Source organism: Carya illinoinensis, chromosome 9, assembly GCF_018687715.1.
Source record: "Carya illinoinensis cultivar Pawnee chromosome 9, C.illinoinensisPawnee_v1, whole genome shotgun sequence".
In the NCBI taxonomy this organism is placed as follows: Eukaryota; Viridiplantae; Streptophyta; class Magnoliopsida; order Fagales; family Juglandaceae; genus Carya; species Carya illinoinensis.
Window position 1 is genome coordinate 12,737,142 of NC_056760.1, and position 61,432 is coordinate 12,798,573.

Genomic DNA, 61,432 nt, shown 5'->3' on the forward strand with positions numbered 1-61,432 from the left:
TTTTTTATTTTTTGAGATTTAAAAAATATATGGATTCCACGATTTTGAATAGTATCCAAATTTATCAAAAAATAAATAAAAGAATAGTATCCAAATCTTTGAGATTTTATACTGTTTATATATTGTTTATATATTGTTTAGGTCAATTTTATCTTATATATTTATTGTGTTATACTGTTTATACACTGTTTATATCAGTTTTGTTTGTTCCTTTAATGTTTTAAATTGCTCACTATGAGCTTTATACTATTTATTTAAAGAGATGTTTTTGAAATTTTAGAGATAAAATGTAATATTTGAATATGTAAAACTCTTTAACCGTACAGTCCATATAAGATATAGATGAAATACTTTAGGAATCCAAACCGTCCTCTTAGTCCCATAAATTATCAGCCTCTCGGGGTTATAAAATTTTATTTTACTTTTTAAAAATAAAAAACTAATTGGTTCACTCTAGTCTCTAAAGTAGTACCATATATAGGATCATTTAATAGTGTCGACCCGAAAAAATTGTTTTAATATTAACACCCTCATCATCTGGAGATTAATTAATTGACGAGGTTATATATGTATATCCTAGCATCAAAAATTTTGTCAAAATTAACTAATTTATTGAATCCATGCATTGAGATACTTAATTAATTAATTAATTTAAGAGTTATAATATATACAGTCACTTTTATATAATTTTTATACATTTTACTAATGTGATAGGTCAAAATAGTTATTTCATATTAAAAAAAGTAATACAACTAATCACATTAATAGAATACACAAAGAGTACTCAAAAGTGACTGCACATAAAATTTTTATAATTAGAACTGTTTTTATATTTATGAATGATATGTATTTTGTGTTGGCCTTGTTATTAGGTGATAATATTGAGTAATGATCAAACAATGTTATTTATAATCTTATCTTTTAATTATTTTGTCACTAGTCCTTAATGCATCATCAAATAAGTCATAAATAAATAAATAAATAATATTTGAATTTTGTTACGTACAAGCAAATTTGTGTACTAATATACGTACTAATAATAATTCTTTTATAATTAAAATTTAAATTAATACTATTTTCGATAAAATTTATTTTTTGACTAATTACTTTATATTGATATATATATTAATGCATAATTATATTTACAATTAGATTTTTTCATAATACTTTCAATTGTATGATATCACGCATTAGCAGATGATAAAAAGACGACATATAATAATACCCTCTCTTTTAGTAATGTGTGGATTCAATCAACAATAACTTTTTCATGAGACCTTCGACAAAAGATTGAAAGCCACCCAACAAAGATATGCCGACCGCCAAGTGATCAGACATATTTAGGCCCCGTTTAAGATGGTCTCGTCTCTTCTCGTGTCATCTTTTTGTATATCATGTCATCTCAACATCATAAGTTTAAATATTTTTTAATTTAAATTTTTAATTTTTTTTATCAAATTATTATAAGTACTTTCTCAAACTTTTAAACATAACATAAAAAATAATTTAATTTTTTCAAATCTTAAAATAGAAATTATGTTATAATAATATTTTGATTTTATAATATTTTTATTCAGTTTTTTTCTCTCATTTCTCAAAACCACATAAAAAATAAGAAATAATAGTTGCAGTCATGAGTGTGCAAGCGACGTACAATCACCTTGAAAGAAGTGAATAAATACAGGATCCACATAAAAAGAAATTTATTTTTTAGTAGTAGATCTTACTTTTTTTTCAAAACGGTTGCACGACATTTGCGCACTTCACGATTATATGTAGAATTACTCAATAAAATATATGTCAAGTCATTTCATTATTATTTCCAAATCATTTTACTATTATTCATAAATTTCTTATCTCATCTTAATATATAAACGAGGCCTAAATTATCTATTTATTCTTATCACAAATTATCTTATTACGATTCAATATTATTTTTGATCACTTGTACGGACGAATTAGAGAAAAAAAGACATTATCTATTTATTTTTTGGTGCCCAAAATTTAAGTATGCATCCTTCTTTCTTAGACCTATGTGGTTATAGATTATCTATATTTGATCAAGTCTAATCCTATATAGTTGGAAGTATGATTTAGGTATGGAAGTCTTTTCATAAGGTTTAGTAAGATGAGAATTTGGAGTTGAGATGAAAATTTAAAATATTATTTTTGAGTATTATTATTGTTTTGGTATTTGAAAAAGTTAAATTGTTTATTATATTTTATGTAAAAATTTGAAAAAATTGTAATGATGAGATGATAATTTTGAGTTGAGATGTATCATCTAAATCTGCCCTCATCTCATCTTATTATTAAAAAAGTTTTAAATTTTCACATAAAATATAATAAAAAAATTTAACTTTTTCAAATCCTAATTCAATTTTTTCAAATCTTAAAACAATAATAATATTAAAAAATAATATTTTATTTAACTTTTAACTTTTATCTCAAATTTAAAATTCTCGTATTAACATCCAAACCTAAATGTTGAAAGTTTCCATCTTATGATGTTACTGGGCACTCAACCACGAGGCCATGGACTCTCCACCCTAGATCCACTCAAGCCCGCGTGAGTCCACCGAAAAAGCCCAACTTGTGTGGCCCACACGCCCATAAATCACCAACATTAATGACTTTCTAACGACGACATTGATACTTTACCCCATCAACCCCACCAATTTTTACCTTTTTTTCTTCAATGCAATAACGACCTTCTTTCAAGAAAAAGGATTGGAGTTTGGACTCTTGATGGAAGATTTCCACGCATGCCTATTATTAAACAAGCCATGATCATGGCGGAGGGAATAGATACTTTCTGCATCTAAACGAAGTCTATTTTATTATTATTTGCAGATCCTCTGATATGCTTTCTATCTGAATTTGAGAGTCAAATGAGAGGGAAATACATACATGAAGTGAGCTCTATATTATTTAATAACTAATGCCCAAAAAATCTATAAGGACAACAATAAATCTTGTGTAATTCACCTCATCTATCTATCTCTACTGCATGAACTCTCATATTCAGATAAGAATTTCGGCTGCTGAAAGCCGGAAAGAGGATGGGCGATCATGGTAAAGGATGACTAATTGAGCAATTTAACAATGTCAACACGATCTGTGGCATGAATTTTGGCAATACTGCGCCCACGCCCACCATTTGACACAGATTTCAGGATGAGCAGCTGATAACACGCTTCAAATTCTTCTTCGTTGAATTGAAAAACATGGCAGAATTCATTCTTGCAGATATCAAAATCCTCACCGCCAAAACCCATTTGTTTCATCACACGCAGCGTTACGGCAACAGCAACTACGGATGCCCCATGATGCACAAATCTAAAATCATGGAGCACATGAGAAAGGATAAAATGCTCAAACATTGCAGAGAACTGCTCCACATGCTTGTGATCTGCCAAAGGAACCATTTCGATTATGTAGCTCAGGAAAGAAAGTGGGATGACGGGATTCATCTTCCAATCTAGCAGAGACAGAACCAAAAGCTCCATTCTTTGGATTGATTTTGGCGTAAATGCATACTTTGATTTGTCAACCTGTAGTCACCATATAATGGTTAATTTCTTCCAATTACCCTTTCCATGGAGTTGCAAAATCATCATGCAAAAGAAGCGAGCAGTACTAAAAGGAAGAACAGAAAAATGGAGATGAAGTTAAGAGACTTGTAAACATACTTGGAGATCAAGGAGAGGAGGAACGTGGGTCTCCTCCACTTTGGCTGCTAAAGTAAGACAAGTTGTAGCAACCAACTGCACCATCCATGGCTTCATGGGCAATTCCCTGCAGAGGTTCTGAGTGAGTAGAAAACGATCCAGATAGTTAACAGCTAAAACCACCGTGAAGGCAGAGAAAGAATGGTAAGAATTAGCATCCAAAATCCAGTGTACAGCCTCTTGACGATCATGAGAGGCGATTAGAGACAGACGATCATCCACTTGCAAGCCATAGCAGCAGCCAAAAACCTTCGTATGCTCTTCGTGTTCCTTAGATAACAGGATACGGAGCCAACATTCCTTTTCAAGCTCTTCCAGTTCCACCCGGTGTTGTGGCAAAGGACTAGGAACTGAAGCAGCTACTACTACGGATGCAGTACCCTTATTATTCTGCGTTCTTATTAGGGGCTGCTTAACAGCACTCCAGTAATCTTCGTCGCAGGAAAGGTCGTTGTCGTGAGCATGATCATCAGGGTTTTGTCCTTCTTCCGCCATAGCTTAAATTTTCTCTACATTCCAAAGAAAAGAAGCCTGTAAATCCGTATTTGACGGTCTTCTCTCCCTGCCTCCGATCCACTACAGTCTTTTATACTATCTATCTGCAAAATGTCTCCACTTCCACTAAGTTTTGATATTATTAATTAATCCGGAAGGATCTTATGAACACTAAAGCTAGCTCTATATATATTTTATTAAATCACTGCAAATACTAGAGATCGGTGGATCGATCTGTAGTACTACTTCTGCCTAGCTAGATCTTCGATCTCTCTGGTTAAACTTTTTAAATTTTTTCAGAGTACTGTCTGAGAGTCCCAATAACCTCTAAAAATCTTTCTTAAATCTCACCTACCATATTTAAATCACAGGGAGACCATAGCTAGCTGTATGTTGACTTGGGCAGATCTTAGAAACTAGCTAGGCAAGACAAGTCAACATGCATGGAATTTGCCCCGCGTGGTGCCCTTATTTATTAAGTGGGATCCCTTTAAAACTAAGATGATGGACGAGATCAGACATGAGTACAGAGGCTGCATTAGTTGAGCACGTTTTCGTTGTAAAAATAAGAGCATATTTGCAGAGAGGTCGTTCTGCTTCTACCGGCAGGCGTGCATGCAGGCCATATTATAACATGTGGGTATAAAATGGCGGTGAAAAAACTATTGAAAATAAGGGGAAAACTACTCACGTACATATATAATTACGATGACAGAAATTACTTCATTTTCTAGGGAACAGATCGCATTAATTACGTCGTGCCATGATTATGTCATCTGCATGACGAAATATTAACAGTCCAATCTATATAGTACAGTACGACAGCGCATACATTTATGACCTACGCATGGTTTTTTATCTACTGCGTACATTTCAAGGGAATCTTTTATTTATAATTTTCGCAACATATTAAATAAAGTATGATATAATTTAATTTAAAATATTTTATAAATTAAATATTATAACTCTGAAATCTACAATATTATTTATGTGTTCGATTTAAAAATAAAATAACTCTTTAAATTATAAAATCTACAATAAAAAATTACCGAGAAGCCCCCTTCATGATAGGCCTCTGCCTATCTTTTGCAGAGAGCGGGAGACAAGTCCCATCCTAATTCTCAAACGCTTTTGGATTTTTTTTATATAAAAAAGATAATGGAAAACAGAAAAACATTATATTTTGATTTTTCAAAGTGCTAGTAGAAAAACTAGCAAAAATAATTTTCATTCCATGTTTTCTTTTTCCATGTACGACTGAATGAGAGATGAAGTACTTACCTATTAAGGGGAGAATTCAACGCGTGCTCGTAGGCCAGTTTGCCGGTTTGGATATAAAAAATATTTTATTTTATCTTATTTTATTATTATAATTTTTTTAAATTTTTATACAAAATATAATAAATAATTTATCTTTATCAAATTTTAAAATAATAATAAAATTAAAAAAATAATATTTTAATAATATTTTATACTTTTAATTTTTATCTCAACTTACTAACCAAACCACACCTTAAGATCTTAATTCTTTAAAAACAGTCTTAGATTGAGATAGTTAATGGCTCTAGAATGTCATGACAAGGAAGACAAAATAATTAAGAATAAAAGAACTAATAGAATTTTTTAATTGGGATTATATCAAAATATATCAAATATAATTTTCATAAGAGTCCTTCTCTTCTCGACTAAGAGAGTGAGGTGGTTGCTCCTTGTTTTTTGAAACAAGACATTTGGTCTCAACTTGGTTTGAGTTTGGTGCATGGCAATAGAGGAGGATGATCTTTCATAACGATGGAAGGGTTTCCATCTCACTGAAGTTGAAAATGATGTGATCCAGATTACAGATGATACAATTAAAGTTTCAAACGTGAGAGGAGAACACTACTTGATGGTTTTATTTGTATCAAATAAAGGTTTTAATAGAGAAGCCTTTAAGGCTACTATGTCCAAAGTTTGGAGATTGGAGGGATGGGTTGTGTTCAAATAAGTTGGTGATAATCATTTCATCATGGATTTTCAAGAGCAATTTGATAGGGACAAATTCTTGCATGGCAGGCCTTGGTTCTTTGATTGTGCACTTATAGTGCTCTAGGCTTTTGATGGTGGTATGACTATTAAGGACATTCCATTTTCTCACGAGCCATTTTGGGTGTAAGTTCACAATTTGCCTTTGGCAGCAATATCTCAAGAAATTGGGATGCAAATTGGCATGAGAATAACGGTAGTGCATAAAGTGGACGTAGATAAGGAAGGGTTGGGATGGGGGAAGTGTCTTCGTATTTGTGTGGAGGTGGAACTATCAAAGCTATTGTTGCGAGGCACAATGTTTGGTATAGGTGGGAAAAAAATCTGGTTGCCTTTCAAATATGAAAGACTACAAAATTTCTACTTTAGGTGTGGAGTGGTGAAACACAAGGGTAGGGAATCTTCTTTTGTTAAAAATGATCCAAAAGAGATGGATGTATCATTGTAGCAATATGGTCCTTAACTGCAAGCACAATCTATGAATTTATCTTTATTTGGCGTAATGAAGTACGGGGGAGCAAGAGTTTCAGATCAGCGACAGTCGTCAGTTTCTAATAGTGAAGGTAGTGGTGATACTAAGGAAGGGGAAGGTAATCAAGATGCGGCTTTTGTAGTGCAGAATTAGGAGTTTTCTTAAGATAATTCTAGTAATTCAAACTATAGCTTTTCTCAAATCTTCTTGGAAAAGGAGAGCTAGGGAATTAAGGATTCCCTATACTTGAAAAATGAGAGCTAGGGAAGTAGCTGGTTCTGATACTGCAAACATGCATGCCTGTAAGGAGGGTAGAAATAGAGGTGTTGGACAGTTGAATTCTAATGTTACATGTCCAATGGTTAAAAAAACTAAATTAGATCGCAATCCTAAAATGTGCTTTAATCAAGAAAAGTTGGTGGAAGCTACCGAGCAGCTCCACTAATAACAATGAATTGTCTAAGTTGGAACTGTTGAGAGTTTAGGGACCCTTGGACAGTTCAAGAACTTTACCTTTGGGTGAAAATTAAGTGCCCAGATTTTGTTTCTGTGATGGAAACAAAATGTGTAAGAGATAAGGTGGAGTTAGTAAGGAACAAGTTGAGTTTTGATTGCAGTTTTATAGTAGACAACAAGGGACTTAGTAGAGGATTAGCTTTTTTCTGGTACAGTTCTAGTAATGTGAGTTTGAACTCTTATTCTAGGCACCATATTTCTTTGATTCTGAACTGTGACTAAGATGATAGGTAGATTCTGATAATAGGCTTTTATGGGATTCCTTATACTGGCCAAAGAGAGGTTAGTTGGAGATTACTAAATGAGCTAAAACTAGTAGATGACAAGGCTTGGCTTTGTCTTGTTGACTTTAATGAAATCCTTCACCAAAATGAAAAAGAGGAGATTGTAGTTAGATCATACCAACAAATGGAGAGACTTAGAGATGAAGTTGAGGAATGTGGGCTAAGTGACCTTGGTTTTCAAGGTAACGAATATACATAAAGTAATAATCGTGAGGATAGTTTATTCATTGAGGAAATATTGGATAGAGTTTTTGCCAATCTATAATTGTCTTTAATGTTTGAGTTTTCTTGTGTCATTAATTGCCTGCACAACCTTCAAACTATTCTCCCATTTTGGTTGAAGTGAACCAGTATCAGAACTGTAATGTTCAAGGTAGCAAACTATTTAGATATGAGGCATGTTGGGACAAGAGGGAAGACTAAGGCAAAGTTGTTGAAGATGGTTGGAAAAGAAAAGGGCAGTACTGTAATAGTTTGTTGTCTATCTCTAATGGGCTGTAGATGTGTAAGAATTCTCTCATACAGTAGAATAAGAAGTCTGTTAGTAAGAGCAGGGGTTTAGTGCTAGACAAACTCAAGGAAATCTCAAGATTGCAAGAGATTAACAAAGGTGGGTATGTAGCTGCCATTAAAAAGACACAAAAGGAAGTTGACTATTTATTAGGGGAAGAGAATATGCGATGGAAGCAATGAGCCAAGTAGAGATGGTTGCAAGAAGGAGATATAAATACTAAATATTTCTACATGTGTGCTAACCATGGAAGGAAGACCAATAAAATTAGTAAGATTGAAAGGGAAGATGGTTCTTTGGTCACTTCTATTGCAGAAATCTCAATGTTGTTTCAACACTTCTATCAAGATCTATTTTCTTCTTCAAATTCTACAGGAATCTCTGAATGTCTCAATTCATTGATGCCCAAAGTTACAGAAGGAATGAATATAAGGTTAACCAAAGTTTTTGTTGCATAAGAGGTTAAAGATGATGTCTTTCAAATGAATCCTATGAGCTCCTCAGGGCCAGATGGTTTCAATGCTAGTTTTTATTAGGCTCATTGGTATATTGTTGGTCAAGATGTTTGTAGAGCTGTTGTGACGCCCCCAAATTCCGTTTGGGATCGAACGGACATTTGAAGTGTCGAGACATGCAACACAAGGTTACCTCCTATAACAGCCCGCTAGAAATTCAATTGTGAAATTTCTATTAACTTTAGGAACCTCGTGAAAACCCCATAAGTTTTCACGAATCCATTAATCGTATAGGTTTTTGTTTAACTACATAGTTAGTGTTATTATTTACTATGGTGTCAGAAGTGTGTTTTTGATTATTTGAGATAGTTAGAAGTGTCAAAATGTATTATGGTTTGTGCCATTAGACTCGGGGGGTTATTTAAATTTTTATAGCGCAATAACATTTTTTTATATTTTTGGACAAAACGTCTGTTCAAAACTGTAGATATTATTGGATAAAAAGAAATATCTTGAGGTAATTTTCATGAATATTATTGGGTAAAAATATTTTGAGTTGATTTTTATAGATATTATTAGATAAAAATATCTTAAGTTGATTTTTTGTAGATACTATTGGATAGAATATTAGGAGATAATCTTTTATAAATATTTTGGGTAGGAGAAAACTACACTCAACTCTCAACTCCAGCCTCATCTCTTCCACATCTCATCCATAAGTATCTCCAGCCACCTCTCCCCACGAAATTATCTTCATTTACACTTTCCATTGAAAGAATATCAAACACTCTCTCTCGGACAGCTTTTAGGAGGTCTTTTGCACACCCATTTCGAAGCTTTTGTAAGTATTTTCACACGATAACTCCTTCATAAAAGTTGTTCCTCTTTGAGTCTAGTTTCCGTAGATGTATTTTTCGTATCATTCCATGGTCATTTGGTCAGTCAAAAGTATTTTTAACCATAGAAAGGTAATTCTGGGCGTGAATTTAGAGAGTATGTTATGTTTTAGAGTTTTTGACCAATCTAATGGACATATCTTGGTCCGAAAATTTTATGGAGTGTTCTTAGCATGTGTTTAAGAGTTTTCATTGAGGTTTTGTTACATGACTAAAGCTTTTGATGATATATTTTCTTAGATCTAGAAACTTAAAAACTGGAAGTGGCAAAACAGTTTTTATTTGGAGAAAGTTTGAATATTTCGAGGTTTGATCTTACTCTAAAGGCTTTGATATTTTTATATGATGATTCTAAGTCTCTTATTTTCATGTTAGAATGTTATTTTGGAGATATTTAGTATTAATTTCAAATATATGATTTTTCTATGTAAGAAAATTTCGGTTAGGTCTAAGATTTGATGTTTTTGGATTAGATCCATGTTTATTTTTTTTTCTAGCTATGTGATTTTAAGTTTGATGGTTGGATCCTATTTAAGACACATCATTAAACCATGTGATGCTTTATTTCGAAGATCTCACCTTCTTAAGCCATTGATCAAGAGATTTATCAAAACTAGTTGAGGAAAACGTTTCTGTTTTTAGACTAAGTGTAAAACCAAAAACTTCAAATGTTATTTTGTGATTTTGGTTACTTTAGTTTGATGATTTAAAGCATAGTTGATATTAGGATGATATTGTGAATATGTTAGAAGTAAGATTTGATTTTTGAAATTCTTGGAGATGTTTTGATTTAAGGTCAAAACTTGTGATTCAAGTGCTTGGATTTTTTTACAAAAAAAAAACGTTTGGTGTTGATTATTAGCTTTTTCTAAATGGATGTTTTAAGTATGGTTTTGAACTTAGGATTGGAAGATGTTTGTTGCAAAACTTTGGTTTAAGCATGAGTTTTGAAATTGGAAGGAATTGCAACAAAAATCAAGAGAAATGGCCTATGGATGTTTCGGCCATAGTGTGTTCTTCATAGTTGTGTTTTGTTTTAAATTTTTTTGAATTGATATTTAAGTTTAGGACAAAATTTACATGAGAAATGTAAATTTTAGAAACTTTTGGAATTAGTATGCAAAATCCTTAAGTTATGGGTAAAACGGTCATTTTCCCACATGTAGAGAGGAAAATGAAAATTTTACTCTTTAAGTTAGTATTTTTCAGAGTAAAATGAAAATTTTACTCTTTAAGTTAGTATTTTTCATATTTCAAATATTTAGTGATTTAGTTCTAACTTTTAGAATCACTAATTACAGTTCCTCGTGGTCGCACTTGAAGTTTTATAAGAAACGCGGAGATCGAGGTAAGTTAGTTTTTAACTTACTAGCAGTCTACTGTGTATGTGTGCTAAGTAAAGGAATTACAGTGCATGTATGTGTGTTATCATATATGTCATGCCATGCCAAGTTATCACGTAATTGTCTATTATACAGAATTTATTCTGTCGTCAATTTTTATCTGTTACATAATATATTCTATCATGTATTACTGTACCTTACAAGTACGTCATGCTAAGTATGCCATCTATTACATGTATGTCAAGTCATGTAATATTCACTGTTGCAAGTATGTCATGTTAAACATGTTGTCTATTATATGTTATGCAATGTTACGAAATATTTCTATCTCAAGTTGGTTATGTATTTCAAGTTATATTCAAGTCACGTTATGTTACGTCAGGGCTTCAGTCATTTCGTATTCCAGTCACGTTTCATCTTGATTACTTATGTATGGGGTCACAGCAATTGTGACGCATACACTACGTGAGACATAGCAATTGTGACAAGTAGAATACATGGGGCCACAACAACTGTGGAGTATGTATTTAAGCAGTTAAAGAATAAGTTTCCGTAGAATACATGGGGCCACAACAACTGTGGAGTATGTATTTACACGTAGAATACATGAGGCCACAACAACTGTGGAGTATGTATTTTTCATGTTAAGTCAAGTTTGTGTAGAATACATGGGGCCACAACAACTGTGGAGTATGTTTTTACACGTAGAATACATGGAGCCACAATAACTGTGGAGTATGTATTTTTCATGTTAAGTCAAGTTTCAGATCAAGTTTATGTCAAGTCAAGTTCAGTTCATGTTTCAATTTAAGTTATGTCAATTATACAATGTTGTACTCCAAGTTATGCTTTAATTACTTATGAATTTGATTATGCATTTATGCTTTTACTGTCATGCATGCATCATTAGCTTGTGTGGAAGTTTTTTATTAACTTACTGAGATTTGTAATCAAATCTCACTTTGGTAGTCCCAACTACCATTCCCCCCGAATGGTAGATCTTGTTACAGGACCTGAAAGAGAATCAGGAGCTGATTAACTAGACACAGTTGACTAAGCGACGGTGCGACGTCAATGTTAATATAGTAGTTAACGTAAATTACTACTTATACAATGGAGTTGCATCTTTAGTATTTTTTGGATCATAACAATTTTGGACTAGTGTTGTGATCTACTCAATGGGTCTTTATGTATGAAGTATGTTTTAAGCATTTGAGATATTTTCAATTTGGTGCATAGTATTGCTAAAGAAAAAAATTATCCGCTGCGAATATTGCATAATGATAGATGCATGTTAGGAATATTGCATCTTATATGTCATGAACGGGGGCAGGTAACCTTGTGTTGCATGTCTCAACACTTCAAATGTCCGTCCGATCCCAAACGGAATTTGGGGGCGTCACACCTGCCCCCGTTCATGACATATAAGATGCAATATTCCTGACATGCATCTAATATTATGCAATATTCGCAGCGGATAATTTTTTTTTTTAACAATACTATGCACTAAACTGAAAATATCCCAAATACTTAAAACATACTTCATATATAAAGATCCATTGAATAACTAAGATCACAGCACTAGTTCAAAATAGTTATGATCCAAAAGTACTAGAGATGCAACTCCATCGTACAAGTAGTAATTTAACTACTATATTAACATTAACGACACACCGTCGTTCAATCGACTGTGTCTAATTGGTCAACTCCTAATCCTCTTTCAGGTCCTATAATAAGATCTACCATTCGGGGGGAATGGTAGTTGGGACCACCACAGTGAGATTTGATTACAAATCTCAGTAAGTTAACAAAAAAACTTTCACACAGGCTAATGATGCATGGATGACAGTAAAAGCATAAATGCATAATCAAATTCATAAGTAATTAAAGCATAACTTAGCGTACAACATAGCATAATTGACATAACTTAAATTGAAACATGAACTGAACTTGACTTGACATGAACTTGATCTGAAACTTGACTTAGCATGAACTTGCTTTGAAACTTGAATTAACATGAAAAATACATACTCCACAGTTGTTGTGGCCCCATGTATTCTACGTGTAAATACATACTCCACAGTTGTTGTGGCCCTATGTATTCTACGCAAACTTGACTTAACATGAAAAATACATACTCCACAGTTATTGTGGCCCCATGTATTATACGTGTAAATACATACTCTACAGTTGTTGTGACCCCATGTATTCTGCACATCACAATGCAGTTAAATACATACTCCACAGTTGTTGTGGCCCCATGTATTCTACACAAACTGAATGTACTCAAGATAAAACGTGATTGGAATACGAAAGGACTGGAGCCCTGACGTAACATAACGTGATTTGAACATAATTTGAAATACATGACCAACTTGAGATAGAAACATTTCGTAACATGGCATAACATATAATAGACAACATATTTAACATGACATACTTGTAATGTACAGTAATACATGACAGAATATATTATGTAACAGATAAACATTGATGACATAATAAATTCTGTATAATAGACAATTACGTGATAACTTGGCATGACATGACATATATGATAACATACATATATACACTGTAATTCCTTTACTTAGCACACATACACAGTAGACTGCTAGTAAGTTAAAAGCTAACTTACCTCGATCTCCGCGTTTCTTATAAAACTTCAAGTGCGATTACGAGGAACTGTAATTAGTGATTCTAAAAGTTAGAACTAAATCACTAATAATTTAAAATATGGAAAATACTAACTTAAAGAGTAAAATTTTCATTTTACTCTCTACATGTGGGAAAATGACCGTTTTACCCATAACTTAAGGATTTTGCATACTAATTCCAAAAGTTTCTAAAATTTACATTTCTCATGTAAATTTTGTCCTAAACTTAAATATAAATTCAGAAAAATTTAAAACAAAACACAACTATGAAGAATACACTATGTCCGAAACATTCATAGGCCATTTCTCTTGATTTTTGTTGCAATTCCTTCCAATTTCAAAACTCATGCTTAAACCAAAGTTTTGCAACAAACATCTTCCAATCCTAAGTTCAAAACCATACTTAAAACATCCATTTAGAAAAAGCTAATAATCAACACCAAACTTTTTTGTAAAAAGATCCAAGCACTTGAATCACAAGTTTTGACCTTAAATCAAAACATCTCCAAGAATTTCAAAAATCAAATCTTACTTCTAACATATTCATAATATCATCCTAACATCAACCATGCTTTAAATCATCAAACTAAAGTCACCAAAATCACAAAATAACATTTGGAGTTTTTGGTTTTACACTTAATCCAAAAACATAAACTTTTTCCTCAACTAGTTTTGATAAATCTCTTGATCTATGACTTATAAATATATGATCTTCAAACCAAACCATCACATGGTTTAAAAAGATGTCCTAAAACATATGTAAGCTTCTAATTCAAGATCACATGGTTAGAAATTAACCAAAACATAAATTTAGCTAAGAATATCCACACTTTGGCTTATCTAAATATCTCTTTGCATAAAATTTCATATTTTTGAAACTAACATCAAATATTTTCAAAATAATAATATAACATGTATATAAGATGCTTAGGATCCTCCAATAAAATTATTAAAGTCATTAGAATAGGTTTAGACCACCAAAGAGTTAAACTTTCTCAAAACAGAAACTGTTTTTCTTCTTCCAGTTTCTAAGTTTCTAAATCAAAGAAAATCTTTTATCAAAACCTTTAATCATGCAAAAATCCTCAACCAATAGTCACATATACATGTTAACAATACTCTATAAAACTTTCGGACCAATATCTATCCATTAGCTTGGTCAAAAACTCCAAACTATAACATATTCTCCAGTTTATCTCCCAGAATGACCTTTCTATAGTTTATATAATATTTGACTGACCAAATAATCTTCAAATGGGGCCAATAAGATATCCATGTAAACTAGACTAAAAAAGGAACAACTTATATGAAGGAGACTTTATGATAAAACACTTACAAAAGTTTCGAAATGGGCGTGCAAAAGAACTCCTAAAAGCTGTCTGATAGAAAGTATTTGATATTCTTTTAAAGGAACGTGTAAATGAAGATAAGTTTGTAGGTGATGGCTGGAGCTACTTATGGATGAGAGAAGGAAGATGATAAGGCTGGAGTTGAGAGTTGAGTGTAGTTTTCTCCTACCCAAAATATCTATAAAAGATTATCTCATAATAACACAGAAAGTCTCAATCTCAACAAAGAGAAAGCAATAGAGGAAGTTCAACATGGAGCCATCAGGAAAGATCATCAAAATTTAATACAAGATGCAACCAAACAGTGGAAATTTGTGAAAGATCATCCAGTGGAACAAATTTTGGGAGAACCTTCACAAGGTGTAAGTACTCGATCATCTCTTAGAAATATTTGTAATCATACTGTTTTTCTATCTCAAATTGAACCCAAAAATATTGATGACGCACTTCTTGATGAATCTTGGATTCTAGCTATGCAAGAAGAGTTGAATCAATTTGAAAGAAATGATGTTTGGACACTTGTTCCTAGACCCAAAAATTATACTATTATTGGAACAAAATGGGTTTTTAGAAACAAGAAAGATGAGTCTGGAGTCATTACTAGAAATAAGGCTCGACTTGTAGCCCAAGGTTTTAATCAAGAAGAAGGAATCGATTATGATGAGACATATGCACCTGTCGCAAGATTAGAAGCTATTCGAATGCTACTTGCATATGCTTGTTATAAAGATTTCAAACTTTTTCAAATGGATGTTAAAAGTGCTTTCTTAAATGGTTTTATAAATGAAGAGGTATATGTTGAGCAACCTCCAGGTTTTGAAAATCATATTTCCCCAAATCATGTTTTCAAACTCACAAAAGCACTATATGGACTTAAACAAGCTCCTAGAGCTTGGTACGAGAGACTCAGTGGTTTCTTGATTGAAAAAGGTTTTTCAAGAGGAAAAATCGACACAACTCTTTTCATTAAATATGAAAATGATGATATTCTTTTGATTCAGATTTATGTTGATGATATAATATTCGGTGCTACTAATGAAAATATGTGTCAAGTTTTTGCTAAGACTATGCAGGAAGAATTTGAGATGAGCATGATGGGTGAACTTACATTCTTTCTCGGATTGCAAATTAAGCAAGCAAAAAGTGGGACATTCATCAATCAATCAAAATATATTAAGGAATTACTGAAGAAGTTTGGGATGGAAAATGCTAAGGAAATTGGAACACCAATGAGCCCATCAACTAAACTTGATAAAGATGAATCCGGTAAGCCAGTTGACTCGAAGATATATCGAGGTATGATTGGTAGCTTATTATATTTAACAGCCAGTAGACCAGATATTATGTTTAGTGTGTGCTTATGTGCACGTTTTCAATCATCTCCAAAAGAATCACATTTAATTGCAGTTAAGCATATTCTTAGATATCTTAGTGGTACAATTAACCTAGGGTTATGGTACCCTAAGCACACATCTTTCGATCTAATCAGCTACACAGATGCAGATTATGCTGGCTGTAAAATAGATCGAAAAAGCACTAGTGGAGCATGCCATTTCTTAGGTCATGCATTAGTTTCCTGGTTTAGTAAAAAACAAAATTCTGTTGCACTATCTACTGCTGAGGCAGAATATGTTGCTGCGGGTAGTTGTTGTGCTCAAGTTCTCTACATGAAACAACAACTTGAAGATTTTAAACTCATGTATAATCACATTCCTATCAAATGTGATAATACAAGTGCTATAAATCTTTCAAAGAACCCAATACAACATTCTAGAACTAAGCATATTGAAATAAGGTATCATTTTCTTCGAGATCATGTGCAAAAAGGTGATATAATGTTAGAGTTCACAAACACACACGATCAGTTAGCAGATATTTTCACAAAACCTTTACCAGAAGATAGATTATGTATGATCAGAAGAGAAATAGGTATGATGCATGCTATGAATATCTCTTAAAAGATAGACCAGAGTCAATAAAAATAGAGATAGATTTTTTTTAATACTTTTACATAAATTTGAGATTCTTAGCCTCATGTTTGAGACGCTCATTCTCTTCATACAATATCATGTCATTCTTATTCATGGGAACCGGCAAGCGGAATGAAGAATCTAATAAAGATTTCAACTGTTTATTCTTCTGCCGAATGATTCCTTCCCTTGTGTGAGACTCTTGAACAATTTGTTGAAGTACAACAATTTGTTCTTTGAGCTTTTCAACTTCGTGATTTTTGGCTTGTAGCCGCTGAGAAAAAGCCACAATAGAGGAAGAGTAGCGAGTCCCAAGACTCACCAAGTCATAAATAGCATCAGAATCTGACTTATTAGTCAGATTATTATTTTCTTGCTGCAACATGGCACCAATGGTAGCTGCAGAAAGAACAGGAGGTTGAGATGCAGAATGCCTCATGGATGGATCTAGAGAAATGTTAGAAGAATGAGCCATTGAGAAAAGAATAGAAGGCTTAAAACGAGAATGCTGAATGAATGCAGATGAGTTATAGAGATGAGATGAAAACTTGATGCGGATTAGATGAATTTCAGGACTGATTTTATAGAGATAGCATAAAGAATAAGACAAACTATTTTCTCTTCAAATCTTATTTAGTCAAAAGAAATACAAGATATGCTGGACACACATTGTCAAAAGTTTTCTTACTAAGCCAGCGAGATTAACAGTAGATTGTCCCTATTTTTCTAGTAAACGATGAACCTCTGCTGTTATCTGCCGATGTTGACCTTGTATCTGAACCCTTTCTCGTTCCAGCTCTTCTATTCGTGGTTGCAGATCATGAGCATACCAATCTGTAAATTTTTTCAACTCTTGGTTTTCTTGCTTTAGCCTTTTATTCTCACTATCCTTATTAGCAAGCTTCTGTCGTAACTCAGATATTTGCATGTTAAGATGATCAATCTCACTCACCCTCGCCATTAACCTTCGAGACATGATCGTAACAGAGGCAGCATATTGATTACTGAGCATTCTTGATTCTGCAATAATCTCAGAATCAGCCTTACTAGAAAAACGGTTCACTACTCCTATCATGGTATTGACGGCCTCAGGAGAGAAGATTGATGATTGATGCGTCAAGGGTTCCTGATTCAAGTCTGGAACATTAGTGGAAGAGAATTGCTCAGCCATTCTATCGTTGTGGAAAAACAGAACTCAGGTCAAGAAGTGATTATTTTTTTGGCATCCGATAGATGAAAATGATCATTTTTTTATAGAAACTCGGAGCCTTCAATCCCATTTGTCAACAACATCAGGCGATTGTTTAAATCTTCAGCCGTATTAAATTCATAGAGTTAGGCCTCGAGGCTTTGCAGCACTTGTCGGGTCACGGACGGCTCCATTTTTCAACTATCTACAGTGACTATTAAACGCATCGTTTTCTTCAGTCCATTTACTTGTTGCGGATCCTTTTTAATGATGCCAAAAGGAGGAGAAGTGTTAGACTAGAACATTAACATTGTTTAAATTGCTAAACTTGTTATATATGCTTGGAATTATATTTATACTTTTGCTTGAAAAACTAACGCATATTTTCAGGGGGAGCTTAAGTATTAATATAGGTTTCAAGTTCTATCAAATATTTGTCATCATCAAAAAGGGGGAGATTGTTGAACTCAAGGTTTCAAGTTTCATGTGATTATAAATCTACACATGGATTTTGATGATAACAAATGAATTCAAAGAATAAAGAAGTCTCAAGCTCAAGTTGTCTACACAATGGAGTCAAGCACATCAAGGAAACAAGCATGAGCAAGAAGGGAACAAGTTCACATTAAAATTATAGAGTAATGTTGTAAATCTCTTCAAAATTCGAAATTAGGATTAATGCTCAAAATTAATATTTTATCATAAAGCATTAAAATACATTTTCCACATGTGCATGAATATTTTTGAAAATTAAATTTGAAAATTTTGAAAGATGATTGATTGTCATCTTTTGCATGTGCATGCCTTGATTAAAGGGTTGAACTTTGAAAATATTAAAGATGATTGATTGTCATCTTTCACATGTGCATGTTTTATTTGAATATTTTCAAAAGTGATTGATGCTTTTTTAGACTTATACAAAAAGTAAAAGATTAGGTTTGAATTTTTTGAAAATGAAAGTGTGCTCATTTTGTCATATGCCAAAAGTAAAAGATTAGGTTTGATTTTTTTGAAAAAGTGAATGATGTTGTCTTTGACAATTGAGAAAGAAGAACCTTTTATTTGAATTCTTTGAAAAAGTGAATGATGTTGTCTTTGACAATTGAAAAAGAAGAACCTTTTATTTGAATTTTTTGAAAAAGTGAATGATGTTGTCTTTGACATGTGAATCTTTTTAAATTTGAATATGAAGTCTCATATGCCTATAAATAGATCATTTGAGAGCTTCACATTTACAACACCAAGAGCATACAACATTCATTCAAAGCTTTCATTCTCTTTTCTCTAAACATTGAGTCTTAATCCTTGTTCATTTTGAGAGATATAGCTTGCGCTGTATTGTTCTTATTTCACTCGTTGAGGAGTGTTTTCTGATAACCTACCCACTATCAGCTTTTGTATCAGAAAAAGGGTGTGTATAACCCTTGTGTGTGTAGAAAGTATTCTACACGGGGAATAGTTGAATCACCACGTGTAAGGTGATTGCAAGTGTAGAGGGTGTTCTACACGGATCCTTTGTAGCGGTGTTGTTCAAAGGTGTAATAGGTTTCTATCTCCACCTGAAGGAGGTTGAATAGTGAATTTGGGAATCCTCAAGGGGTAGCTTGAGGCGAGGACGTAGGCAGTGGGGCCGAACCTCGTTAACATACTGAGTTTGCTTCTCTCTTACCCTTACTCTTTATATTTATTGTTATTTCATATTTTGTTTATATTTTATATTATATATTTGATTTATAATTGTTATTTTTTTTAATACAACTCAATTCACCCCCCTCTTGTGTTAGTCATCTGGGCAACACATAGTGAGTAATAATATCAATTATACGATTAATAGATTAGTGAAAACTTATCGGGTCTTCACGAGATTCCTAAAACTAATAGAAATTTTACCGTTAAATTTCTAGCGGTCTGTTACAGCTGTTCTCAAGTTTATTAACAATGCAGGTGGAGATTAAGCCTCATCAATGACACTTACATTGTGTTCATTCCAAAGAAGAAGAATCCAAAGCAAGTCTCAGATTATAGACCAATTTCTCATTGTAATGTTATTTACAAAATCATTTCTAAAGTCTTGGCAAATAGGTTGAAGAAGATTATGCATGAGATCATATCCCTTACTTATAGTACCTTTATCCCAGGAATGTTGATTCTTGACAATGTCACGTTGGTTTATGAAACTATGCATTCAATGAATTCAAGGATGAAGGGTTAGAGATGAGCAAGGCTTATGACAGGGTAGAATGAGAGTTTCTTCAAGTTGTTATGGCTAATTTGGGATTCAATCATAAATGGATTGGCCTAATCATAAGATGCTTAAACTTAGTTTTATAATATTTTTCCCAGTGGCTCTCCCCAGGTTAATTTCAAAGCTTCTAGAGGTTTAAGGTAAGGTGAACCATTATTACCATACCTCTATCTTATATTCTAAAACATTGAGTGCTTTACTTAATCAGGTCGAAGTGTCAAGAGCTATCACTGAGATTCCTATTGCTTGAGGATAGATTTGCATTAACTATTTATTTTTTGAAGATACAGCTTATTATTTTGTAGAGCTAACTCATTGGAGTGGAGCAACATGATTGGTCTCCTAGATTGTTATGAAAAAGCCTCAAGCCAAAGACTTAATGAAGACAGACTTCAATTCATTTCAGCAGAAACACAAGTAGGGAAGTTGAGGGGATTATTCTGAGCATTGTTAGGGTAAGATCTTCATCCTCATATGAAAAATACTTGATAGATCTCGTTTCAAAGCTTTTTCTGGAATTTTGGATGGAGTTAGAAGCAGGGTTCGTAGTTGAAAATCAAGTTACTGTCCAAAGTAGGCAATGAGATATTACTAAAGGCAATGATTCAAGCATTGCCCACCTACTACATGTGTGTGTTTAAACTCCCGAAATCCCTTCTATATAAAATTAACCAAGTGATGATGCAGTTTTGGTAGAGCCAACAGTAGAATCAAAGGAAGATTTACTGGGTTTCTTAGAGCCAAAAGGGAAAGGCCAAGTCAGTAGGAAGTTTGGTATTTAGGGATTTGGAGAGTTTCAACCTGGCACCACTTATAAAACAAGATTGGAGGTTTTTGCAGAACCTAGAGGCTTTGGCTAATTAAGTTTTCAAACTTAAATATTTTCCGATAACCTCATTTTTGGAAGCTAAGTTGCGTGCTAATCCATCTTTTATCTAGAAAAGTTTATTTGTAGTAAAGAATCTGGTGGAAGAGAGATCTCTATGGAGGATTAGGAATGGTGATCAAGTGAGGATATGAAAGGTTCATTGGATCCCGCAGCCTTCTTTCAAAGTCCAAAATATGCCTGTTGCCTTAGACTTTAATGCAAGGGTAAGTGCACTCATTGACTCAGATACAAGAAGCTAGAATGTTCCTTTGCTCAGAGACTATTTTTCAAGTAGGAAAGTGGAGTTGATTCAACAAATGCATGCCAATTGTTCAAGCTATTCAGAAAAGTTAGTGTGGAGATGTAACTTGAATGATCTTTTTACAGCGAAAAGTGCCTATCATTTACAAAAGGAGATGATTGAGAGAGGGAGAGGTCAAGGCTCAAATTTCTAACTCAAATAAGCAAGTCTGGTTTCTACTTTGGAAGCTAAATGTTCCTAATGCTACTAAAACTTTCATATGGAGAGCTATTTTAGAGTCTTTGTCAATAAACTCAAATCTTTTTAAGAGGGTTGTGGATTCAACTTTATATTCCCTATGTCAGTTAGAGGAAGAGACAAGTATTTATGCAACATGGGAATGTCTTGTTGCAAAAGATGTATGGCACATGGGCACAAAAAAGCTTTAGAAATCTATTTTTTTGCAGTCAGTTTTCTAAAATGGTTTGCAACTATCATTGATTTGTTTGAGCAGGAGCTAGTGGAGGAGATTGTAACAACAACTTAGAAGATATGGCAAAGAAGAAACACTTATCTTTTCAAAGGAGCCTTTACCCATTCAACAGAAGTCATGCTTTAAGCAAAGCAGTCAACCATTGAATTTTACGATGCCAATAAGAAAGAGAGCATGAATGAGGCAGTTTCAAATTCCATCATTGATAGCTAGGAACCTCCCCTTGTTGGGATCTATAAAGTAAGCGGAGATGCAGCTTTGAGTAGGAATGCTAACAAAGGTGGGCATTGAGATTATTGTAAGAGATAATGAAAGACATGTCATTGCTACAAAAAGGATGCAGGTACGTTATGTTCAAGATCCTCACTTGGCTGAATCCTATGGACTTTTCAAGCAGTTAAATTTACTTTAGAGGTTGGAATCAGAAAGATCATTCTGGAAGGTGATGTCTTAAATGTTATTAAAAATATTAATCAAAGTTTGGATTCTTGTCACTACTTGAGAGCTATTACTTGGGACAAAATCTATTCTTGCATAGTTTGATTATTGGGAAGCTATTCATATTAGAAAGTGGTCAAATGTTGCTGCAGATGCACTAGCTAAAAATGCATTAGGAATATCTGAGGATATTATTGATATAGAAAGTTATCCCTCTTGTATTATTTCCCTCATTTGAAAAAATTAATCAATAAAGAGCATTTATTCTTTTTAAAAAAAAAAGGGATAATATCACACATTTGATAGTAATTTAAATATTACTTTGGTTACGTATATCATATATAAATATAATCTCAATTAAGAAAGTTTTATTTTTTGATACAGTAGTCACCAGCTGGCAACGTATGATATAAGCCTCAATTTATGATTTTTTTCCTTACGAAGAAATACTTCTTTTCTTATTTTGATCGTGATTTTAGTTTTGATTTTGGTCAAGTTTATGACAGGTACGTGTACGTTTTAATTCGTGTTTTGATTACATGCAATAATTGGAATTTGCGAATTTTGTTTTATTTTTACAAAATTTGCATGTCTATGTTTCGACTTTTCTTCAAAATTATATATAATAAATAATACCAAATATAGTTGTGTAGTACACAAATATTTTTCCGTAATCTTTTCAAAAAAATAAAAACTAATAGGATTGATCCATTATTAAAAAATTAATTTTTTCATATGAGTCTTATATTTGTTCATATTTTTCAAAAAGATTATACGATACTTACATATTTCACGACCGCAAATATCATTTCTTATATATAATCATAGCTTTGTGGGCTTAGCTCTTCAATACTTTTAATTTCAATATGATAAGAGTTGTTTTCTATATATAAACCTAAAATTCCTTTAAATTTTTATTGGAACTTGACATGGCTGCATTAAAATCTAATGGGTCAAAGCGTACCACCTACTATGGGATTCATTATGGTTATAAAAAAGAGTTAGAACACTAATTATTTTTCCACAAAATTGCAGCACCTATTTTGATAGTGAGAAAATTTAATTATAAGTATAACTGTGTATTAATATATACATCAATCTAATATGATTGGTTAATAAGTAAATTTTATTAAACAAAATATTAATTTGAATTTTAAATATGAGTGAATCAGTATTAGTATGCAGATTAATACGAGACTTTATTTGTATGTAACAAAACCTAGAGCGATATTTTCCTAACAATATTCTATGAATTATGTTCATCATAGGAAATTTCACCCAAATTGCACCACACTTTTGCAATATTACCGTAGAAGAGGCAATAACGGTAATATTTGTTTAGGTTTATTCTTAGGAATATTGTAACTAAATTCATGTTGAAAATAATTAGGAATCAGATCATGGGATTTTTGGTAACGATATTCCCATATCTGATTTATTTCTAAGCATCCCACTTGAAGTAGTATTCTACATTAATTTATGCTTTCTAAATAAAAATCTCTTAATTATATACTCAAAAATTTTATGTGCAGTCATTTTGGACTAATCTTTACGTACTCTATTAATGTAATTGGTTGTGTTATTTTTTTTTAATATTAAATAACTGCTTTAGTCAATCACATCAGTGGAATGTACAAGAAATATACAAAAATGATTGTATGTAACAGAACTCTTATATAATTTCTCTCTTCCAATTTTTTAGAAGTCAAAATTCAAACAAGAAAAAAGGTAAGTTAAAAATTAGTCATAACAAAATTACAAACGAAATCTGGATATGATTTTCTTTTTTAATTTTTTTACTGAAATGCAGCCCAACAGATAATATTTCACCTGATAAGGTGGGAATGCATGGGATTGTTCTCATTGCAGTTATGGAAGAAGTAGATGGCATAGAGATTTTCTCCCAAGTATATAGAACAACTAGGAATGGGTCTGATCAATATTCGTTCCCCAATATAGCTCCCAGAATCATGTGGAATCTTGCTGTTCCAAGTAAAACTAGCAGCTTTGGTTCTTATTCTTTCTAATCCGTTACCATATGGATCTTTTCCGGCGCTGGACTCTACCTCTCACATTCTGTTTTTTTCATTTATAATCGGACGACCATTTTCTTTGACCATCTCGTATATATAAAGGAGATAGAGCTCATCACTCTAGCTACTCCTCGTTTCCTAATTTCCTCTATGATATGATCCTAACAGAGCAAAGCAAAATGTGGTCTTCAAAGCTTTCAGCTTTCTTCCTTCTGTTTATCATTTTTCCTACGTTCCAAACACCTGCTTTTGCAGTAGAAAATGTAAGCATTATGTGTCTCAAACTCAAGGATTTGAATCACTTTTACCTCTCTGCACCTTCAAGTTCTCTTTTCCGCTTTATCGATTGCATGATCATAAAACTAACTAACCTCTTTTCTTCTTGTTTGTAATGGAATAGTCTTATATAGTGTACTTGGGGTCCCATGCACACGGCCCTGAAGTTTCCGAAGCTGATCTTGATCGGGTGACTGATTATCATTATGAATTCCTAGGAACATTCGTGGGAAGGTATGCAACTTGGTATCTTATATGTCAATGATTTTCTTTTTCTTTTTCTTTTCAACTCTAGGGTTGACTCGAGTAGTAAAAGTTTTGGTCTAGAGGTACGTGCGCTCTCAAGTCTAATGCTCAAATCCTTGGATACATGCATATTTTAAGGATAATGTACATACAGTATGATTTTACTTACAGTAAAATCAAGCCCGAGGTTTAGTAGAATAAAAAGACATGTTACGTTTGCATGATGTTTTTGATTCAATGTCATAAAAAAGAAATGATTTTTTGTTACGAATGTTTCATTATTTTAAAAGAAATTATTTAGCAACCAAGAAATTTCACAAAAATAAATTTACAAATTGATTTGGTTTGATATTATACGTTAAATTGTAAAACTATTTTTATTGTAAAGTAAATATGAAACCATGTCAATTTATAGGTTTACTTTTATGTAATCTTTTTTTAGCGATATCACTTCTTCTTTTTAATATATTATAAAGTGTAAATCCATTGATTCGCTTCCATGCAGTAAAGAGAGGGCCAAGAACGCAGTTATCTACTCATTTAACAGATATATCAACGGTTTTGTTGCCATCCTTGAGGAGGAAGAGGCAGCTGAAATCGCGAGTAAGATTACAGAACATATTTATGTTCCTCATTCTTTAAATTTGTTTAGAAAAAAGTCATGTTAGTCAGTCAGGACTCAGGTATATATCAACTGGCATTAATTGCAGAGCACCCAAAAGTTGTGTCAGTTTTCTTAAACCAAGCAAGAAAACTACACACAACTCATTCGTGGGAATTTATGTTACTGGACAAACAAGTTCGTACAGGTTTTTACCAGAATTCCTTGTGGAATGAGGCCAGATTTGGTGAAGACACAATCATTGGAAATCTTGACACTGGTAATTAATCTATCTTTCGAGCTTTGTACTAGTTTTTCTTCTTCTGTGTATGCTCATGTAAAGAGTCTGACTGAGTGGTGTGTTATTCTAGGTGTTTGGCCTAAATTAGAGAGCTTCAGCGACCGAGGTTTTGGACCCGTCCCATCAAGGTGGAAAGGAATCTGTCAAAACGATACCAATGGTGGAGTCCCCTGCAATAGGTGTGCTCTATTTTAACGATCCAGTCTATGTTTCCCCATACTTCCACTTTCTTACTTTTATATGTTGGGATGGCCACAAAGTTCACGAGCAGATACAACTACTGCTCTGCTTCTATGCAAATTCTCTTCAGCTATAAAATTTCCTTGTTTTGGGGTGTGTGAGAAAATGCAGGAAGCTAATTGGGGCGAGATACTTCAACAAAGGCTACGCTGCCAATAATGGGCCAATCAACTCTTCTATGGAAAGTGCACTTGATCAGGAAGGTCATGGTACTCACACGCTCTCAACAGCAGGAGGGAATTTTGTCCCCGGTGCAAATGTTCTTGGTGTGGGCAATGGAACTGCTAGAGGTGGCTCCCCAAGAGCGCGGGTTGCTGCCTACAAGGTTTGCTGGGAACCAGTCAATGGTAGCCAATGCTTTGATGCAGATATAATGGCGGCCTTTGAAATGGCCATAAATGATGGTGTTGATGTGCTTTCTTTGTCACTCGGTGGCCCTCCGAGTAATTACTTCAACGATGGTCTGTCCATTGGGGCATTCCATGCTGTTAAAAAAGGTGTTGTTGTAGTATGCTCGGCTGGAAATGATGGACCGACTGCTGGAACTGTCACCAATGTTTCACCTTGGATGATAACTGTGGGAGCAAGCACAATGGACCGAGAGTTCCAAACTTTTGTTGAACTGCAGAATGGGCTGAGACTCAAGGTCATCTTTCTATGCGCCATGCTTTCTGTTCTTTTTCTTGTGAAGATATTGCTTACTCTTACGTTTTTCCATATTCTTTATGACTTTCTGTACTCCTTTAATACTACAGGGTTCAAGCCTGTCTAAAGCTTTGCCGGAAGAACGATTCTACTCACTTATTAATGGGGCACAGGCTAAGGCTGCTAATGCATCTGCAGAAGATGCGTAAGAACAAATTGTTTCACAGCTCTCCTCCTTATATTTCGACTAAAAGCTTCAAATTGAAGTATTTTTGCTGTGTTTGTGCTATACAGTATGCTCTGTTTGGACGGAACTCTGGATCCTGCAAAGGCGAAGGGTAAAATTTTGGCTTGTCTGAGAGGGAAAACTGCAAGAGTAGACAAGGGCCTACAAGCATCTCTTGCTGGTGCAGTTGGGATGATTCTTTGCAATGATGCGGCTAGTGGTAACGAAATTATTGCGGATCCTCATGTGCTACCAGCATCACATATTAACTACAAAGATGGCCTTGCTGTCTTCGCCTACATCAATTCTACCAAGTCTCTCTCTCTCTCTCTCTCTCTCTCTCTCTCTCTCTCTCTCTAATCAACATTTTCTTCAATTTCCTCACAAGTTATATGAATCATTAATAGGGACCCTCTTGGACTTATAACGCCCCCAAAAGCACAAATTGGTACAAAGCCAGCTCCATTCATGGCCGCGTTCTCTTCCCAAGGGCCTAACCTTGTTACACCAGAGATTCTCAAGGTTTGGCATTTGGCAATGAATCCAACATTAGCATCTTGTCCATGTTGATTTTTTTTTTTTTTTTTTTTTGGATGATCTCACAAGCAAGGAAATTTCATATGAATTTATTGTCATTACTCAATAGTATTCCTTCTCATTTGAACACTAAGGAACCAAGGTCCAAGACCATCACCAACTCAATTACATTTTATGATTATTTGTGATTCCAATGAAATTTATGGTATCATAAACTGTTGTTTCCTTTCCAACTTTCTCTAAATGTTCAGCCTGATATTACTGCTCCTGGAGTGGATATCATAGCTGGCTTCACTGGAGCAACAAGCCCATCAAACTTACCTTCTGATAATCGTAGAGTTGCTTTTAACACCATGTCTGGCACATCTATGTCTTGCCCTCATGTTTCTGGAATCGCTGGCCTTCTTAAGACACTTCATCCTGACTGGAGTCCTGCCGCAATAAGATCTGCAATCATGACAACTGGTAAAAACCTCTGTATTCAGAATTTTCCTCTTCTTGGGTTTGCTTTCTAGTTTTCCAAAACCTTATAAAAAAATGCAGACTAGTCTGTTTAAACATCTTTTGAATGCTTTGTCATAGCGAGAACAAGGGATAACACCGTGCATCCAGTTCTCAATGGATCCTTTGTGAAGGCAACGCCGTTCAGCTATGGCGCTGGCCACATACGACCAAACCGTGCCATGGACCCTGGCTTGGTCTATGACTTAACCGTGAATGACTATTTGGACTTCCTTTGTGCTCTTGGCTATAACCAGACTGAAGTTGAACTCTTTTCCGAGGCTCCTTGCAAATGTCGCAAGTCGGCAAGCCTTCTGCATTTCAACAATCCATCCATAGCAGTCCCTAAACTCTCTGGTACTGTCAGAGTGACTCGAAGACTGAAGAATGTTGGCTCACCAGGCACTTATTCAGCTCGTGTAAGAAAACCAGCAGGGATTTCAATTCGTGTTAAGCCTAAAACCTTGAAGTTCAAGAAAGTTGGAGAAGAGAAGAGATTTAAATTGACCCTGAAATTGGAGAAACCTGGCGTGGCTAAAGGCTATGTGTTTGGAGGGCTAATTTGGTCAGATGGCAAGCACTACGTAAGAAGTCCAATAGTAGTCGCAGCTGCTGCTGCCTATTAGATGTCATTAGCATTTAGGAAGATTGGCTTTGGGATTTATGATTAAGCATCTGGTTTGTAACATGAACACATGAACAGTGGTCAGACCAGTTTGCTGGGGGCTTTTCATGTTCTGCTCTTGTCAAAGTTCATAATCAAGAAGTGGTGAAGAGCATTGAAAAACATGTTGATCATGTAAAAAATAATTATAAAGGCCACTTCTGGTTTGTAAGGTCTACATTCTCCGCTACCTTTAAATATCATTATTCCATTTAACCGACAAAGTCGTGGATTTTGTTGGGGGGTGATATTATTTTCTAATGTTCCTAAAAGTTGAAAATGACAACACACGTACATTAAAAATGTGGTCAATAACGAAGGAAAAGCTATAGCCTCATCCCTTCGTCTCTCGAGCTTTTTCTCACCTATCGACTTGGAACAAACGCACATCACATATACTTCTACAGTATCTCTATTGCACCCTTTATAACGGGTTTCCTAACGGTCCATTCACTGTTCAAAGTGTGCTTTGCTACGAAACTCCTCCTCCATGACCACCATGATTCACACCACTATGTTTCCTTCACCAGTGCGGCTTCTGCAACTCGGCTCCGGCCAGAGATTCTCCTCATTGTTAGCTTCAAACCAGAGGATTATCTCTCGTGGGAGCCGCCGCGCCAATGGGCTGCCGGCATGCAGACAATCCATGTTTCTCAGTACAAAGCCCGTCCTTAAAAATGGTACTCTTAGTATCAACGGGAAGGATGCATTGACGGGTGTGCCTGACAATGTTGTAGTGACACCTCTGACGAATTCATCGGCGTTCGTGGGTGCTACTTCCGCAGATGCTAATTCCCGACTTGTTTTCAAGCTTGGAGTCATCGAGTATGCATGCTCTTTTTCTTTTCTCTCTTTTTTTTTTGCCTTTGTATTGAACGGATTGATACTCTGTTTGCTTTTTGCCCAATATGACAATAATAGTCTAAATGCGAGTGAGTAATCATTATGTTAGTGAAGAACATCAAAACGAGCAACTGTTTGCACCTGCAACTAATATACGCGATCCTCTCAAACAATTCCTTTAAAGAAATATGTCTAGGAATTTGGGAATCTTAACCTAAGTTTTAGCACGAATGTCGAGTTTCAAATTTATATGGGGATAGTGTGGAGAGGTTCTCTCTATCCTTACTTATTGTTACAAAACTACCGCTTATGGCAAAATGTAATATCTAGTCTGTTGACACTCTTTCTTAGTCTTGTTTCTAAAATCAGGCTTTAATTTTGGCATCAGACTTTCAATTTGTTCCTTTATTTCAGCTGACTACACCATCATACTTTCTTGTCATCACTGCAAGAGAGTTTCTCTCCCCTCAAATTGAGGCAGTTCTTTGTTGGATCATCAACGATTATCAGCAAGGATTCATGATATATTTTATTGGGTTTGCCTATGGAAATTTGGTTTTGAGTTTTATCACATCCTATTACTCCTTTTAAGATTCAATTAGAGGTTTAATGAAAATTTCGAACGATGCTTTTATGATGCAGGGATGTCAGGATATTGTGTCTGTTTAGATTTAAACTCTTTTGGATGATACCACGAGTGGGGAATTCAGGTAGTGACATTCCTGTTGAAACTCAGATGCTGCTGATGGAAGTGAGGGAAGGAACAGAGATTGGTGCACCTAATGAAACAATTTCTTATATCCTTTTCTTGCCGGTGCTGGATGGTGAATTTAGAAGCAGTTTGCAGGGAAATTCATCAAATGAACTCCAGTTATGCGTTGAAAGTTGTAAGAGTTAAAGCTTGGTTTCTCCGTGTTCTTTTTCCTTTACTTTTTTGTGACATTGGTCTTAGTATGATGAAGCGATAATGGCAATCTGGCCCAAACTTTCTGCCAGTCCAGCACTCGTACTGATGTTAAATAAACTTACTGAGAAGATCTATTAGATCGGAGATTGATGCTACAAGGCTATTCTGACTTACCTATCACACCAATCATGACATCTTAAAAGATACCAAGAGAATATGTTATAGGACCCTCCAATTCAGCTGAACTAGGTTAAGGGTTCGCACCCAGTAGGTGTTGAATGAAGGTGCCATGGAGCCACAGGTATATCAGCTCTGAAGGTTGGCAACAATGAAGATTTCTTCTAACAGAAGTATATAAAACTGATAACCAATTTGTTCCTACTTACCAATTATACTCGCATGTGTCTCTTATTCTTGTAATCTAACAATTTTGACTTTCTGTATAATTTGACAGGTGACCCGGCTGTAGTTACCTCAGAATCTCTAAAAGCAGTTTTTGTAAATTATGGAAACCATCCATTTGATCTGATCCACGAATCAATGAAGTAGGTCGGCTTTCTAAGAAAATTTTAGATTTGAAGTAAATTTCTGAAATTACTTAGGGATATGGTTCTTATAATGTGAGCTATATAGCATGGAAGCTCTTCCCTAATGTGAATTCAAGCATCAAACAGAGATCTATACCATATAAGATCATGAATCTTAAGTTAGCTGCTAGTATTTCCATAATGAAGTTAGTTGCCAGTTACAATCTTATCGTCACTATTCTGATACACTCTGGATCTTATGCAGAATGTTGGAGCAGCAGCTCGGAACCTTTACACTTAGGGAAACCAAACAGGCAAGGCAGCAAACCAATTTCTTGTATCAGGCTAAGTAAATCTAGTCTCAGGATTTAGCCCACTTGTGGTTACAAGAAACAGCATTGATGACTTTATGATGCAGATGCCTGGAATGCTAGATTGGTTTGGTTGGTGCACCTGGGATGCTTTCTACCAAGAAGTTAATCCTCAAGGAATCAGAGACGGCCTTAAAAGGTCAATCTCTATATCATAAATTTCTCTTTCAATACAGTGGTCTAACATGATCTAAACGCTTCTGTTTGGAAGTCCTCTCATGATGTCAGGATAGTTGACTTATATAAGGTCAGGAACTTAACCAATACTAAAGAAACACTCATTTTATAATAAAATCACGTGTGCATATTGGCAAGGGATTGAGCTATGATGAGTAATTCTTGATGATGTTTGTTTACATGATAACCTTGCAAAATAGACATCTGGAAACTTTGAGGGGAATGAAATTGGCCTCTAAATAATTTATTTCTCTTTGTTTAAATTATTGTGTAGGACTTAAATCTTACATAAGTAGTGATCAAAGGGCAAAATAAAGTAAAATAAGCGATTTTGATAGTTTCAGCCAAATAGAAGGAAACTACTGATATGATATCATGGGGATGCTGCTTCTAAAGTACATTGATCTCTGTGTGACATGTCAATTATATGGAATCTTTTTTTATTCACATATATCACGAGGAACTGGTCATATGTGATTTAGGCATTGACATGTAGCCTTGAAGTTGCTTCTTTCCCCGTACATTGAAAGTTGATTCTATGAGTTTGCACAACAGCTTGTTCTTCACTTTAGAAGTTCTTTATTGGATTAGTTTTTCTTTTCTTTTTCTCTTCCTCGTTAATGGAGCTCTTCCCCCCTCAACACCCCCCCCCCCCCCTCCCCCCCCTTTTTCCCTCCCCCCAACCAAAAGAAACCCCAAGTTACCCTTGAAGAATACTTTTTGGCAACTCTTATTGATTAATTTTCTCTCTGTATCTCTCAGTTTATCCCAGGGAGGCACTCCAGCAAAATTTATAATTATAGATGATGGTTGGCAAGATACAACTAATGAGTTCCAGAAAGAAGGGGAGCCATATGTCGAAGGGTCCCAGTAAGTTTATCCATATTTCTGTTGTTCATGAAAGAGGGCATATTTAACTTCTACTATCCTCCAAATTGCAGGTTTGGGGGCAGATTGGTCAGCATTGAAGAAAATAACAAGTTTCGAAGAACAGAAAATGAGGGTCAAATTGAGGCGCCAAGCAGTCTGAAGGATTTTGTTTCGGAAATTAGGACGAATTTTGACCTTAAGTAAGGTTCCAAGACTGCCTTCTTTCGGTTTAAATAATTATGTAAATCTTTGACAACCATGAATTGTACATAAGGTTGCAGACTAGTTCATCCTCAACCCTCCTAGAAACATAACAGGTGTTATTCAGCACATTTTCTACCTTTTGGACATTTCATCTTCCTTATATATATATATATTTTTTTTAAATTCTCAGGTATGTCTATGTCTGGCATGCACTGCTGGGATACTGGGGAGGGCTTGTTCCAAATGCTTTAGGAACCAAAAAGTATGATCCAAAGTTAAGATATCCAATACAGTCGCCAGGGAATTTGGCAAACATGAGGGATTTATCTATGGATTCGATGGAGAAATATGGCATTGGTACAATAGATCCTGCTAAGATATCTCAGTTTTATGATGATCTACACAAATATCTTGTTTCACAGGGTGTGGATGGGGTTAAGGTTGATGTTCAGAACATACTGGAAACTATTGCAACTGGTTTAGGTGGTCGGGTATCTCTTACTAGACAGTTCCAAAAAGCACTTGAGGATTCTATTGCCACCAACTTCCAGGACAACAGCATTATCTGCTGCATGGGTCAGAGCACAGATACAGTTTACCAGTATATCACTTTTGCACTGCAATGCCCTGCCAAATTTATTTTTTGACAGATACAATAAGCACTCTGCAAAATGCACCCACGGATTTAAATTTCATGAATTGCACAATGCATGGACCACATGATAGGCCTGTTTTAAATGTCTCCTCTAGCTAATTATTTGTATCGCTTAGCAAATCTGACGAGTTATATCTGTACAAAATTTTCAAGGAAATATAGGTAAAGCGATTTATGAATTGAGAATAGGTTTCTAGAATCACCTGATCCATGTATCTTGCACTGGGAATTTCTATTTTCAGCATGAGATTGAAATAATAACACGAGTCATTCCACATTTGTGACATGCCCAAAAATGATTATGATAGGGTGTTCTTAATTATATGTGTGTGTGTGTGTTAATAACTTGGACCGTTACTTTTTTTTAACTAATGAGTTCTACTTTTAATTCCAACAGGGATCAAATGAACCTTGCATTCATCTTAGCCTATCACTTCCTTCGAAATAATTATGTCATCATATGCATGCTGCTTTGAGAGATTATTTCATAAATAAATATTTCTGTATACAAAGTAATTTTGCTACCACGTTTGCTAATGCAGCTCAAAAAGAAGTGCTATTACACGAGCATCTGATGATTACTACCCCAGCAATCCAACTACACAGACACTACACATAGCTGCTGTGGCTTTCAACAGCATTTTTCTTGGTGAAGTTTTTGTCCCTGATTGGGACATGTTCTATGTATGGCATGGCCTTCTCACTATGTAAGTTTTTCACTGCTTTATTTTCCAGTTTCTAATGATTTTATTTAACAACTGTCAGAGCTACCATGATGCAGCTGAGTTTCATGCAGTTGCTAGAGCTGTAGGAGGTTGCGGAGTCTACGTTAGGTAAGAAATGTCACCTTGGAGATACAGTAGCTTATTGATGTTTAAAGAGCACCTACATATGAGAACGGTTCTTATTATGAGAACCCCCCGCCCCAGTCTTCCTCTCTTTATTTTTCAACTTTCTGCTGTGAGAATATGTATGTGTCAGTTCTAGTCTGTACCCACAATGCACAAAGGAAATTTTACTCCATCGTATATGTGTGTAATATGAATGTTTCTGAACACATTGATTTATGTATTGTTTAGTGAATTAATTTTTATCTTTGTTCTTCCATTAAAATGCTCAGCAGTAACTAATATACTACATGCTGAAATTAATAACAGTGACAAACCCGGCCAGCATGATTTCAAGGTACTTAAAAGGCTGGTACTTTCTGATGGGTCAGTGCTCAGAGCTAAATACCCTGGAAGGCCAACGCGCGATTGTTTATTTAATGACCCGGTTACGGATGGCAAGAGGTAGCTACCTTCTACTGGATAAGTTGTTCATCATCTGATAGTATATATATCATTTCTCCTAACCATTGATTGTGTTTTAATCAGTCTTATGAAGATTTGGAATTTGAACAAATGCACTGGAGTTTTAGGCGTCTTCAACTGCCAAGGAGCAGGAACATGGCCTTGCCTGGAAATTGAGGCTAAAGGAGATCTTAGCTCTGAGCTTTCTGGGCAGGTCTCTCCTGCAGATGTTGAGTATTTTGAAGAGGTTTCTGGGAAGCTGTGGACTGGAGACTGTGCAGTATTTGCTTACAGCACAGGTACTGTCATTTTTGCCACACTACATTTAAGTACATACAACTTGTGTCAAAAAAATCATACAACCACATTTATTCTGTGCATATAAGGAGATAAGTACCTCATCAGTCTGATGGCTTTAAAATACTTTCTGTACACCTTTCAGGGTCTCTTGTGCGATTACCGAAGGAAGAAACGTTTGATGTCACATTGAAAGTTCTGCAATGCGATGTCTTTACTGTATCTCCAATAAAGGTTTGTCTTCTCTTACTAGGATCAACATTATTTATGATCAATGAATTCTGAGGTTTTGGGTGTTGTGCAGGTTTACAATCAGAAGATTGAATTTGCACCAGTTGGGTTGGTAAATATGTACAATTCTGGTGGAGCTGTTAAGGCTATTGACTTCTCTAGTGACTCTTCCACTTGTGAAATACATGTCAAGGGGAGAGGAGTAGGTACTTTTGGAGCATACTCCAGCACCAAGCCTAAATCATGCTACATAAACTCTAAAGTTGAGGAATATGATTTCAGAGATGAAGACAATCTTTTGACACTCACAATTCCTGCATCGACCAGTTCTTGGGATGTTGTTATATGTTATTGAGGCCTGATTTTTCAGCCTGGTCTCACCTTTGAGCTCTGATTCACAGATTATTTATCCTCGCAAGAAAGTAAAAACAATGAACTGATCCATAAACAAAGATAGGATTATTAAACAATAATTGTTTCTCTGCAACATTTGGGAATATGTGACAGAGTTCTACTTTCCTTTCACTGTAATGCTTATACTTTCATTGCCAATTAAACAGTTGATTGAGAGGTGGGCACTGACATTCACATGAGCAGCCAGTGGCCGCCAGAGTAGGGAGTATCCACAATTTCTTCTGCCACAGCAGAGTATATAAATAAATGCAACAATGATTGGACAAAGATTGATGGCCACTTTATTCTATTGCTGGGCCAAAACATAAAGAAAGCAAACAACTTGCATGCCCATGGTCTGTTACCAGATAGTGCTTGGATGAAAATGATTGTGTTTAAGAAATGGTTCAGATACTAAGGTTGAGGTGTAACTTGTCTGAATCCTTGGCAACATATTTTAAATATTATTAAATCCATGTGGATTTTGTTGCCGCCTTGTTTTTGTTTTTACATAGATAACTTGCATATGAATCCATTGGTATTTAATGCAGATCTTGTCATTAAGCACTGATAAGATATATATATATATATATATTTATATGTATGGTAAATACAGGGCATTGCAGTTCTCTTGTTATTATGACTAGGTGTTCAAGAGTAGGAAAATCTCTTTCAATTATGTTTTTTTTTTTTTTTTTTTTTTTTTTTCCTTCTTACAAAAGGGGTTGGGGTGTTCGAACCCATTTGGAGAAATGGGTTATATGCCATTATTTCATCAAACTCTTGATTTCTTCAATTATGTGACTACTCATTAATAAACGATTTTCAAACAATATATATTTTTAATATATAAGAAGAAAAAAATCTTTTGATTAAATGAGATTGTGTATGATTTTTAGATTTTAAAGTGGTGAAATGCTTTAACTATAAATAGATTTTATAAAAATAAACACACAAATTAACGTAACTTGATGTGATATATTAGATTGTAAAGTTACTTTTATTGTAAAATTACTTTTAATATATCATATAAAATCATATCAATTTGTGTATTTACTTTTATAGAATCTCATTGTGGTTATAGTGAGGTGTACATATATAAAGTGGATCTTAAAATATTGAAAAATTATAATTTGATTTTAAAAATAAATTTTAAAATTAAAAGCTTTCGAATTAAATCTTTATCATTTAAGTAACACGAATGTGGTGGTATACAAACAAAATAGAATTACTCCATGATATTTATTATTGTGCCTATAATTTTTGCAGAAAACATCTAATAAATAATATAAAACTGACTTAAAAATCTTATTCATTTCACTTTAAGTATATAGAATAGGCTTAATACAAAACATTGCTACTTTCCCACACCAAAGGAAACTAGGATAGCCTCTATAAATACATCCAGAAGCCACAGGTATTCTGGCTGATTACACTCTTTCAGTAGAACCAACTTCCTATACTTTTTCCATCTCATAGGCTTTTAGACTGATTTCCCAGATGGTGATTCTCACTTGGGAGATACCAGGAAGTCATATTGTCACATTCCTTCTTCTTTCATGAGTTCAGCTTAGATCTAATGATTTTAAAATGAAAGATTACTAAAGTAAATGGATGAAAACAGTAAAAATAATGTTACTTTGCCTACTCATTTTTATCGCTCATGTATTTAATTTTTTTTTTACTTACTGATTAATAAAGTAACTATTAGTGTATTGATTTTTTTTTTATATTTTTGAAAAATGTTTAAAGATGTCAAGAAAATATGAATAAGAAAAATAAAAAAAATTTAAAAAATAAATTTTACTTTTACATTTGAGGCACGCCGAACAGTCATTGTTAGGCGACACTCTAATAGTACTTAAATAGTAAAGGTTGAAAAAAGAAATGTTATACTTATAAAAATATTTTATAAAAGTAAACTGACGAATGTATGTAATTCGCTAGATTTACTTCATAATAATAATAAATTTAATTTTTTATAAGTTAAAAAAAAAACTTTATAATTTGGTGTGCAATATAAAATCACGCTAATTTATTAAACCACATCAAATTGTAATAGTATTATTTAAAAGTCTTTATATTATATATTATTTATATGTTATAATTTAATTTATAAGATTTAAATTTAAATTTATTTTTTAAATTAAATTATAGTATGTGGATAACGCGGAGTTTAAAATCAAATAGAAATATTATTCCTAAAAAAAAAAAAAAAAAAAACCTACTCCTGGAAAGGTTAAATGCGATGGTGGCAAAATTCTGAATGAGGGGAAGACAGCGAGGACGGGGAGACTGAAACTAAAAACTTCCAAATAAACAACGACAGTAGGCTAGACAGACAGACTCTTTTACCTCCCTGGCAAACTCCCTTTTCCTTCGGCTTCTCTCCTCTCCTCTGCTTTTCCTTTTCCTTCTATTACTAGGTTTCCTTTTCCTTCTATTACTAGGTTTCGTTTCCCTAGGAACTTTAGTGCTTTTAAATATATCTCGGAACTCCAATTTCGAGCACCATAATTTTATTCCGTGGTTTTGGAGCGATCTGGCGTCTCTGTGCGTTGTGCGTTAGAAAAATGTCATACGCTTACCTCTTCAAGTACATCATCATCGGCGATACCGGTATTTTTATTATCCTATCCCGAAATTCGACCTAGATTTTTTTTTTTTTTTTTTAATTATTGTTTTCAATATCTATCAAATCGAACTATGCTTTCCTTAGGAGTGATCGAATTCGATTTTTAGGGAATTGTTGTGTAAAGCTTGTTTGATCCGAGAGTTTGATTGATTGTTTGTTTGTTGCGCAGGGGTTGGAAAGTCATGTCTTCTGCTACAGTTTACCGACAAGCGGTTCCAGCCAGTGCATGACCTGACCATTGGTGTGGAGTTTGGGGCCAGGATGATTACCATAGACAACAAGCCCATCAAGCTTCAAATTTGGGACACGGTTTGTTCTGAGTCTCTCTTATCATCCCGGCTTTGCAGTTTAAACTAATATTCTATTGGTAATCGCTGTAGATTTATAACTTCATAAGTATGTTTCTAAGAATTCACTAGAATTAACTGCATCACTTAATTATTAATATCTCATCCAAATTTTGCTTTGATGATTATCGTAGAGTGGGTTGCTTGTTTCTCAAATATATAGAAGTTGTATTGATGGACATTTTATTTTTATTCCCTGCTATATTGCTTAAAACTTCTATGAGTTTGTTAACGAAATCTATTTTCAACTTCATGTTACTGAAGTTTACTTCCAATTATTCCAGGCGGGTCAAGAATCCTTCAGGTCTATTACAAGGTCCTATTATAGAGGGGCTGCTGGTGCGTTGCTTGTCTATGATATAACGAGGTATTGCTTCCATTTAACGTTTAGCTTTCATTCACTTTATATTAGGAAGTTAGTTATTCAACTTTGTGCTATAAAGTGGGCTTTTCACTCATTTCCGGCGGATGTAAATTGTCTTGTTGTGAACTCCTCCATCGGGAAAAACATATAATTGGATGGTGCTTTTACAATATTTAACATTTTTAAACATGTAAATCATCAAAACGTTACATTACCTTTCAAAACTCCATACAAATTGATGCTTTGTGATTGGTGAAGAAAGTAGGATGATAATTTAACAATCTAATGGAGAAAGGTGCTATATGTTTCTTTCCCGGTTTAACCAAGTGTAAGCCTCAGGCAGTCGTTTGTGTCCATTGATGTAAAAAGTGTATTTAAAAGGGCTTTGTCTTTCCTCGTTATGTTGTATCATTTGTGCTATATAGTTGAGATAAGGCACTGGGATGACAAATATGATTGTTTACTCACAGGAGAGAGACTTTTAATCACTTGGCTAGCTGGCTGGAAGATGCAAGGCAACATGCGAATGCAAACATGACTATAATGCTTATCGGTAATAAGTGTGATTTGGCTCACAGAAGGGCTGTGAGCACAGAGGAAGGGGAGCAGTTTGCAAAGGAGCATGGATTGATTTTCATGGAGGCCTCTGCTAAAACTGCCCAGAATGTTGAGGAGGTGAGAACATGGTGCTTATTCTTTGTAACAAAAACCTCAGCATATACAATATATGAGAATGTACCTTTCTTCTTCCTTAAAAGTATGTGAACCTTGTACAGGCATTTATAAAAACAGCTGCTACAATTTACAAGAAGATTCAGGATGGAGTTTTTGATGTATCCAATGAGGTTAGCTCTTTTCCCTCCAAAAAAATGATGTCATCGTCTACTATTCTGCTTAGCACCTGAATGGCACAGTACAAAGAAATATGTTTGTTTTAATTTTAGAATGCTGATAGTGATAGTTATTGATGGTGCGCTGATGCTCTAGTCTTGGCCTTATTTGCAGTCTTATGGAATAAAGGTTGGATATGGTGGAATCCCAGGACCATCAGGAGGCAGAGATGGCTCTTCTTCTCAAGGTGGGGGCTGTTGCAGTTGAAGTTTGAGATCTCAATAGCTACACCAAAAGCAAAATGTCTACCTTTCTCGTGCCTTCTCATTGTTCACCTTTTTTTTTTTTTTCACTTTATATGGGTCTGAATATCAGAAACCACCCCCCCCCCCCCCCCTCTTTTTTTCCAGACTTGTTTTATAATACGAGTACAGGATATATAATCCTTTCTGACGTCCTATTTGTATGTAAATTTACGGTTGTTTCATTCATCAATAAGATGTGTTGAAAAGGATTGCAAAGTTAGTTATGAAAAATACAAGGAATGCGTGCACTTACTATTTTTATGAAGATGTGGATAATTGTATGCTGGGTGCTTTTACACATCATTATTTGTATCAATACCAGCTCAAAGGAATAACATTAGCACAGCCCAAAGCATTTTTTTCCATAAGCAAATAAAGGAAGGAGAGAGCCCTAGATATGGATCCATCACACGGGAGGAAAGGAATGCAGAGATTTGCTGGCGCTTTCTTGGGAGCAGGTGGAAACTTGGTTTAACTCCAATTCTAATAAGAGTAATATAAATATGTAATGAGTTACATTGAATACATTCCAAAGGTTATATGCGCCGGCGGTTAAAGCCGGCTGGACTGGACTCCGGGATTTACAGGAGCAGCAGGGAGATGATAGAGAAAATGGGAAGGAAAGTGATGTACGGATGGATGATGGGGATCATGATGCTTTGCTTCGTATCGAATTCCACTTCAGTATCTTCTTCAAAGCCATCATTTTAGGGCATACAATACATCAATAAACAAAACAAAAAAACAAAAAAACAAAATTAAATTGTTAATAGTTTTTTATCTTTACAGTGTATAGATTGACGAATGCCAAGTCCCAGCACTCTCTCTCTCTCTCTCTCTCTCGCGAAAGAACTGTGTAGCATTTCCGATATGAAATAATAATTTCGATCAAAAAGTCCGTCTGTCGTCGAGTTTTTGTCCTCTTCGTATATATTTTCTTTTCCAAAGTCTTTTAATTTAAATTATCTTAGATGCATCGGAAAAGAAGATAAAGAAGTAAAAGAAGAATCAGATCGCTAATCAAATCGCTCTTGGCATCCATATTTTCTTGAGATCTTTGATCGGTGGATCATGGCTTCCTCACCTGGAAACCCTAATCTTCTTCAGAACCAAATTCAACAGATTGATGTTCAGAAGCTCTTCAATCCCTCGCCCAATCCTCCTTCTTCTCCGTTTCCTTCTCCTTCTAGCAATCTGAATTCCTCCCCATCTTTTCCTGCTCCTAGTCCTATTACGTCTGCTCCTTATCCCATGCCGTCGTCTTCCTATCCTCCTCCTACTGGCCCTTCCTACCCTTTTCACCCCCACTTCCTCCCTTACCCACCATCCCCACTTGACCATTTCCAGCAGCACCATCAAAATCAGCACCAGAATCAGCTTCTTCCCAGTAGTGCTCGTTTGATGGCGCTCTTGACGACCCAAAACCCTCCCTCCCCCTCAAATTCCAATACTACTCTTGATTTCCCTCAGCTCTCTATGCCCTTTTCTTCTCCATCTCCATCTTCGCCTTCACCCTCGCCTTCACCCTCTTCCGCCGCTTCCAACACCCCTTCCTCAGCACCACCTCCCACCAGGATGCTCAGTACCAAACTTCCCAAGGGACGCCATTTAATCGGTGATCGCGTTGTTTACGACATCGATGTCCGCTTGCAAGGCGAAGTGCAGCCCCAGCTCGAAGTCACTCCTATCACCAAGTACGGCTCCGATCCCGGCCTCGTTCTCGGCCGTCAGATTGCCGTTAATAGATCTTACATATGCTATGGCCTCAAGCTCGGTAATATTCGTGTCCTTAACATAAATACTGCGTTAAGATCTTTGCTTCGAGGTCACACCCAGGTTCGTGTTTCTTCTGCTACCCTCTTCTATATTTGTGTTTCTTCGTCTTACATACATGAGATGGGATTTCTTCTCCTTTCTTTTCTTTTAAACCAGAGTAGAGTGGAGTAGAGTGATTTGGGTCTACTACTGTCACTTTTTATTAGTTTGAGTCATTCGCGCTACTTCAATTTTCATTATTTGCTTTAATGCTATTGCGAGTTATAATTTTCTTGAGTTCGTGGTGTAAAAACCGCCGGGCTTTGGCAACGTACGGAACATCTCAAACTTTTTGAAGGAATGCTGCACCTTTTTTTTAATCAAATTGTAACTATACATCACAAATAAACGAATTGAGTGACATTTCCTCTCAGATGCTTTCATCACTCTCTTTTGCAACTCACCTTATGTGAGGTACTCATTTCAGTGATCAAATGTCGAATATGGGTGAAAATTTGATTTTCAATTTCAAATCTTAGTGTTACTCTATTTTTAGTTTACCTGTTTGTATGTGTCCACCAGACTTTTATTCTACTTAAATTGTAGAAATTTTGGACCATAGTTTAATTATATATCATTCCTTCTTTTAACTCATTTTTGTTCAAACTTGCCAAATATGGATCATACTCATATGCAATACCCTGTGTGCGTACTCTAGATTACTCTGTTATATATTATTAATATTTGTATATATCATGCAGAGAGTAACTGATATGGCTTTCTTTGCCGAGGATGTTCACCTCTTGGCTAGGTAGATCTTTATGCAGACTGTTTATATATCTGTTTCATTTAGTCTTTTTGCTAGAAATATCTGATTTCCATTTTCTGCAGTGCTGGTGTTGATGGACGAGTTTTCATATGGAATATACATGAGGGCCCAGATGAGGAAGACAAACCTCAAATTACTGGCAAAATTGTTATTGCTATCCAAATTGAAATAGATGAGGAATCAGTTCACCCACGAGTGTGTTGGCATCCTCACAAACAAGTAATAATTTTTTTTTTCTTTTTTTTATCATTTGTGTTATCAAATAAGTTGTCTTCTAATATACTTCCTATTTTTTGTACATTATGCACTTTTGGCTTATTTTCCTTGTCTGTTAGTTTTATGTCTCTATGGTTTACCAAGAAGAATTGCTTCACAGGAAATTTTGATAGTTGCCATTGGAAATCGTATCCTCAAAATTGACACCATAAAAGTTGGAAGGGGCAAGGTATTTTCAGCAGAGGAACCTCTTAAATGTCCAATTGATGAACTAATTGACGGGATCCAATTGGTTGGTAAACATGATCGTCAAGTTACTGAACTGTCAATGTGCCAGTGGATGAGCAGCCGCTTAGCTTCAGCATCGATGGATGGGATGGTGTGTGTTCTTTTCCCAATTGGGGGTTTTACCTTTCCTCTTATTCCGGTGCTTTTGGTAGATATATATACACCACTGAGCTTGGTTTATTATTGTTTATTTGTTGTTTACTTCTCTTTGACTTATCTTCTGCCACAGGTGAAGGTTTGGGAAGACCGTAAGCAACTACCACTTGCAGTATTTAAACCACATGATGGCAATCCTGTTAATTCTGTGACATTCTTGACTGCTCCTCACCGTCCTGATCACATTGTTCTTATTACAGCGGTATACACTCCTAATCTTTCTCATTATGTCAAGCACGGTGATTGTCATGCTAGACTCGGGGTGTTTTAAGAATAGATTGTTGTGTAGCTTCTTTTGCATTCACTTCTGTTCAGTCTGGTAAAGATTCCTTCTTTTTTTCCTCTTTTTCAAAACCTTTTCAGGGGCCACTGAATCGGGAAGTGAAAATATGGGCCTCTGCAGGTGAGGAGGGCTGGTTGTTACCTAGTGATGCTGAATCATGGAAGTGCACTCAAACTTTGGATATAAAGAGTTCTTTTGAACCCAAGATGGAGGATGTATTCTTTAATCAAGTCATAGCATTGCCTCGTGCAGGTCTATTTCTACTTGCAAATGCCAAGAAGAATGCTATATATGCTGTACATGTAGAGTATGGACCTAATCCAGCTGCAACCCGCATGGATTACATTTCTGAGTTTACGGTCACAATGCCTATCTTGAGTCTTACTGGAACCAGTGACAGTCTACCAGATGGAGAACATATTGTCCAGGTCTACTGTGTTCAGACACAAGCCATTCAGCAATATGCACTTCACCTATCTCAGTGCCTGCCACCACCCCTGGAAAATGTGGAGTTGGAGAAATCTGACTCAACTGTTTCCCACACTTTCAATGCTTTTGATGGTTCTGCTTCTTTCACCGAGATGCCTGCAGTTAATGCACCTCCTATGCCATCTATTCTTTCAAGCAGCTCTGAAATCAGCCCAGTTGCAAGCCGTCCTGCAAACCTGTCTTCTTCTGAGGCTACTAGCATGCCGGAGGTTGCTGTTTCTGGGCTGGAAACATTGCCAACTGATGTGCCTTCTCACGTTACAGCTGAAAACATCCACACTGCATCACCTCCTCTTCCTTTGAGTCCAAGGTTAACTCGCAAATTATCTGGTATTAGAAGTCCTTTAAATAGCAATGAGCCTAATCGATCTCTCACAGACCATGGTGGTGACCAACCAACTCCTGAATATTCGTCTGATCGGGGAATGGATTCCGTCAAAGATAACGTGACTGATGTGCCTCCCTCAGATGATAATTTGAGGAAGGGTGACAAAAATGCTGCACAAAGTGATATTTCTATGGTTCCCAATCCTCCTATAGTCTTTAAACAGCCAACACACCTGGTAACTCCATCAGAGTTATTATCTACTGTTTCTGCATCATCTGAGAACTCCCAAATTAGTCGGGGTTTGAATGTGGTTGAGGCAAAGGTTCAAGATGTGAACGTTAAGAATGATGCTGAAAACATTGAAGTAGAAGTTAAAGTCATCGGTGAGACCGGAACCAGTCAAAATAATGAATCTGACTGTCAGAGAGATTCCCACGTTATGGTTGCAGAGAAAAAGGAGAAATCCTTCTATTCCCAGGCATCAGATCTTGGCATTCAAATGGCCAGAGATTGTTCTGTGGGAGCTTATAACACTAAAGATAGTAGTGTTACTAAGGCACCAAATGAACCTCCTAACACTTGTGTGGAAGAAGTTCAAGGCTTGATGAAGGATATACCTACAAAGGTTGGCGAATCAGAAACTCCAACGACAGTTTTGCAGTCTCCAACATCAGCTCTGAAAGGCAAAAGACAAAAGGGCAAAAATGCTCAAGCGTCTGGTCCATCTTCCCCTTCTCCAAGTCCTTTTCACTCCACTGATTTATCAAACGAAACAGGTGGTAGTTCAGGTGCCCCATCTATGGAAGCCACTTTGCCCCACTTATTGCCTATGAAGGCAATGCTTGACCAGGTGATTACCTAAATTTGTGTGTATGTTTTAGTATTAGGTGGACATATTATGGATGAGCTTAATGCAAAATTGACTGGCATGATATTTTTGGTGGGCTGTTGTTGAAGAGTTTTGCTTAATACAATGTCACTTATTTAATCTCATGCTTTTAGGTGACCAAAATATATTCATGTGTAGTAGAAATCTTGCAATTTTGTTTGTCAGAATATCGGTTGGAGTGGATGTTGGCATTTAACTTGTTAACTAGTTTCACCACTTTTTAGAGGAAAACAAAAACTAAAAACCAATCTCCCTCCTGGATCATCTTTGCCTTAAATTGAGCTCCCAATGGGAAGCCTAAATACATCATTGGGTGCCAAGGGCCTTGCAATCTCATGCATTTTGTCCTCTTTCTCATGAGGGATGTCTAAGGATTGAATCCCCATACCCCAACCCCTTTATAAATAAATAAATAAATAAAATAAAATAATTAAAAAAAAAAAGCATTGTGGGGAAAACCCTTTGTGGAAAATGATCAAGCTATGCTTCATGTGGTGCGTATGGAGGGAAAGAAATGAACAAAGTTTTGAATACACTGAAAGGAACATAGAAGACCTCAAGGCTTTCTTTTTTAACACACTATACAATTGGATGGTGGCCATACTTAACAGGATTTCTTGCTCTTTTCTCTTTCTACCCCAGTGTACTTTGATTATGCCTTCCTTCCTTTTTTATCATTAACAAAATTATCTTACTTATTAAAGAACAAGCTATTTTCACCATTGCATTTGTCTTTAGGCATAATTTTTTGTTTTAATGTTAAAGTATTATAGCCTTGCACAAGTTGTTCTGGTCCATTGACAACAAATGCCAGATTGCTTCATACATTGTGACTATTATAGCCTGAAAAACAATTTCCTATCATGCATACTGCAGACAGGTCCTTTACTTCCACTTCTTGATATTTATGATGTTGCGGTGTTTTTCTGTTAATGATGACATCATAAATAATGTTTAAAAACAGCTTCCCTGTTCATATCTTTTTCTGCTGTCTAAATATTCATATTGTGTTTGTCTTCTATAGACAGGTACTCCTAATGGTGTATATACTTTTGAACTAATGGCTTTGTCATGTTTTTCAGTTAATAAACGCACAAAAAGAAATGCAGAAGCAGATGAATGTGATAGTTTCTGGTTCAGTTATCAAAGAAGGTAAAAGACTAGAGGGATCCTTGGGCCGGAGTATGGAGAAAGTTGTCAAGGCTAACACTGATGCTCTGTGGGCTCGTTTCCAAGAGGAAAACACAAAGCAGGAGAAGTTAGAACAAGACCGTTTGCAGCAGATAACAAACTTGATGACGAATTATATGAACAAGGACTTGCCAGCCATGCTCGAGAAAACTCTAAAGAAGGAAATAGCTTTGGTTGGACCAGCTGTAGTGCGTGCAATTACTCCAGTTGTGGAGAAAACCATTTCATCAGCTGTTATGGATTCATTCCAGGTAATAATGTTATGAGCTTGCCAAAGTTTGAGTGTGCATTTGGGTGTCTTCTTGGAATTGAACAGTTCAGTTCACCTCTGTTTTCATCTTCCCTTTTTGGAGGAATCGACCTTTTTTAGCCAAGCCATTTTTTAGGCAATGTAGTGATTTCAATATATAAGATGGATTTGCTCCTTCAAATGTTTGATGCAACACAACATGGGCTCTTAATAATCATAGGTTGCTGTATCACAGCTTAATTTTTCTGCAACATGGATGTCTGAATAAGCTTCATATTGTGTAATATTGCGTACCATGCAGAAAGGAGTGGGAGAAAAGGCAGTGAACCAACTAGAGAAGTCGGTTAGTTCAAAACTCGAAGGTACGGTGTCTAGGCAAATTCAAGCACAGTTTCAAACTTCAGGGAAGCAAATTCTTCAGGTAATTGCAAGTTTAACATAGATCAGTGGTATCTATAATAACTATCATGTGAACTCATTCTTCTTTGCCTGGACCGTCTTATATATTTTCCTCTAATAGATGTGTGAATATCTTATCTTTTGATTGAATTATGCTTTTGTCAATTTCAAGGAAATGGATACTCACATGTGGGAAAAGCTAGAAACATCGAATAAGGTTTTGTGATGATTATAGTAGCTTAACCAAATTTTATGGTTCTGAAACAATGTAATCTTTTGTATGCAAGATATTAAATCATAAAACTAATGAAGTCTTTTTACTTCAAAAAAAATGAAAAAAAATACCCGAAATTAACCTTTTTAAAACTCTATAGAATTTTTGAAGCATGTATTAGACATGGGAGTCCATGCAGCGTCCAATATGACTGCTCGAGAGAATCAATTTATTTCTTTGAAAGAAATGTAAGGATCTAACATTGATACATTCTCTAAGGATACATATCTTGACTAGTCGTGCCAAAAGTGAGGCTTCCTACCTTCCATGGCATCTTCCGTTGTCCTGACTTGTTGGACATGCCAGTCACATTGAAGTTGCACTAATCTGCACTCAATCTGCCCATGTGCCAGATGTTTCATCAAGATGGTCCATGGATCCTACCACTCGGCACACCTAAGTTTTGGATTAGTAGATAGACCACTTGGCTTCCTATGCTTTTCAGATGATGAGCCTTTGAGATATATTTTTTTTGATAAGGAGATATTTCATTGATATAAAGATAGGCATAGCCCAAGTACACAGGCGGTATACATGTGATTACACAAGCCTTTGAAATATTACCTTCAATATCACCGGATTTCAGTTTTCAAGTCACCTCTGTCTCCATTGTATTGGCTCGCTCATGTAATTATTTTATTTTATTTTTTTGATAGATAATCAAGAAGTGTAGTCATAGAAATAGGCAAAGTCCAGGTACACAAGAAGTACACATGAGAAACACCTAACTAGAGATTACAACAGAAAGAAGAAGGTCTGGACCCTAAGTCCGTTACAATCAATGGCCCCCACCCATAAGAATAATGACTTAAGAAAAAAAACTTTTAACTCCTCCATAGTTCTCTCTTGATCTTCAAAGCTTCTGGCATTTCTCTCACTCCAAATACACCAACACACATATTGGGACCATTCTCCAAATTGCCGCTACTTGTTAGTTACCATGGAGTCCTCTCTAACTAGCAAGAAAATCCACCAATGTAAGGGGCATGGCCCAAGACAATCCAATTCTTGAGAAAAAGTCATCCCACATAAACCTGGCCACCTCACAGTGTAAACGTAGATGATCTATTGATTCCCCATGCTTCTTACACATACAACACCAATCCAACACAATCAAGCATCGTTTCCTCAAATTATTTGTAGTGAGGATCTTATCCAATAATGCTGTCCAAACAAAAAAAGCTGCTCTTGAAGGAGCTTTTGTCCGCCATATACTCCTCCACAGGAACATCCTACCAGGGCTCATTAGCACTTGGTAAAAAGAGCTAACAGAGAAAATACCTCTCTTGGAATGACTCCAGTGCATCTTGTCTCCGGTGCCCCCTGAAGTACTTACAGAATGCAATGCCACAAAGAACTCCATAATAGAGTCCAATTCCCAATCTTAGGCTGACCTATTGAAATCAGCGTTCCATTGAGGGGAACCATTTGAAACGGCTAAAAGATTGACAATCACTGCATCCTTTTCTCTAGCCATCTCAAAGAGAGCAGGATAGGAGTCACGGAGACAATGGTTACTGCACCATTTGTCATACCAAAAATTGACACGCGAGCCATTGCCCACAACAAAATGTTCATGTCCTCGAAAGGACTTCCAAAGACTCCTAATGTATTTCCACAAACCCACTCCCCCAGTAATTAACAGGGTGTTTATATATATATACAGATTCATAGGTGTATCTAGTAGCTTTGAAATTATTAATATAGGAGGATTTATAAAAGCCTTGCTTTTCATTATTGGTAGTGTATTTTGGGTTGACAGAAAAGGTCCCCCCCCCCCCCCCCAACAAAAAAAAAAAAGAAAAAAGAAAAGAGAAAAGAGAAAAGAAAACCTGCCTTAGTTTGATTTTTTCTAACTTGGTGACATTAATGGCCATGTACCCTTCGTTGGTGTGAATGTGGATTCAGGTGGTGTCATTGTTACTGATCATAATAATCATAATATTGGCATATATGCTGCAGGATACATTAAGGTCTAGTCTCGAAGCTGCAATCATTCCTGCATTTGAGATGTCATGCAAAGCTATGTTTGAGCAAGTTGATGTCACATTCCAGAAAGGGCTTAGTAAACATACAACTGCTGCTCAGCAGCAGTTTGAGGCCACACTTTCTCCACTTGCTATTGCTTTAAGGGTAAGTGTAGCTTAACATGATAGTTTAGTATGAAGAAGATTTGTTCCTTCTTTAGTACATAGTTCTTTTTATCACCATTGACAAATATCACATTGAGAAGGGAACCATTTTGCATGTCTCTCTTGCAAATTATGCTGAACAAATTATATTTCTCAGTGTGTATTTATTGGACTTGAAACTATTATTTTGAATCTTAAATAATGTCTTAGTAATCTTCATCTTTCGTGGGAATCATTTGGAAAAAAAATGAGATGTGTTGAAAAGTAATGCGATGATGCAAGTAGAAACTAAAACCATATAGTCTATATGCTAGATAATTTTCAAGCCATGGAGCTTTGCTTTTATGAAGCCATGTCATCAAATAACTCACTATATTATTATTAAATGACAATTAGTTCCATAATGTGACATCATTAAGCTTATAAAATATAAAAATATATATACAATTAAATTTCTAATTTTATTTACAATTAAAATTATTAGATGAAAATAATATATTTAATCAAAATTACTAATTTTCATTCATTCAAGATTAATCTTCTTTCAGATTTGATAATGCGTGCCTTTTTGTTTTCTCAACTTGTGTCTTTTTATTTTGGCGCACTATATAAATAAGTTATGATCCATCTCTTCACTTAAGTAGAGTTTGTGAGGTTTTCCATGCTTAACATAGCAAACAAATGAGAGTATGGGGATAAAAGATCAAACTTTTCAAACATAATTTAGAGATCAAAATGCTAACAGTAACACTCTTTAAATATTCTTTTTATTGTATAATACCTGTAGGTATACTTAGTTACATAGAGTATTTTTCATATAATGAATTTAGCCATTCCTATGCATCATACCAATGATGAGGGTAGATGGTGTATGGGATCCTACATTGCTGGGGAGGGAAAAGTTCTTGCTCTTTATAATAATTCCAATAGGGCTCCAATTGTACTATTGACTAGTCCTTTTGGAGTATAGGCCTAGATGTGGCTTGGGCTTTCCTTGGGAAGTTACATTCAGCACGTCATATAAGTCTTGGAATTAGCTTGTATAATAAATATTCATTATGAAAATCATCATGCAAAGAAAGCTAGTCTTGGAATTGACTGTTTGAGAGGCCCTTCATTACTAAACTTTTTCACTGTCATTGGTGGGCTTCTATAAATATTAAATTTGCGTTGCAGTGGAAAACTTTTGATCTAGTTCATGTATATCATATGTATAGTCCGTTTCTTCTTTAATAGGATTTGCACATTTTTGTCATTTTAAGTAACTATGTTAATTTCAGTACTGTACTTTTTTGGTGATATATCGTAGTGTGTTATTGTGGATAGTTATAATATTTTATGTTGTTACTATGTAAATCCTACCTGGTAACAGGACTAGAACCATGGGCTTGTAAGTTTTTGGGCATTTGTGTATGCTTCAACTGTCTCATTTTCTTGTAAAACTGTATACTGATCATCTAATGCTGTTTATGGATTAAAAGGATTCAATTACTTCAGCATCGGCAATCACTCAAACATTGAGTGGAGAATTGGCTGATGGCCAACGGCAGCTGTTAGCCATTGCTGCTTCAGGTGCTAATTCAAAAGCAGTAAATCCTTTGGTAACACAGTTGAGCAATGGACCATTGGCAGGTCATCATGAGATGGTACATGCATATAAGCTTCCTTCTGAGTCTGCCATTGTATCCTTTCTTGTTTTGGGTTTACTGACATTTGATGGTCATGTCTGTGTAGGCTGAGGCACCTTTGGATCCAACTAAAGAACTATCTAGACTGATAGCTGAGGGCAAATTTGAGGAAGCATTCACTGGTGCCCTGCACAGAAGGGATGTCTCAATAGTTTCATGGTTATGTTCTCAGGTATTCCTGCTCTGCACACTGACATATTTTCAATTTCGTTGCAAATCAGATGGAAAATGCTACTCCTTCCGCTGGGATTTTCTTTTAATATTTTTTTTTACTTAATGATTAAGGAAATGTTTTTTTTAATGATGTTATTAATTTAAAAAAAAATAAATAAAAGTGTTAAAAAAATACATGCGAAAAAAAAAAAATTACATGAAATGCACCAGCGGGCGCTCCCAGCGGTGGCTGTAGAGCCACCCATTGGAGGATTAGAGGTGCTGCAGAGTACGCAATTCACTCTATAAGATGCTCTTGTCAAGTCTGTCGGGACCATGAAATATTTTAATTGACCATTGTTGATATTTGCATTATGGGACAATATTCCTCCCCAAGGACCAACATTCATGTAAAATGTGTCTTGTGAGAGGAATTGAGATGAATGATCACTGTACAGCTAAGCATTTTCTTTTTCCTTTTTTAATAAGAAATTTTATTGATTCTCATAATTAGGCATAGCCCAAGTACACATGTAGTATACAAGAGAGACGCCTAGTTACAATCTACGTGCTATAAAAAGCAGCATATAAATCATTAAAGTTAACCCCCTCCAATAGCCTTAGCCCAAAATAACAAAGTATGAAAAAATAAATATCTAATCCCCCAGTGAACGTTCTCTATTTTCAAAACAACGTCCAGACATAATGGCACCATCTTCCAAACAGCACCAATCCTGAATTCCACTCCAAGAAGCCAAAAGATCACCACCCTCCTAGGCATCACCCATGCAATATCCAACCTAACAAAGATCTTGTCCCATAAGACCTTAACCACATCACAATGGAGAAGAAGATGCTCCACTGTTTCTCCATTCCTCTTACACATAAAGCACAAATCCATAATAAAATACCATGCTTTCTCAACTTATCAATAGTCAAAATTTTCCCATAAGAGGCCGCCAACCAACCTGTATACGGTTAAAAATAGTCTGAATTTGTGTGTCATGTATGAATGCTCAAGGACCTGGGGTGGGTGAGGAACTTGATTAGTTACGTCTATCGGCTTGCAAGTCCATTTGATAATCCAACTATAGTTCTGGTATCTTGCTTATATTTGAACGATGGAATTGTATGGCGTACACTTCATTACTGGCTCTAATTACGCACCTCTTCATTTATGTGCCCCCTCCCCCCACCAGGTTGATTTACAGATAATTTTGTCAACGGTGCCACTTCCTCTAAGCCAAGGAGTTCTGCTAGCTCTTCTCCAACAACTGGCTTATGATATTAGCAAGGAAATACCCAGAAAGCTGGCATGGATGACAGACGTAGCTGTTGCCATAAACCCACAAGATCCAACGATTGCAGTGCATGTGCATCCCATTTTCGAGCAGGTATATCAGATACTGGGTCATCAACGGAACCTACCAACTACCTCTGCTTCTGAAGCGAGCAGCATCCGCCTTCTTATGCACGTCATCAACTCTGTGTTAATGAGCTGTAAATGATCCTCCCCACCTTATCTTTGTAATCATTCTGAAGTTGTAAGTGGATAATTGGGTTGTACAGAAATCTAGGAAGGTCCAGGATAGAAAGTATAGATTATGTAATGATTGGTATTTTGATTATCTGTGTGAAATAGATCTTGTATAAATGCTTGCAGCTCTTTTTTGCACTTTTGAAGAACATCACACCAGGGATTGCATTGGTTTTTATTCCCCTTGGTGGGGGACTTTATACCTTTTGTTTTTAACCTTAAACCTCAGGCAAAAGTTTGTTGCTTTTGGATAGCAAATGATATCCGGTTGAGCAGGAGTTTTCCTACATTTAGGCCTCATTTGGTTATATAGTTATGATGATATATAGTTACAATGAGATGAGATATTTTTGTCAAAAGTTGAATAAAATATTTTTATAATATAATTTTTTAATATTAATTTTGTTTTGATATTTGAAAAAATAGAATTATTTATGATATTTTATATGAAAATTTATGAAAATTGTGATGATTATATTGAATGAGATGAGATAGATTATGATTGGGTATTCAATTCAGCCCTTGTACATATTATATTCTCGAGCAGGAGTGGAATATCTAGCGATGCCTAAACAATGTAAAGGCCATCCTCAAGTCCTAAGCTCCTCAAGTCCTAAGCTGAACTGATTCACTCTTCGGCTCCTAGTTTTTCGAAAGATCTAATAAATTATGCGTCTGAACCAGAAATGGGGATGAGTTGGAAATGATGAAAAAGCAACAAAATCACATTGTTCATCTGCAGTTTTTTCATACAGACGCATTTGTTGATTTACCAGCACTGATCAGTTTCCCAGCTCCTAGTGGGACTAGGGAATCCTGCCATGTACATATATGGACATGAATGAGCAAAATTTAAAGCACCGATGGTGAAATCGTATCGAGCCCGGGCCACGGGATCAGATAGCGTTGTATAGGCATTGTGAATCTCGATGAAATCCCGACTCCGAGCATCTCGATCGGCGCTGGAACCGACGACGGCGTCTGGATGGTACTGCTTGGCCAAATTACGGTATGCAGCTTTAATTTCGGTTTGCGAAGCGGTTTCCTTCACTCGGAGTAGTTGGTAAAACGTGCCATTCAATGCGAGTGATGATTTCATTGTCCTCACCGAACCATCTACCCTTTCGGTTGCAGTGGCGGCACATAGCGGGATGGTCCTGCGTTGGGTTTTGACACAAGCATGTCTAGGCAACATTGGTAGCGGATTCTTACTATTTGGATGAAATATATTGGACCCAAATGAAGATTTTGGAGGGTTCAGGCTGGTATATCCTGGCATTTCTGCTCTGATCAGGGATTGCGTTTCTGGAGTAGAAACTGGAAACTAGATCGTAGAAAGTTGACAAGGAAACCGAGGCGGCTTAAGAAGCTGGGTTTGCCTTTTGGACACGGAAAACTTCGGTTCTGGCGAGTTTATATAGAAGAGTGACAAGGAGAATAGAGAGGAATGGTGATGCAGTGGGCGCCTACCATTTTGCTTTTGAGCAGTTTAGGTTTTCAGCACACTGTTGGGTTAAATGGTGGGCAGGTGTTTTCTGTACAGAGTAGTTTTTATTATTATTCATTCTTTTAATATTTTTTTATCCTTTATTTTCTAATGTTAGAAAATCTTCCCATATTTAACACAAGAGACTCACGTGGTTACGTCGTATTTAGCGTTTGAGTTTCCAGAAGACGACGACCCAGATCATGAACAATCTGTACAATGCAATCCCGAGGGGCGCGATCCGTCTTAGAGTTTCACGGTTTCGCGCGTGTGCAACAACTCCAGCTACCTTGACCGATTCTGAGGTTTCCGAGGGAGATTGCTGTGCCTCTGGTTGTGGCATCGTGGTCCAAGACAAGGACCTTCTCCGCAAGAGCAAGACCCACAATTCCCCTACTGGGCTTCATGTGCTTGATCTCATCGACCGTGGTTCCCTCGAACCAGACCGTACTTTGTACAATAAGTTGTTGAGGAAATGCACCCAGTTTGGAATGGTTAAAGAAGGAAAAGCTGTGCACTTCCATATTATCCGTTCGGAGTTCAGCGATGACCTCGTTATTCTTAACTCTGTTCTCAACATGTATGCTAAGTTTGGTGCTTTGGATGATGCTCGTAAACTGTTCGGCGAAATGCCTTGTAAAGACGTGGTCTCTTGGACTGCCTTGATTGCTGGTTATTCTCAGAACGATCGCGCTGAGGATGCCCTTATTTTGTTCCCTCAAATGCTCCAACTCGGGTTGCAGCCCAATCAATTCACTTTGTCTAGCCTGTTAAAGGCTTCCGGGGCTGGGCCTGACGACAAGTATGGCCGGCAACTCCACGCCTTTTCTTTTAAGTATGGTTATGATTCCAATGTTTATGTGGGCAGTTCTCTTGTGGACATGTATGCTAGGTTTGGTCTTATGGATGAAGCACTGTTGATCTTTGACGAATTGGAAAGCAAGAACGAGGTGTCTTGGAATGCTTTGATTGCTGGGCATGCTAGGAAGGGTCAAGGAGAGCATGCTCTGAGTCTGTTCCGGGAGATGCAGAGGGAAGATCTTAGACCGACCCATTTTACCTATTCTAGCGTTTTTGGCGCTTGTGCAAGTACTGGGTCTCTGGAGCAAGGCAAATGGGTTCATGCACATATGACAAAATCGGGGGTTAAGCTAGTTGCTTTTGTGGGAAACACTCTTCTTGACATGTACTCGAAATCAGGGAGCATTGAGGATGCAACAAAGGTTTTTGATAGATTGGGGAAACGAGACCTGGTTTCTTGGAATTCAATGCTAAAGGGATATGCACGACATGGGCTTGGGAAGGAAACTTTGCAACGGTTTGAGGAAATGCTCAGGATTCCAATTCAACCTAATGATGTAACCTTCCTTTGTGTCCTTTCTGCGTGTAGCCATGCTGGGCTTTTGGATGAAGGACATTATTATTTTGAACTGATGAAGAAGTATATGATAGAACCGCATGTTGCTCATTATGTAACAATTGTTGATCTTCTTGGTCGAGCAGGTCTTCTCGATCGAGCCTTGAAGTTCATAAGTGAGATGCCCATTGAACCAACAGCAGCAGTCTGGAAGGCCTTGCTTGGTGCTTGTAGGATGCATAAGAATATGGATTTAGGTGCTTATGCTGCTGAACGTGTTTTTGAGCTCGACCCGTATGATTCAGGGCCCCACGTCTTGCTCTCTAATATCTATGCCTCTGCTGGAAGATGGGATGACGTCATGAAAGTGAGAAAAATGATGAAAGAGAGTGGAGTGAAGAAGCAACCTGCTTGTAGTTGGGTGGAGATCGAGAACACAATCCATTTGTTTGTGTCAAATGACGATGCCCACCTGCAAAGAGACGAGATCCGCAGGAAATGGGAGGAGATCAGCGGGAAGATCAAGGAGATTGGATATGTCCCGGACACTAGCCATGTGTTGTTGTTTGTGGATGAGCGTGAGAAGGAAGAAAAGTTGCAGTACCATAGTGAGAAGCTTGCTCTAGCATTTGCCCTTCTCAAGACACCTCCCGGGTCGACCATACGAATCAAGAAGAACATCAGAGTTTGTGGTGATTGCCATTCTGCAATCAAGTTTGCATCCAAGGTGGTGGATAGAGAAATCATCGTGAGGGATACCAATCGATTTCATTGTTTCCGTGATGGCTCATGCTCTTGCGGGGACTACTGGTAGTGCTTACTACCTAATCACCCACAAAGTCTCAAAATCCGGTTTTTGTATGGATGATAAGCCACCATGTTCGAGATTTTCAAGGTTTAAGTTGGCATGGCAATGAGTTACGCATTAACCTCCACTGTTTGCTATGATATATGGTTTTCAGAGTTTGTGTTGGGAAGAGAAATTATGTTGGCCTTTGACGGGTAGTTAATTTGTGATGGCCGAGGAACTTTTGGAAGATGGCTTAAGCGAGAGAAAGGTAACCAAGGCTCTTAATTCTTCTCTAGGAGCAACCATCAATTATTTCCATATTGGCATGACCTAATCCCATAAGGTTATTGTATATGCTTCTGCAGTCTGGGACAGAAGCCCCGGAAGATCTTCCCGAGGTTGTCCTTTTGGAATGAAATTATTTCTTGCATCAGAATGGTTGAATTCTCGCCTATGTTACAGCAACATTATGCAGGAGCTACTGCATTTCCTACGTTCAGTTGAGGTAATCAGAACCATGGTGGACTATACAATGCAGCATATTGACAATGATGAGAGCAAAATTTGCGTGAAGGTTTGGGCAGAAACCATCACGCATATGGTTTTTCTGAGCAGAATAGCAAAAGAGAAGAGATCGGAGATTGGAACTCTCTTCCTATACGCAACAATGATAACAGTCCCATCAACCGGAACATCTGTTTAGAAAGTCCAGACGGATCTACAAGTAGCCCGCATATGTGGCTGGCTCGAAACTATCTCGCATATATGGTTTTTCTGAGCATAAAGGCAAAAGGGAAGTGATCGGAGGTTGTAGCTCTCTACCTTTACGTAACCATGATAACAGCCTCATCCACCGGAACATCTGTTTAGAGACAGTCTAGACGGATCTGTACGTGGCTGGCTCTGTCAATTAAGTAATGACTGATCTTTCTTGAAATCAGTTGTAAAGTACGAACGTATGTCAGAACAAAATTATGCTTACACCATACTTGTGCATCCTAAGACAAGGAAAACGCTGTCATGGATGTTGCACCAAAACGCACCATGTTGAAATATTGAAAATTGTTGGCATTTTGGACCAATTGGATATTAAGATGTGACCCACCATATGAAATCCTTTTTCTTTTTAACTTTTTATTCACGGGATGACATTGTGACTCGTTAGGCTGCTTTGAGATGACGTGGGGAAAGAAGAGGGGGAAGAGGTAGTTGGTGGACGTATATCAGAGGACAGTAGCAAAGGGGAGAGAGGCATTGGCAAGTCAAGAGGGAGAGATGGGAGTTAAAACGAAAAAGATGGTAATGCCAATGCCTTGGTCCTCGGAAGCTAAAAATAGAGAGGGAAAAGAACGCAAAAGAAGGAACTGACCCAACCCATCTGTTTCATCTCATTCTTGCTGTACAGAGACGGGTGAAATGCGTGAGAGAAGTGTGTGTATGTGTGTGCGCGCGCATGTATTGTATGTGGTTGGAGACGGTTTTAGCTTAAAATCGCGTAGCGTGTGAGCAAAGCTCTCCAAATCTAATCATCAATATTCTTTAGAATACGTTCCCCACAACAGTTCCAGATATACAATAAGTTCCTCAACCTCGATTCCAGCCTCAGCCTCATCACTGTCGTAAGGTAACAAACTAACCTTTCTTTAAGATTATATACTTCTTGACCGAATATTATGAATTTCTGTTTGAAACGAAAACTTTTATTTGCACCTGAGGTACTCTTTCTATGAACTGGTAGCTCAGTTTATATATCTCTCTCTTTTTCTTTTGGTTTTTGAGGTGATTGACGGATTGTGTGTACCTCACAGGAGCTGTTTCTTGCGTGTTTTGTCCCTTCGATCTCGTTTTAAGGATTTCTTGCGTATTCATAGTCATAGGTGCATGTATTTTTTTCATTTCAAACTTGGGTTTCTGGTTGCTTTTTTCGGCCATATAGAATAATATATGTTGGGGCATCTCAGTCCCAATATCATACCATTCCATCCAGGTATATGTTGTCTTTCTCTAATAAATCGTCTTCATCTGATCATATGGTTGTAGCCCTTTCTTTTCTTTTCTTTTTTTTCCTTTTCTTTTCAGAATCTAAATTTGTTTGCAGTTTTTCATGAGTGAGTTTCAAGCTTTTTATTTTTATTTTTTGTAATGTTAATTACGTATGTTACTTCATAAAATATACCACAACCTGTTTTCAAAAGAGAGAAGCAGAGGATAACGGAAAGATTTTCCATGCTTTTAAGGCTATCTCGTATATAGTTGGCATTCATATGCATAAACACATTCATATATATTTTGCAGATTTATATCATCATTCCCTTTGTCAGGTCTCGAGTTGTAGAACTTGCACATAACTCTAGTTTTATGATCTCTCAATGTTGTCTATATATCTCTTTTTGACAGAAAGGGTTTGTACAAATGGAGTGGGAGAATCTTTGTAATAAAAGAGCAAGGGAAGATGATCATCATGAGGACCATCAAGATTGTTCCAATAAGAATTTGGCAAAGAAGCAAGATCTCAAGGGTAATGACTTCAGAGAGAACAACGATGACGTCAGTAATATGAAGAAGTTAGATTCTTCCATTGGATTAGATGTCGGGGTGTTCGATTTCCCGTGGCTGAAAGATGGTATGATCTCCAAATCAGAGGACTGGAGATTCGAGGACGCCTTCTCTTCATCACTGATCCCCCACGACAACTCCACCACCGCTGCTATTGAATTTTCGGGGCAATGTTTGTGTCGGACGCCAGAGGAAGTCCCATATCTTCCCGAGAACAAGTTTGATGATAGTTTATGTTGGGCGGTACCTGAAGGTGATGGGTTGGAAATTGAGGGTTTGGATTGCATTTGGAGCTCTCTACTCAGTCAGCCTCTTCAACAGGGTGGTGGTATCTGAAAATATGCTTTCAAATGCAATTAGAAACCTATAGCTCCTCGCATTCATGTCAGATGGAGCTCACCCTGTGGTGATAAATTGTATGCTGGCATGGCAAAACTTTAAGACCTTCCTTCTGATGTTGATCCTTTTTTCCTTTTTACCACCTTTCATGGGTGCTCTTTCTTGGGCATACATTCACCATTTTGTTACACTTCTGTTTGTAGCTGGTACTTTGACATTGTATTGTACTGAGTAATGCAGTAAATTACTATTCTATGACATTAGGAACTGTTTCTACTTACTGCATTCAATGTCCAGCTGCCCAAGTCTTGACCTTTCTTGTATCATCATGGTGTCCATTTGAAAGATTTTCTTTAAAAAAAAAAAAAAAAAGAAGCAACAACAAGAAGAAGCAGATAAGATATTCATTTTGCATTAGGTGGATAAAAGATTTAAGAGTTGTAGAATGTTGGGCCCTCAATGATACGCTTTCTGGCCCAATCTTCAGAATCTTAAATTTCTGACCTCTGCTGCTGCTGCGGGCCCGTGCTTTTAGAAACTCCGACCCATGCTCGACTTCCCACCACTGGTTTGAGATCGAATTCCGTTTGTTGAGTAGATTGATTGTGTGTATGGATTCTTTTCACAAATGAATTTAATAAACATAAAATGCAGAGAAGTTTTTTTTTTTTTTTAAATTCAAGAAAATTTTATGTGAGATGATGAAAGAGATTTGGGGGTGGACCTTTTGATTTATGTGCGCATCTTATTTGGTGGGTTGTTAATAGGACATTGTTTCACTCTTACTAATTTTGAGGATAACACAAGCTCTTGATAATGAGTTTTCGCAAGTACATCTTATATAATTCAAGAGAAAAATCTCCAAATCCGATAACTCTCTTAAACCATGACGTCTATTTCTTTAAGTTAGTCCACTTACACAAAGATAATCATGCTCTTAATATTTTATAAAGTATTTTGATATATAATTATAAAGTGTGTAAATACCATATAATCGCTTTGAAAAAAGTGAGATCTACTATTAAAAAATTAATTAATTTTTTTTATGTGAGTCTCATATTTTATTAATATTTTTTAAAACTATTATGCGGCGATTATACAATTTATCATTATAAATATATTTTCTCATATTTATATGTATAAGCATGTGCATTTCTATAAAGAAATGGAAAATGGGGACAATGATTGAGAGTGTTAGCATGGAATTAGAAATGTGGTTGGTTGGGTAGTAGGACCAACTTCAACAATCATCATGCTTTTCAAGTGCATGCTTTGACACCCTACACTAGACGTTACCCTCCCTTTGCACTTTTTTCATTATTGGCTTCACAGCATCCTTGATTCCTTTCTCTATACTCTTCCTATTATTCTTTAAAAAATTAAAAAAAAAAATCCCAATGGAATTTTAGTTGCATGGACAGCTTAAAATTGAATGTTGATATTAATCTTTTTTTTTTTTCTAAAAAATGGAGGTTTTATAACATAAATGCAATGGATACTTTTATTTTAAATAATTATTTGCAAATTAGGAGTGTCAAGTGTAAACACACTACTTTTTGTAGAATTTATTATTAAAAAAGTTAATTTTTTTTTACCTAAATTTCATATTAATTTAATTTTTTAAAAAAAACTATGCGTCACTTATACAATTACAATTATATATATCATTTTCTTTATAAAAAATTTAAAATACTCATGTTTTCTCGGTATTCTGACATTCACTTCAGTTGTATGTTAAAAGTGTAAAATATATATATATATATATATATATTTATAAATAGATTTTTTAAGCATAAATTAATAAAGAAAAATATAAAATAATAAATAAATAAAAGAGGATAGGGGATGCATAGTTACTGTTGTGCCGACACTAACGTGCGATGGTGGTTGATGCGACTCCTTCACATCCTACAAGATTATGGGCTCCACATATTCATTTCAATTCACACAAAAGCTACGTAAAGGCCGAAATGATTGTTGTGCCATTGCCAGACTGCCACTACTACTGCACACACCCAAAATCAAAAAATAATAATAATCATAGAGAGAGAGAGAGAGCGCTTGGTTTCAAGAGAAAGTAAATTGGCATATTAATGCATGTATTTACTTGTTAGTAAAGTTAGATGTAGTTATTATTATATAATTTAAAAAAAAAAAAATTAATTATTTAAAAATTAAATATTTTTATATAAATTTTATATTTATTTTTTTTTTAAAATTATGTAATATTTACATATTAAATCACTTTAATTTATAAATTTATTTTTATAAAATTTGTTTCTATATAAATAATTTTTGTTGGCATTTTATTAATTTAATAATAATTATTTTCTACTTGGGGGTATAATAG

The 61,432-nt window shown here is 35.8% G+C and overlaps 8 protein-coding genes across 15 annotated transcripts; 6 read left to right on the top strand and 2 right to left on the bottom strand.

Moving 5' to 3' along the window:
• Positions 1-2,816: 2,816 nt before the first annotated feature.
• On the bottom strand, positions 2,817-4,540 carry LOC122277180 (cyclin-D3-1-like). The gene is made up of 2 exons (XM_043087080.1): positions 3,693-4,540; positions 2,817-3,554 (listed from the first exon to the last, which is right to left on the bottom strand). The coding sequence occupies exons 1-2, from the start codon at positions 4,224-4,226 to the stop codon at positions 3,087-3,089; spliced, it is 1,002 nt and encodes a 333-aa protein (XP_042943014.1). The 5' UTR covers positions 4,227-4,540; the 3' UTR covers positions 2,817-3,086.
• A 19,774-nt stretch (positions 4,541-24,314) lies between these two features.
• On the top strand, positions 24,315-28,626 carry LOC122276686 (subtilisin-like protease SBT5.4). The gene is made up of 11 exons (XM_043086570.1): positions 24,315-24,474; positions 24,612-24,721; positions 25,239-25,336; positions 25,444-25,614; positions 25,706-25,814; positions 25,987-26,521; positions 26,631-26,725; positions 26,815-27,060; positions 27,154-27,268; positions 27,535-27,748; positions 27,866-28,626. Exons 1-11 carry the CDS (start codon positions 24,367-24,369, stop codon positions 28,408-28,410), a joined length of 2,346 nt encoding a protein of 781 aa, XP_042942504.1. The 5' UTR covers positions 24,315-24,366; the 3' UTR covers positions 28,411-28,626.
• A 214-nt stretch (positions 28,627-28,840) lies between these two features.
• LOC122276685 (probable galactinol--sucrose galactosyltransferase 2) lies at positions 28,841-35,503 on the top strand. Of its 2 annotated transcripts, XM_043086568.1 has the most exons (15): positions 29,132-29,273; positions 29,706-29,827; positions 29,934-30,178; positions 30,653-30,743; positions 30,991-31,039; positions 31,144-31,235; positions 32,036-32,143; positions 32,215-32,343; positions 32,538-32,948; positions 33,545-33,686; positions 33,768-33,835; positions 34,160-34,294; positions 34,379-34,593; positions 34,737-34,825; positions 34,896-35,503. In XM_043086568.1, exons 2-15 carry the CDS (start codon positions 29,811-29,813, stop codon positions 35,175-35,177), a joined length of 2,073 nt encoding a protein of 690 aa, XP_042942502.1. In that variant the 5' UTR covers positions 29,132-29,273; positions 29,706-29,810; the 3' UTR covers positions 35,178-35,503. The 2 variants fall into 2 exon arrangements, with proteins under 2 accessions (XP_042942501.1, XP_042942502.1); XM_043086567.1 differs by lacking the exon at positions 29,706-29,827 and having other exon boundaries at positions 28,841-29,273.
• Positions 35,504-37,472: 1,969 nt separating this feature from the next.
• Positions 37,473-39,917, top strand: LOC122275711 (ras-related protein RABB1c). Its single transcript, XM_043084903.1, has 6 exons — positions 37,473-37,834; positions 38,020-38,159; positions 38,482-38,564; positions 39,032-39,236; positions 39,338-39,406; positions 39,567-39,917. Exons 1-6 carry the CDS (start codon positions 37,789-37,791, stop codon positions 39,657-39,659), a joined length of 636 nt encoding a protein of 211 aa, XP_042940837.1. The 5' UTR covers positions 37,473-37,788; the 3' UTR covers positions 39,660-39,917.
• Positions 39,918-40,351: 434 nt separating this feature from the next.
• On the top strand, positions 40,352-52,754 carry LOC122275708 (enhancer of mRNA-decapping protein 4-like). Its single transcript, XM_043084899.1, has 12 exons — positions 40,352-41,533; positions 42,214-42,263; positions 42,344-42,500; positions 42,658-42,876; positions 43,015-43,143; positions 43,305-44,891; positions 46,013-46,372; positions 46,673-46,792; positions 49,007-49,177; positions 50,658-50,822; positions 50,911-51,036; positions 52,217-52,754. The coding sequence occupies exons 1-12, from the start codon at positions 40,769-40,771 to the stop codon at positions 52,523-52,525; spliced, it is 4,158 nt and encodes a 1,385-aa protein (XP_042940833.1). The 5' UTR covers positions 40,352-40,768; the 3' UTR covers positions 52,526-52,754.
• A 251-nt stretch (positions 52,755-53,005) lies between these two features.
• Positions 53,006-57,280, top strand: LOC122275710 (pentatricopeptide repeat-containing protein At3g24000, mitochondrial). Of its 4 annotated transcripts, none has more exons than XM_043084902.1 (3): positions 53,006-54,082; positions 54,211-54,842; positions 54,933-57,280. In XM_043084902.1, the coding sequence occupies exons 1-3, from the start codon at positions 54,002-54,004 to the stop codon at positions 56,209-56,211; spliced, it is 1,992 nt and encodes a 663-aa protein (XP_042940836.1). In that variant the 5' UTR covers positions 53,006-54,001; the 3' UTR covers positions 56,212-57,280. The 4 variants fall into 4 exon arrangements, 3 of the variants coding, with proteins under 3 accessions (XP_042940836.1, XP_042940834.1, XP_042940835.1); XR_006228670.1 differs by having other exon boundaries at positions 53,007-54,082; positions 54,211-56,455; positions 56,553-57,280; XM_043084900.1 differs by having other exon boundaries at positions 53,007-54,082; positions 54,211-57,280.
• Positions 53,324-53,833, bottom strand: LOC122276813 (chaperone protein dnaJ 11, chloroplastic-like). Its single transcript, XM_043086715.1, has one exon. It carries the CDS (start codon positions 53,831-53,833, stop codon positions 53,324-53,326), a length of 510 nt encoding a protein of 169 aa, XP_042942649.1.
• Positions 57,281-57,378: 98 nt separating the features above from the next.
• On the top strand, positions 57,379-59,342 carry LOC122275712. 4 transcript variants are annotated; one of them, XM_043084906.1, is made up of 2 exons: positions 57,379-57,811; positions 58,585-59,342. In XM_043084906.1, the coding sequence occupies exon 2, from the start codon at positions 58,600-58,602 to the stop codon at positions 59,077-59,079; it is 480 nt and encodes a 159-aa protein (XP_042940840.1). In that variant the 5' UTR covers positions 57,379-57,811; positions 58,585-58,599; the 3' UTR covers positions 59,080-59,342. The 4 variants fall into 4 exon arrangements, with proteins under 4 accessions (XP_042940840.1, XP_042940839.1, XP_042940841.1 ...); XM_043084905.1 differs by lacking the exon at positions 57,379-57,811 and adding an exon at positions 57,846-57,902; XM_043084907.1 differs by lacking the exon at positions 57,379-57,811 and adding an exon at positions 57,935-58,174.
• Positions 59,343-61,432: the final 2,090 nt, after the last annotated feature.

Bases quoted from the DNA above. Each gene is read 5' to 3' on its own strand.
- LOC122277180 (XM_043087080.1), bottom strand. From the start codon at position 4,226: ATGGCGGAAGAAGGACAAAACCCTGATGATCATGCTCACGACAACGAC. The intron at 3,555-3,692 runs GTATGTTTACAA...TGGTGACTACAG, and splicing joins CTCCTCTCCTTGATCTCCAA to GTTGACAAATCAAAGTATGC.
- LOC122276686 (XM_043086570.1), top strand. From the start codon at position 24,367: ATGATCCTAACAGAGCAAAGCAAAATGTGGTCTTCAAAGCTTTCAGCT. The intron at 25,337-25,443 runs GTAAGATTACAG...CATTAATTGCAG, and splicing joins AGAGGCAGCTGAAATCGCGA to AGCACCCAAAAGTTGTGTCA. The intron at 25,615-25,705 runs GTAATTAATCTA...GTGTTATTCTAG, and splicing joins CATTGGAAATCTTGACACTG to GTGTTTGGCCTAAATTAGAG.
- LOC122276685 (XM_043086567.1), top strand. From the start codon at position 28,939: ATGACCACCATGATTCACACCACTATGTTTCCTTCACCAGTGCGGCTT. The intron at 32,144-32,214 runs GTAAGTTTATCC...TCCAAATTGCAG, and splicing joins CCATATGTCGAAGGGTCCCA to GTTTGGGGGCAGATTGGTCA. The intron at 34,594-34,736 runs GTACTGTCATTT...TACACCTTTCAG, and splicing joins AGTATTTGCTTACAGCACAG to GGTCTCTTGTGCGATTACCG.
- LOC122275711 (XM_043084903.1), top strand. From the start codon at position 37,789: ATGTCATACGCTTACCTCTTCAAGTACATCATCATCGGCGATACCG. The intron at 37,835-38,019 runs GTATTTTTATTA...TTTGTTGCGCAG, and splicing joins CATCATCATCGGCGATACCG to GGGTTGGAAAGTCATGTCTT. The intron at 39,407-39,566 runs GTTAGCTCTTTT...CCTTATTTGCAG, and splicing joins TTTTTGATGTATCCAATGAG to TCTTATGGAATAAAGGTTGG.
- LOC122275708 (XM_043084899.1), top strand. From the start codon at position 40,769: ATGGCTTCCTCACCTGGAAACCCTAATCTTCTTCAGAACCAAATTCAA. The intron at 42,877-43,014 runs GTGTGTGTTCTT...CTTCTGCCACAG, and splicing joins CAGCATCGATGGATGGGATG to GTGAAGGTTTGGGAAGACCG. The intron at 51,037-52,216 runs GTATTCCTGCTC...TCCCCCCACCAG, and splicing joins TTTCATGGTTATGTTCTCAG to GTTGATTTACAGATAATTTT.
- LOC122276813 (XM_043086715.1), bottom strand. From the start codon at position 53,833: ATGCCAGGATATACCAGCCTGAACCCTCCAAAATCTTCATTTGGGTCC.
- LOC122275710 (XM_043084900.1), top strand. From the start codon at position 54,002: ATGGTGATGCAGTGGGCGCCTACCATTTTGCTTTTGAGCAGTTTAGGT. The intron at 54,083-54,210 runs GTGTTTTCTGTA...CGTCGTATTTAG, and splicing joins TTGGGTTAAATGGTGGGCAG to CGTTTGAGTTTCCAGAAGAC.
- LOC122275712 (XM_043084905.1), top strand. From the start codon at position 57,861: ATGAATTTCTGTTTGAAACGAAAACTTTTATTTGCACCTGAG. The intron at 57,903-58,584 runs GTACTCTTTCTA...TCTTTTTGACAG, and splicing joins AACTTTTATTTGCACCTGAG to AAAGGGTTTGTACAAATGGA.